Genomic DNA, 72,089 nt, shown 5'->3' with positions numbered 1-72,089 from the left:
TTCAGTTTGACACAAACTTTCTTTGTAGGGCTGTCAATAGATTTGGTCTACCTGACAGAATCAAACCCCAAGCCGATTAAATTGGTTCGGTTTGTTTTGAACCAATTAATTTAGATCCAAACCAATTATATAATTAATAATATATGAAGGATTCTTGGTTTTTTTGGTTATATTTTATGTCGAAAAGGTAAATTTTATAATATAGTATGTAAGATATGATACCAGAAGGGATTTGACCAATCAAAAGTCCCCATGAATTTTGATGAAAATTCACCTGATTGGTAACTATTTTTCTAATGCCAGTTGGTTGGTTATAAGTTTTTTTTTTTTTTTTTTTTCTGGTATCAAGCCTTTGAAGCATCATAATCGATTATATTATAAAAAATGAAGTTTCAAGTTGTTATCATCATAAATAATTATAGATGTCAAGTATAATTAGGTCTAATTGGATCAGTCCTGATTATCCTGATTAAAAACTGGTTAGGTTCTGTGTCTGTATAGAACCGATTAATAATTAGTTTGGGACTGGTCCACCCTATCCTATCCTGACCAGACCTAACCCCTTGACAGCTCTATTTCATTAGAGTTCCATTATCCAGGAAAATCATTTAAGTTTCTCTTATACTTTGTGAAATGACTGAAATTTTCCCTACATAGCATTCCCATTGCATATATTTGCTCACCATAGGGCCCATTTGGTTTATGGGAATAGGGGTTTGGAATCAGAATCAGAATTAGTCATTCTGATTCCAACTGTTTGGTTGGCAAAATTAGAATTCCATTCCTATTTCTGGTGGAATAGCATTCTCCCATTTGAGGGAGTGGTCATTGCTTTACCTCCCCCTCCTCTGGATTGAAATCCCATTCCACCTGATTTTAATTCTTATTTTATTCCTATATGAACCAAACAAATTATGAGAATAGATCATTCTAATTTCGATTCCGATAGATTTTGATTCCAATTTCGATTCTGACTACAAACGAAATGGATCAATAGATCTCCTTCCTTTATATATCCAAGACATAGTAACAGAATACCACAATAATTTTTTTTTTTATTCATCTTCATGAATCCAAAAATACCTTAATATTGCAATTTTATATTCTGTAAAGGCTAAAATCTCCTTTTCTTGGTTTCAGAAAGCTTTAACTTTTGATGATTATGTCAGGTAAACATTAAAGACTTCATACGACTAACAGGAAGGAGTGGAGATTGATTAAAAGATCATATAAAAAAAAAAGCTATCAAAGAGTGAGGGATGGCAATAGACATTAGAAAGAAAACATCGTTTTTATACAGAAAAAAAAAAAACCATCTTCAGATAAATACTTAGGGTTCATTTGGTTGGTGGTCAGAATGGGAATTGAAATCAAAATCCCCTGAAATTGGAATCAGGATTGCCTATTCTCTCCTCTTGTTTGGTTGAGATGGGACTTGGGAGTCAAAATAGGATTCCCTAATACATGTACGGCTCTTCACTTTTTTTAGGCCAGAATGTTCATTCCTAATAGCGGAACGCCATTCCACCAATAATTGGAATTGGAATTCTATTTTGCCCAACCAAAAGGCTGGAATCATTCTGATTCCAATTTAACACCCCTATTCTTATGAACCAAATAGATCCTTAAGCTCAGTTTAGAAGCAGTATAAATGCAAATATGTACAACGTAAATACATATAAAATAATACAAAATATAAGATTTTACACTCTACATAAAATCTTCCATGTGTTTTGGCCTCTCCAGAAACCTCTCTTCACTTTTCAAATAAATATTCAAACACATCCCACAATTGTTGGATTTTAGAAGCTTGGTCCCTTCCTTTTTGGTGTGTAACTTGTTATATACTAGAAAGCAACTCAAAAACGTTTTGCACCAATTCGCAGGTTTGCTTGTTCTATTCCAAACATCTATACTTGGGTCATTTGAACCATCTTTCTCTATGATCTTACTGTACTTGATTCTCTTTTGAATTAATAGATGCTCTTTTTCTCGTAAAAGAGTGTCAGTGTTCATAATGAACACCATTGTTCTCTCTTTAGATTATGTGAAGATGGCATTTCCGCTAGTAGGGAGATTTAAGTTCAACCATTTGAACCATCATTTGACCTTGATTAAGGGTCCGCTTCTGCTGAAACCTACTAATTTGTCAAAAACTGTCCACCCTTGATTATGGGTGGCAGGCTGTATATTCAATGTATGTGCAAACTTTTAGAGGCCATAACTTTGCATTCTAACGTTTGATTAGGGTGATCAACTTTTTATTTTGGATAATTTTTTGAGGCCATAACTTGCCCCACTATTTTTGCCAAAAAAAGCCCTTTTGGGCCTTAAATTGCAATTTTTTACAAATAAAAAAAATTAAAAACTGGATTAAAAATGTCAATTAAACATAAAATAATATTTACATATACATTGATGATGAGGCATGGTCTGACCTGTTCAACCCAAACAATCAAAACGGTGACCTATGATGCAGAGGCAAAAACTGTTTGGCCTCCAAGTTGGTTTTTAAAACATTGATAAAACCTATTAAAGTGAATCATATTTTTGGAGTAATAAGGAATCTTTACCCAATAAAGTTTTTCATAAAAAAAAAATGGGATTTTAAAAACAATTTGTTTAAGTATTTGACAGAAAATGTAGGAGAGGTTTAAATAATTTTCTCTTTTCACAAAGAGTCTAACTCAAGGATTTTTTCTAGGAAACGACATTGAAATCTGAACCCCTAACAACTTGCCACGTGTTAAATATTCAAAATATCTGGACCCACAAATACAAGCTTCCTCGTTTAAAATGGTACATAATCTCGTGATCTCCTTAGCTTTCCCCAAAAGTTTTAACAGTCATTTGGCAAGTCTTTTTGGAAAGATCTTTTGGTAGTTCTAACAGTTAAAAGATACATTTTTGCATTAAGATTTGAGCAGCGCAAAGCTGATTTGGCTACCATATAAACGGAGAAAGATGCAAAAACCTTCATTTGGAAATTCCCAAAATTTGTCCATTTGGAACTTCCCGAAATTCGTCTATTTTGAATTTCTCACATCTTTTCAGCACATTAGCTTTTGGCAGCTAAATCTGTTAGGAAACCACATACATGCCCAACTTAAAAGCATTCGAATGGCCACACGAAAAGACACGCCAAACGAGGTCTTCTTAATCCAACTGTCGCTGCAAATGTTTGGGCATTGAATCAAAATAGATTCTACAAATGGTGGTGGGCTCATGAATCCTTGTGTGTGAAATGCGCTTTTAAGTAGGGCTGTTCATGGGTCAAGTTGGATCGGTTTACTGATGTTTTTCCAACCGACCCAACTTGATCGGGTTACCTGAAATTGAAACCGAAACTGACCCTATGTTAAGCAAAACCGACTTGATCGGTTTGAGTCGGTTTGGGTCGATTTCGACTCTACTTAGTGGTGACTTAGTTGTTGTTCAAGTGTTCATTTTTGGCTCTACATTCCCAAAGGAAACCAGTATTTCCTTAATATTTTGTGACCCATCCTTGAATCCAGTTGTGGAGGGAGCAGAGTTTGAGAGACAACTTAGTTAAGTAGGTTGTAACTAGGATAGAAACAACTTAGTTAAGTAGAAACTAAGTAAGTTGTAACTAGTAATTAGGAACTAACTACTAAGTCGGTTCGATTCGGGTTGGTTTCGATTTTTATACATGAAAACCGAAAACCAAACCAAATCATCGGTTTATGATTTTTTATAATCCGAAACCAACCGATGCTAAAGAAAACCCAGCCGACTCAGGTTGAATCGATCCAGATTGATCGGTTTGATCAGATTGGGTATTCTTATGAACAACCCTACTTTTAAGTGTGGGCTTACAGACTATTCTAGCTTTTCTGTCTTAAGCCAGGTCTTTTCTTATGAAGTAATGAGACCTATCTACATCTACTAGGAGATTCCTTGAACCTGTAAGATTGAGCAAGCTTATATTGTTTTTGTTGTCGTATTCTTCTCTTCTTGACAACCAAAAAAACGTGCCACGTGGCAACCTTGCAGAATGCAACACCCTGAAAATATTGTTCCATAATCCACACCAAACAGAAAAGGGCACCTGGCTTTCGCCAGAAATAGATTGGAAGGTCTTCCATGGAGCCATTTCATTGAAATAGAGAAGTTCAATGAAATGGGGCCCACTCAACAGTACCTCCCTGATCTCTGATGATAACTTATATTGTGCCACTTGGCATAATTAGGGCAAGACACCTGCCCTATAGTCATCATGTGACTTACCGGTTCATCTCATCCAATCTGGTCCATTCAGCCCCTGAGGGCTGAGATTCAGGAATTAGAGTGGGCCCAAAGTGTCGATCTTAGGAATGTATGAGTTGTTTAGTTGTCTGATGTATCTGATTTTGTCCCATCTGAATCCAAATTCAATGGTTTGATATGATCATGAGCTGATGAGGGTGTATTTAAAACTTAGAAGCTACAAAATAGTGACACGTGTCGTGATCATGTGATTTTGGAGGCACATAAGTTCGTGTCTATTATGAAAGCTATATTGGTGGGTTTCATTTATTTATTTATTTATAAATTCAGTAACCTCAATTGACCGGCATACCTATTTCATTTGACTCAGATCTTTGTTTACATCAGAAACCCAGAGAAGGGGTGAGATGAAAAGGGCAAGCCGCTGCGCCTTAACCCTCCCAAACAGGTAGATTTAAAACCCGCATTTCCCGACGACCCATATAAATTTGAATTTGTTTTTACCTGGATAAGATAATATTGAAAAATATAAATATAGCACCAAAACATATATTTTCAGCGTATATGTTATACATGACTTATATTTTACAATTAATCAAAAGATATTTTAAGATTAATTTATACAAATAAAATAACATAAAATAATTAAATATAATAAAAATAATACTTGTACACGTATTAAAAATGATAAAAAATAATTTAAGTAAATCTAAAATAACGTGGAAAGGATCGAACATGTTTCAGAACCAAATAATCCACATAATATCAATACCGGAGAGCACCCCATAATTAGGTCGTATTGGGTTTGAATTGGAGTGACTTCGGGTTGGGTTTGGATTGACCCAAACGTGTAGGGTGGAGCAAACCCGAAGCTTGGGCAAAATGGACCCAACACGATTTATGAGACGAAAATGGCAGGCCCGTGGCCCATCCAAGAGATGCGGCAAATATTGAATATTCCTAGTCGGTGGGCTGACAAAGTAGGATGTGACCATCTATCTAGTCTAGCAAAAGCAACTATGGCAATAATGACTTTTGATGTTTATGTAATGATTTAATTTAATAAGAACACTACCCTTGTTTGGTTTTCACTTTTTGTTCGAATATCTCTCTCTCTAGCCATTTTAAACTAATTAGAAAGAATATTCTTTCAGGCTATGTTTGGCTTAATAAAAAAACAAAGAGAAAGAAAATAGAATAAAAAGAAAAGTTTTAAAAATTGGATCGAATATATAACCGTTTTGGGGACCGATTTTTGGGTCAAACAGTCTGACCATTCAGTTCAAATTGATGGTAATTTAAAAAATAAATAAAAAATGGTAAAATCATTTTTTTGGTGGACAAGTTGACGGTTCGATTGCCCAATTTAATGGGTCATTAACTAAATCAATGTTTTGGCCAAAAAGTAATTTTAAAGTGAAATAAAACCAATTACCTGACCGGTTCTTGAATCAACCAGTCTAACCATCCAGTCTAATCCGATTTTCAAAACTATGATAAAGTTCTAATAAATTTTGTGAAATTTTATAAAAGTTTTTTTAATTTCTCTCTTATTATCAGTCAAACCAAAATACTTAAAGGAAGCCAATAGACCCAATAATAAATAGTGGGGTTCCTGCAGCCAGAAGACTTGAAAGACATCTTTGTGCAAAAAGTGCAACACAAGAAAGAAATATTAAATGACGTGGAAAATGGGTTGTTTAATTAGCACGAGAAAAGTCAAGATAGGCTCTTGAACCATTACAATCCAACTGTTTCTTCTTATTATTTGTGTTTTATTATATTTCTCTACGTCATTTGCAGTGCAATTAATTATTCTGACTGGAAAGTGGAAAGTGATGAGCTGATGAGCTTTGTATGTATTTAATATATGATTATTGAACTATTAATTAATTAATACAATACTCATGGAGTGTGGTGTAGAGCAACCAAAGAAATAGCTAGTTTGCTTTACTTTGTTTAGATGGCCAAGTCAGAGGATTGCCTCTCTCTCTCTCTCTCTCATATCCATCCCTACTTGATCCATATCCATTCCTACTTGTAGCATCTCATATTTCTTAACCATGATTTCACATCACATTTAGTTGTATTATAATTGGGCCTCCTAAATTTTGTATTATAATCAATTTATCCTATAAATTAATAACAATTTAAATTCTATTGCCATCTTATTTGACAATATAATTGATTATTCTAAAATTTTTAATGTAATTTAGCCTTCCAAATAAATTTTGCACCGAATTATATTATTTTCAACACTTTTCCATTTCTAATCTCTTTGGATTTTTTATAATTCACTCAATTATTTCACTTTTTTTTTCTTCTTTTGGTGAAGGTCTAAGTAATGGCTTGGAAACTGTTTAAAAAAGAGGCAACCCAGGAATGACCCCACTTGTTCTCCTCTCCCTCCTCCATTCATGGTTGCAAATTTCAGTCTTTTTCTGTATAGTGTTATTTTATTGAACTAATTAGTCCATTTCCCCATGCCCAATTTGGTTATCAAAATTGAATCACTTCACTTGAGAAAATATCCAAAAAAGTGATGGAATATAGACTGGCATGAATAGGGAAATTTGATTAATATCCTTCAGCTACATATATATACATATGAAAAAATGCTTTAGGAAGTAAAGATATCAAAATTGCATCTTTGGTAGTTACTAACTACCTAATACATGTCTTTGTTGGTGATGCAATTATATCCCATATACCTTCTGACTTTAGCAAAATTTACCAAGTAAACCATCTGATGATCTGATCTAATATTATTCTGTAAGTAATATCTTTATATTGTACAAATTTTTTGAGGGGTTATTATCTGAAACACCACTCCTCCACTTTTCTGACATAAAAGAACAAAAGATGTTTGTAAGATTACTATGATGCCCATCTATCCAAATTCATTCTTTGAAAATAATTCATAGAATAGGTCCATTTGTTCATGCTCAAATTGAACTGTGGGTGGGTGGGTTATGAGATGAGTAAACATGAAACAAGCAATGAAATAGGGGAGAGAAATAAACCAAGGGTATTTTTTTATCATATAAAAATTAATTAATAGTGTAGAATCTGTAGACTAATTGGTCAAAATCATCTTTGCTATTAAAAAATAAAAATGGCACATGTGGACTATTTCTGTTATGGTCATTGACGTTGACTTGACGGAAGGGATGCCATATTATAAATAAAAGTATCTAACGGGGTAGGGGGTTCTCTGGAAGTTTCAAAAAGTCGGGGTTAGTTTAAGAGAATGTTAGAAAAGTGAATGAAAGTTTCGGATAATAACCCAGTTTTTGAGAATAATAATTGTTTACAACTGTCTCAGCATATTATTCCTCACTAGCATAAGGTTATTAAATATAAATCTATAGATATCTACTTTATTTTTTTTTAATTACTCAGTTAATTTATAAACTGATTTAATACTATTTCCTAACCATCAATTCTTTTGTTTCCTAATTATTATTTAATAAAGAATTGAGTATGATTACTGATGAGGAGTGATTTGGTCCGACCTAGTAAATAGAGGATACGTGGACATGACCTGTCAGTTAGATTGTAACTCAGTGCTTAATGTCATCTTAGCACCACTTGCCACTTTGACGGGCCAAGCCACCTTGGGTGTCTTGGGCCTCGACAATGACCGAATTTCAAGTAGTTCGAGATTGCCTAACTTACCGAGGTGATATGTATTAGACTTCTAAAAGCATGCTAGTTGTTTCTGAGCTCTTCAGGATCATGCCACACGATCGCAAGAGTTATCCTCATCTCGCCCAGATTGGACGGACACGATAGGCCTTATCGGCTAGCAAGTTATCCACTTTCTAGGGTGAGACAGACTCTTAGCAACGCGAGCCAAGGATCACGGAGGTATTTTGTGAGGCCCACGACAGCCCATCTATATAAGGGCATCAATCCCTGAGACCCAGGTACGTGCAATTTTTTTGCTTTCTAGCTCTCACACATTCAAGCATTTAGCTCACATACATAGTCAGAATACTAATTTAAGCATAAAAGCGACCACACCGGGTTAGCCACCCTGGATTCTCTGATCCTTTCTGTCTTACAGTTCAAACTAGCCAGTTAAGCAACTGACTTTCAAGCTGCCATCCAGCTAGGAGCGACCAGATCACACACCATCAATTAATGACATCTATGAGAACCACAACAAAAAAGCCAAATTCTCACTTCATTTCTTCTTACCTTTATTTAAATAAAGTCAATGAAGAAAAGCCTATTAATTTATAGAAACAAAATGAGGTAAATAACATTGGTTTTGATCTATTGATGAGATTAAAAAATGTTTGGATAAGCCTCTTCTTTTGAGCTTTGGGCTGTGAAAAATAAAAGTGATTAAAAAATGTTCTGAGCATTTGGTAATGGTTGTTTCTAAAAACATAACAATTTAAAGGTGAGAACCCTAAATTTGAGGTTTTTTGCTTTTGGTCTATAAAAGTACAAATCCTTTGTATGTTCCTAACTCTTATCTCAAAATGTTAAGAGAAAAATTACAATCCTGATTAACAATCCAAATCATCTAAACAACTTTCCTTGCGATGCAATTGCTGGTGGGCACCAAATAGAACTGCTGTTCATTGATCATCCTTTGGGGTTTTTGGAAGAATCACAACTCACAACCCACCAAAGCCAGATTGACTGAAAATAACTTCTGACAACCCATGCCTCATAGAAGAAACTCCTCACCTTACTGATCATCTGGACGGCCATGATTTAGTTATGGTGTTTCCATCACAATCATTCATTCTCAATTTCCCTTTAAGCTTTTAAATTTAATTCAGGTTTCAGTTATTCAGAGTTTCAGACACCCTGACAACCTTTACCCAAGCGCCTAGCTGTAAAGCAAACGGTCCCCCTCATTCCACCTTTCAAACCCTAGAAAAGGAAAATCTTGATTGGTAGCGTCACCTTGTCAGAGGATCATTTTGCTTACGTCCACAGAAATGGAAAAATCTTTAAATATTGGCAATTGGAGCAAGTAAACCACGGTTGCAGTCAGCATATCTGCACGTGCAACCCGACTGCACCGGGAAGATGTAGGAATAACCTTGTGTGAGGAAAAAGAATTTTTAGGCAATAGTTGTGATTAGTGGGGACCTGTGTAATGTATGGACTTTGTTATACGAAACTTAAACGACAAAAATATATCAGAGTACACAATTGTTTTATGGAGGTGATTTCAATACGATTCATTTATAATTGGATCAAATATAAATTTATCAGATTTTATGTAATTCGATTTATTTTGAAATATATATATATATATGCTCATATATATTTAAAATTTATATTCTCATAAGCTCAAGTTTTACACAAGTAATTTTCAATCCGTTTTATTCATAAAATGTAGTTTTAAATTTATTTTTACTTCTTTTTATTAATAATATATATATCATTTTTAGTCTAATTTATATATACTATTTAATATCTGATTATAATCCGAATTCGATTTGAATATGCTTGATATTGATGGATATGAATCTATAATTCAAATTCGATTTGAATATGTCCGATATTAATGGATATGAATCGATTCGAATTCAAATATAAACTATTTTGGATCTGCCTATTATCCAATTCAATCAGATCAGTTGGCAGCACTAATCCCAATTTCTTAAGAGACACCCTCACCAAAAGACCAAAAGTAATATGTTCCAAAAGATGGGGATACCTATGTACTTTAATAAGGGTATTTATGTCTTTTCACATAGGATGTCTCTGGTTTATCAAAATTGGGTAAAATGTGCCTAGCCCTCTTTGTTTAATCTTGATAAGAGCTGACATGGGGAGATGTTTTCAATACATGATGGTAGAATCTTGTGGGTAAGGATGTGAGAAGAATTTGTGGGTAGGAGATCCGGAGCGATTTGATAGAATCTATGGAGCCATAACATGCCATGTGTTGCACTGAGATTGAAGATCCACCATAGAAAGAAACCGGGGTTGGGACATAGAGAAAAAGAAAGAAAGAAAAGAAAAGAAAATCCTTGAGCTATGTGTGGTTTGATAGAAAATAAGAGATCATCTTTACCGAAAAAATAAAGAAAATAAGAGATATCATAACAAATCATGTGAAATTCCTTAGGAACTTTCCTTTGTCTTTCTCGAGAACTTATTTTCACATAAAATAGCTTTAAAAGATAACCAATTTGAAACCACTTCTCATTACCAATCACCAAAATGGTTCTCTTAGTGGTCCAAAGTCTGACAACAATATAACGAGAACTGAATTCTGCAATCTTATTATGCGTTTCAAAGCTGAAAAGTTCTATCATACACTCTTTCATGGAAGCTTAGAGAATAAGGCACAAATGGAATGGTTAAACGTCATCTTTATCATGCTTATTTTTGTTAGAGACTATTTTTAGGTGGGACCCATTCAATGATTGATTAGGATGCATGACACATGGCACATTATGGAGGCCTCGGACCACATCCATTACCGCGAAGTCTGGACAGTACGGTGTGGAAAGGAGTTTAGATCTGCCGACCATAAGACACTGGCCATTTCCTACAACAGAACATCACAATCGCACATTGGGAACATCATCCTATGAATGACGACATAAAGTACAAGAGATGTTTTTCGAGTATAGCTTTAGAGTCGTGTGGCTAGCGTGATGTGGTCAGCAGATCTGGACTCTCAACCCTCTCCCTCTCCTTTGAGGTAAAGACCCCATAAAAACAGTCTTTCTTACAAAGTATTTGAAAGCCAAACGGGTTGACCCTATCCAAAATCAAAGCAAGTAATCACGCATAGAACAAATAGTCACCCATGAATTTGGAATCAATCAACAGGAATACTCATCCATTATTCGCATAAATTCCCTCAAAGTTTTTCTTGTTTGCACGTAAAGTAGATGCTTTCTTTTCAAATAATTTCCCTCATCTCAAGCAATATAACAACCAATTTGTTTATAGCCAAGACCTCATGTTTGAAGTGGTGTTTTTCAGAAAAAGATTTTGTATTTTGGCAATGAATCCTGTAAAACTTTTCAATGAAGGGATTTGTTGTCAAGTTGAATTTTGGCTCTTGAAGAAGAGGAAGAAGCAGCAACAGCCATTATCAATTTTTGAACACTAAGGATCCATTTGGTATCAATTCTAAAAAAAAAAAAAATTCCCATTCTCGAATCATCCATAAAAGAATGGATTCTGGATTTTTCTGATCTAATTCTAAGAATCTGTATGGGCATTTGGCGCAAAATCTATTTATTACTGATTGTAATAAAGACTTAAGATCAAATTCCATAAAGAATGGGGGTTATGGGCATGGGGGATGGGCTACCTTGGGTCATATAGCCCCATAAAGAAAAAATAAAAGGATGAATTAACATTACGTTTGGTTTGAAGGAAAAAGTAAAAAAAGGTAGGGAAAGATAGGAAAACCTTTAACACAATCTAAATGTTGCATAATTCGTTCAATTTTGATAAATTCTATGCTTACACTCAACTGACTCAAGAAAACTAGATAGAGTTTCACCTTCAATGAACTATATGCTAACCTTCTTTGGCTCTAGCAAATCTTCCTCGAGATTAGTTTGATTTTATTATACATGGAAAAGCAATTATTTGAGTTTTGACCCATTCATGGATGAAGGATGTATGTATGGTTCTTCCTTTTTAATCACCATGTTGTAACAAGTTACTTATATTGTCTTGCATGTAACAAAATTCTCTTTCATACTTGATTCATGATAAGTTCTCAGAAACACGGAAGCTGTTTCGGCTTCCTGCTTTGGACCCATAAAAAATGAAATAGGATTTATGTAGCCAACACCAGATGATGATAAAAAATGGGTTAGGATGGAAGATAATCAATTCGAAATAATTTTTGTGAAGAAAGAACCCCACCAAACAAAACCCAGAAATATTGATGGGTTGATCAATTGGGTACACCTGAGAAGTAGGGATGCCAACGGGTCAGGTTTGGCTCAACCCTAACCCGACCCTCCAGCACCCCAACCCGACCCAGCTTAAAATACTTGATTCACGAACCCGATTCCAACCTGACTTGACCCTCATAATTTCAAATATATTTTTTAATACATTTTGAAGACCTAAAATACATTAATTTAAGTAAGGAAATTGCTTAATAGATTCTGAGGTGTTATTCTTTCCATTTAAAAAAAAAAAAGAAAAAAATCAAAATCAATATATAAATAAATTATAAACTTTAAGCCTATAAAGTTAAAAGTCAAAAAAATTGCAAAAATACTTAGTATATATACAGGGTATCATGACCCAGCGGGACGGATCAGCCAAAACCCGAACCCAATTCGAATCAAAAAATCAAAACCCTAACTCAATCTTAAACCAAATATACTTAACCCTAACCTGACCCTATAGCCAAGTTTACCATTTAACCCGACCCATTGACATTATCCACTAGAACATACAGATCCAATTCTTCTTTTCTTCTGGCTACTCAAAACATACAGATATATATAGCAAGTCAACATCCTTCACTATTTAAACAGAAAAACGGTTTCTAGCTACACCTAGCAAGACAAACCAGTTCACCAACTCCATTATTGCACTAGATAAACCTTTTAAGCTTTAATGCAATCCTTCCAAATAGCAATATTTTAAGACAATCTGATATGACATTATTTTAGACTTTGATCTTAATTTAACTGAAACTGCACCAAAAATGACTCAGAGCAGATCAGGTAGAGACGTAGAGTGGATATGGCATCCTATAGGGATGACAATAAGGTGGGGCGGGGATGCCTGTTTCCACTAAAATCCCTATCCCTCATCCCCACGAGAATCGCTATTCCGATCCCTGACATTGTTTTGAAGATGTCAAATTCTTTTTTTTTATTTCTATTTCATTTCAAAGTTTTTCTAAATAAATCTCTTAAAAATTTATAATACTATCAAAATAGAACTATATTGAAAATGGTCATTTACTAGAACACTCCTATAATTTACATATTTACTTAAACCTAATTTATAGTTTGCATTTTACTAAAACACCCCTTATAGTTTATAACCTATTTACTTAATCAATCTTTCATTTTGTTTTGCCATATGAAAATAGTAATGTGATCACCTAAACTAGGTGGACCCATGGTTGTTTATTCCAAAAGTACCCCTAAATTGAGTGAAAAATGTTCAAGGGTATAGATCCATAGTTGGTTATTCCAAAAGTACCCTTAACACTTTTTTGTATAGAAAACAAAATTGACCAAATTGAGAAAAATAGAGTGGTTGTCCATGTTTTATTAGGGGATGTTTTAGTAAAACACATCTCATGGAAGGTGGCCGTGACAGTGGTTGACCAAATTGAATAGATGTTAGTGTTAACATTGTCATTTTCAACTTTCATTTGATGGAAGGTCGATTAAGTAAATTGATTGAAAACTATTGGGGATGTTTTAGTAAAACACATCACATGGAAGGTGGCCATTACAGTGGTTGACCAAATTGAATGGATGTTAGTGTTAACATTGTCATTTTCAACTTTCATCTGATGGAAGGTCGATTAAGTAAATTGATTGAAAACTATAGGGAACGTTTTAGTAAAACACAAATTATAAGGTAAGTTTTAGTAAATTCATAAAACTATAATGGGTGCTTTAGTAAACAACCCTATATTTAAAAGACTTTTTGCAAAAAAAATGATCAAGTTTGGTCAATTGATAATTTTAGTTATGTTTTAGAAACAATAGCAAATTGAGTGAGCGGGAGAAAACATGAATTTTTAGGACAAAATTACCCTTTTGTTAAAAATAGAATCCATCGAATCCAAAAAGCATTCATGTTTTGTTCGTCTTCTCCAAGTTCGAATTCGACTCCATCCATTCAAACTACGGATGGCTAGAGTCGATGACTTTAGATTGGGAAGCATCGACTCCATCTGGCTGGGAAGCATTAACTCGATCAATTCAAACTACGGCTGGCTAGGAAGCATCGACTCCATCCATTCAAACAACTTCAGATTGGGAAGCGTCGACTCCATTTGGCTGGGAAGCATCAACTCCATCGATTCAAACTACGACTGGTTGGAAAGCATCAACTCCATCTTCAAAGCAAGTGTACTAGAGGAAGGTGGTGAATGATAATGCCACATCGGCTAAAACAACAGGGCAATTGAATAAAGCTTATAATGCTTTTCTCTGTGATTAATACCCAAATTAACTACATATCTACTTATATGATCAACAACAAGAATAGATTTTGTGCCTAAACTATCTAGTATGGAGCAACCTGGGTGGTGCTTAACAAATTTAGACACCATCCAGCATGGGGAAGACCGGATGGTTTATTACAAAGTTGGAACCATCCGGCATTACACATACCAAATGGTTTATTATAGAATTGGAAACCATCCTGCATCACACAGACCGGACAATGTTTTACAAAGTTGGAAACCATCTGGCATTACACAAACCAAATAGTGTTTTACATAATTGGAAACCATCTAACATTACAATGACCAAATGGTTTATTACATCTTTGAATCTTCAATTGCAATTGTAAATTTCAGCCCCTCAGGTGATAAAATAGTATTTACACTCTCAAAATCATCTAAAGCCCAACATTCCATAAGGTAGTATATGATTCTCACAAGTGTATAAACCATCCAACATGGAGAAGACCGGATAGTTTATTATAGAGTTGGATACCATCCGGCATTACACAAACCGGATTATTATTTACAATTTTGAAACATGATTTTTTTGAATGCTTTTTGAAACATAAATTATAGTTGCAAACATCGATCCCTCCACATCATAGTTACACCACCAAAATCATTTAGAACCCATTAAACCTCTTATTCTGTACGATTCTTATATGTTTATAAACATAGAAACCATCTGACACTAAATAGATTGGATAATTGTATGCAATTTTGATACATAAATTATAGTTTTGAACATCTATTACACCATCAAAACCATTTAGAACTCAATGAACCTCTTGGTTTTATATGATTCTCATATTTGTAGACTTAGAAACCCAAATTACACCATCCATCTTTTGGGCAAGTGGCCATCCCACAATGTTAAAGCACACAAGCCATGTTTGTGCACGACCATAAATTTTTGCCTCTAATGCTTCTACTAGGACTTCTTTAGCATTCAAATCATCATATGGTTGCCATTTATATAATTCAAAATCTAGAGTCCTATGTATATTAACTCATTTTATGAGCTATTATATACTGATATTTTGGTCAAGAAATTATAGCTTCTTCAGCATTCAAATCATTATATGGTTGCCATTTATATGATTCTGGCAACTATTCATTTCCAAATTTGTATTGACTTTTAAGTCTTACTTCTTTTACTTATATTTTGCAAATACTCAATAAATCATCATTTACTTACATTTTGAAAAGAAGGGATTTCTTTCATTCTTTAAACAAAAGAATACACAATCAGAATTTGACCAATAAAGCACATCAATTACTTAAACAATGAAATACAAATACAAAGAAACAACAAACAAAAAATAAAATATGTAAAATCTCCCTGGGCTAATTAAAAAGAGTTGGAGAAACAATAAACAAGAAAAAAATAAAGGGAATGGGACCCCAAATGGAGGTTAGAAGAAGAAACCCCTTCTTGCTAACTTTGAAGTTTGCAAGAAGACAAACAATCAAACAGTAATTTAGAACTCGAACTTGGAGAATGGAACCCCAAATCACTAAAACTCGAATTTGGACGGAGAATGGGACTCCAAATCGCTTGAACTCGAACTAGGAGGGATATTGCTTTGAAGATGGAGTCTTCCTAGCCAGTTGCAGTTTGAATCAATCGAGTTGATGCTTCCCAGCCAGATGGAATCGATGCTTCCCAATCTGAAATTGTTTGAATGGATGGAGTCGGTGCTTCCATCCAGCCGTAGTTTGAATGGATAGAGTCAAACTCAAACTTGGAGATGCTTCCAGCCAATTGCAATTTGAATTGATGGAGTTGAACGAACGAAACATGTATGCTCTTTGGATTCGGTGGATTCTCTTTTTAACAAAAGGGTAATTTTGTCCTAAAAACTTCACATTTCGTTCCACTTATTCAATTTGTTATTATTTTTAAAACATAACTGAAATTGTCAATTGACCAGAGTTGGTCTTTTTTTTGCAAAAAAGTACATGTTTAAACATATTCAATATATATATATATATATACTTTACACTGAACCTACTAAAGATAAACAATTGTATAAACATATAATTTTTGTATATATTTTAATAATGTAAAAATATACGAATTTAGTATAAAAAATTTAGATCCATATTAATCCGTACCCATCCATACATGGATCGGGTGAGATGCAAAGGGAAATAGTGGAATGGGCCTGACTTGCCAGGATTCAATAATGCCCAAAGAGGAGTAATGTTGTTCCAGTAGAAGATTCCATTTCATGTGGCAATGGGATCTCCCTACGCTCCTTCCTTTGATACATAAACAAGGCGAGAGAGAGAGAGGTCAAGTGTGTGAACTGGGTGTCCCAACTGGGGGTGTCCACTCCAACCGAAAAGAAGTTCATATGGAGCCAAACATCTCCTCCCATTCCAACTCTGCTTTATAGACAACTAGGCAGGATCCATCTATTCCACCCAACGTCTCGAGACCGGCAGCAGAGTTGACTCGCCCACAACTGTAAAACTGTACTCATTCACTCATCCCCCACTCCCCCACATGGACCAATCGCAACCCTCTCACCTAACTCTCAATGCCTTCCCCAACGGAATCCGCTTTTCTCCCTCAATCATTTTTGGTCCAAAATGAAACCGAACCGCTCAGAGGTGTCCCTGATGTCAACGGCCTGGTTCGGGTCCTACCCGAATCCACATCATCACAATACCCACCCACCCCTACTATATGAAGAGGGCCTATTGGCCAATGTCAACGGATTGGGTTTGGCAAAAGTCGTCCTGACTCAATCAGACCCCAAACCCTGATTAGTGTGGGTTTTACCACATAACCCAACCCATCAACGAGTTCAGATCTATTGATCATAACACATTGCTCGTCATGTTCATCTAACCGCATGTTGAAAATAATCATAGACTACAAAACAATCAATGTTCCATATGTGTGGTTGGGTGAATGTGACCAACAATGTATTGTGCCAGTAGATCCAAACCCATTAACATCTTTATGTTTAGAGCTGTCAATGGATCGGGTTTGATTCAGGGCAGGGTGTACCAATTCCAAATCAATTATCAGCTTTATATGATAAATCCAAAACCATCTTAATTATTAATCGAAACAATATTCCGACCTAATTAGATCCGATTTATACTTGACAACTATAATTACATGTGATAATAACATTTTAAACTTTATTTTTGCTAAAATAACTAAAATAGTAGATTGTTTATCTATCAATAAAACAAGTGTTCTTAACCAAAAGTGTCACATATATCTGTATTTTACCATTTTGAATATAAAATGTAACAAAAATTACAAGAAAACCAGGAGGTGTAAGTGGTTCAGAACTGCAACAGCCGGCCCCGACCTAATTATGAACCAGAACTTACCAAATCGATTCGGTCGTTCGTTCTATCGGGTAGGCCCGACCCATTGAGAGCCCTACTTAGTACTTACGTCCGAGTTGGTATTTCGCAACACAAACGTGCAAACGAGGCGGTTTTTGGTAAAATACAAAAGTTTTGAGTCAGGATCAGAGTCTCCGTTAGTTTTACCGCTTTGCACAGTTAGCGCAAACTATGGTAAAATTTCGGGGTTAAACTTTAACTGCAGTAGTAAAAGTAGGGCTAAAAAGTGGTGTGAGGATAAAGACGTTATTGGGGTGACCGAACAAATAGGGATTTTATTGCCGGCCCTCTCTCTCTCTCTCTATTTAATCTTAATTTAATCCAAATCCAGCTTCCTCTGTTTTCTCTCTCTAACGGTATAAATAACGGCATGTTTGGCAATTTCTCGTCTCTCCCAGCTCGACTCTTGTTCAGAGAGAAAGATAGAGAGAAGCTCTGAAATTCTATCAAACAGATTTGAATCTCTCGAGGGGGCTTCCTAAGAGTTTTTTTTTTTCTTTGTTTTCTTTGAAGACCCGGAACATTTTTCAAGCAGAGATCTTGCCATTCCGGCGGGAAAACGTTGTTCTTTATAGGAGAAGCGGGTTATCTGATGTAGATCTTGAGCTTTTTCATTTTTCTTCAGAGTTCAGAGAGTGTTTGGAGATTTTGGGATTCTTGTGGGGTTCGGCTTCTGTTAGAAAAATTGGGAATTTTTTGGAGGCAATCTAGTGCTTGAACCGGAGGGGCGAATGGTGGTGAAGATGATGAAATGGCGGCCATGGCCACCACTTTTGTCGAAGAAATTCGAGGTGAAGCTGGTGCTGAGGAAAATGGAGGGGTTTCACGTTGGAACGGGTGAGGAAGAGAAGACAGGGGAGGTTCCGAGATTAACGGTGGAGATCAGATGGAAGGGTCCTAAGATCGCTCTGAGTTCTTTGAGGCGGACGGTGAAGAGGAACTTTACTAAGGAGGAGGAAGCGAGGAGCGACGGGATTGTTGAGTGGAATGAGGAGTTCCAGAGCGTTTGCAGTCTTTCGGCTTACAAGGACAATGTGTTTCATCCCTGGGAGATCGCATTTACGGTCTTCAATGTAAGTTTGATTTGGTTGCTTTTGCTTCTTTTTGAGGCTCCATCTTCTTTTAATTTTCAGCTGATCGTTGGGATTTTCGGTTTTAAGATATTAGGAGGAAAACAACTTCCGTTATGTCAGTCTTTCGTTTTTTCTTTTCTTTTTCTCAGTCCTATTTTTCGTTGATGGTGTTTGTGGGGTTTATTGAAAGAAAGATGAATCTTTGTTGTTATATTTACTACTTTTCAAGTTTGATTTTTTCCTTCCGGCGTAAACTGGGGTGGTCTGTCGATCTTGTTTAAGTTTCATTGAGAAGATTAGGGTTCTGATGATGATCATATTGCACCTTTCCCACTGTTTTGGGTGAAATATGGCGGCTTTCTACTGCCCAAACTTATAAATTTTGGCAATATTTTGCTGAAATTTCCATGTGATGAAGTATTTATTTTCTTTCAATTCTTACTCTCTATTTGATGCCTTCAATGTTTTCTTTTTGGTGAAATGGGAGCCTTTATATTCTTATTAATATAAATTAATGTCTGACCCTTTACCTGGATTTTCATAATTGATGTTTTCTTTTCACGGAATTTATTCACCTTTATCCTTATTTCTTACTCTTTGGAAGGTCGTCACATTTTATTTCTATCTGTAAAATTATTTGGAATTTAAGATTGTATTAGTGATCTCTTTTTCTAGTTTTTAGATTGAGTTATGTCCTGTTCCAGGCTTTTTTTGTTTGATAGGTATTCGGGCTTTTGTTTGGTTTTTAGTGATCTCTTTTTCTAGTTTTTAGATTGAGTTATGTCCTGTTCCAGGCTTTTTTTGTTTGATAGGTATTCGGGCTTTTGTTTGGTTTATTTGCAATTTTTGTGGTTTAGGTTGAGGATCAGAATTTTGGTGCACTTTTGGGATATAAGGTTCTTCTTGCTTGCAGGGGATCGGATATGAGGTCACTTGTGTTGGGATTTGTGGTGAATATTTGTTGGGATCATTGGGAAATTGATTAATGAAATAAATTGATTTTAATTCCACGTTTGGAACTTGGAATAGTAGGAAAGTTGTCGATATTCTTCTATGTTTGTTGTTCTGGAATCTTATCAACTTGGAGATCGTGACTATCCTTGCAATAAAGAAAGTTGCTAGCTAATTATAACCCATACATTGTGCAAGCCCCCAAACCTGAATTGATATTTGTTTTTAAGCCAGTGATTAAAAATCATTTAGGCAAGATTTTCATTCTAGTGTAATTGATTTGGGGGGGGGGTGGATTCCATTTCCCAAATTTGAGCATAAAATATGCCCATCTTCATAATTAGATTATATTAGGTCTCAGCCATGCTTCAAGTAAGTTTTGCCCAAGTCAATTTTTAAAGGTCATGGATTGGGTGTGGTCCTAACCTCCAATACTTTTTGCATGAAGTGGTTGACATCAGATGGCAGTGTTTAATGTCCTCGAGGCTTTATACCTCATTAGTTTGTCTTTCCTACTTGATGACTACACTTTCTATCCTTCTTTCACTGTCTGGAGCCAAACTGCCATTTCAACACCAGATATATAGGTTTTTTGAGGTAGAAATTCTTCAATTTAAAGGTTTTCAAGTATTCTCTAGACTTGTATTTTTTCTGTTATTGGTTCATTTTTTGTTCTGTTTTTCACCCTTTTACTTTTCTGCATGTGCCACAGTGTCAGTTCTGTTTCTTTGTTTTAATTGCAGAGCTCAAGCAATGGTTTATAAGAGTCTTTGTAGTTTGAAGTAATGGTCATACGTTTTATTTTTGAATGCTACATCGGTCAAGAAAGAAAGTATTTTTGTAGACAAAATTGGGCTTCTTAATGTTTTTTCTAGCTTTCTCTTGCTTGATTTTGATAATGTAAATGGTTAGTTCTTTTCTAACTTAGAATAATTTAGATTGGTTTAGTTTTGATTTGTTTTCTTCTTTATCCAGGGCTTGAAACCAGGGCCAAAGAACAAGGTTCCTGTTGTTGGAACAGCATTATTAAACATTGCAGAATTTGCTTCTGCATCTGAAGAAAAGGAGCATGAAATAAACATCCCTCTCATTCTGGCTAGTGGCACTGCTGATTCTCAACCCTCTCTTTATGTATGTGCTTTCTATTGTATCTATTTTCATAAAATTTCCAGTTATAACATATTTTTTCTTGACTCTCCTTTTCTTGCCATTTTCCCTTCAATTATGATCATGAGCTTTGTCTTTGTCACAGTTATCTCTCAACTTATTAGAATTGAGAACCACCCAAGAACATGCAGAGACAGTGGCACGGTCAATAGTTCCTGTTCCACTGTCACCCCGATCTGGAGAATCTGTCTCAACGGAGAGAGATGAGCTTTCTGCTCTCAAAGCAGGTCTGAGGAAAGTAAAAATACTGACAGAGTATGTATCAACGCGAAAAGCTAAGAAGGCATGCCATGAGGAAGAGGACAGTGAGGGAAAATGCTCCGCAAGGAGTGAGGATGGTGAATATACATACCCATTTGACACAGACTCCCTTGATGATTTTGATGAAGGAGAGCTAGAGGAAGGGAAGGAAGATTCTAGTGTTAGGAAGTCATTCAGTTATGGAACATTAGCATATGCTAATTTTGCTGGGGGATCATTTTACTCTGACAAGAGGTTCAATGGGGATTACGAGGACTGGATTTACTACAGCAACCGCAAATCAGATGCGAGCTGCTTGCATGTTGAGGACCCAGTGGCGTCAGTCTCTGATCAATCTAGTTCAAAACGAAGCATCCTACCTTGGAGGAAGAGGAAGCTGAGCTTCAGATCTCCTAAGCCTAAAGGGGAGCCACTGTTGAAGAAAGCATATGCAGAAGAGGGTGGGGACGACATTGATTTTGACCGCAGGCAGCTTAGCTCATCTGATGAGTCCTTTCCTCTAGGGGTAAGCATCCACATTCCACCCTTACCTGGTTTGCTACATTTCCTGTACTAATTGCTAGTCCTAGTCCTTTTGGTAGAGTTCTGAAAGCAATAATTGTTCCATAATTTGCATCTTGAGAGATTGATATTGAGTGATCTTTTCATGATCAATTTAGTCAGAGTTAGTGGTTGCATCAGCTTCAAATTTGAAAGTAAGACCCCCAAGAGTGGAGTTTTTGCCCATATTAATTACAACAATCAAAAAGAAATTACTGAGCATTCAATAGTTGCTTGTGCTTTTGAGCATTCAAGAATCAGATTACAATAATTTTTTATTTCCTTTTTTTGTTATGAAATTATTCCAAGTTTTGAATCCTAAGAAGCTAGCAATCATTTGACAGTGGCACAAGGCTGATGAAGATTCAACTGCAAATCGCTCCTCAGTGTCTGAATTTGGGGATGACAATTTTGCTGTGGGAAGCTGGGAACTTAAGGAAGTAATAAGCCGTGATGGACACATGAAGCTCCAAACTCAAGTCTTCTTTGCTTCCATTGATCAACGGAGTGAGCGAGCTGCTGGTGAAAGCGCATGTACAGTTCTTGTTGCTGTAATTGCTGATTGGTTCCAAACCAACCAAGATGCAATGCCAATCAAATCTCAGTTTGACAGCCTCATCAGGGAAGGCTCCCTAGAGTGGAGAAACCTATGTGAGAATGAGACATATAGGGAGCGTTTCCCAGACAAGCACTTTGACCTTGAGACAGTCCTCCAGGCCAAGATCCGTTCTGTATCTGTTGTCCCACGGAAGTCTTTCATTGGATTCTTTCATCCAGATTGGATGAATGAAGGGGGTTTTGATTTTTTGCATGGTGCAATGTCCTTTGACAACATCTGGGATGAGATCAGCCGTGCTGGGTTGGAATGTCCCAATAATGGGGACCCCCAGATCTACATTGTCAGCTGGAATGACCATTTTTTCATTCTCAAGGTTGAACCAGAAGCTTACTACATAATTGACACGTTAGGAGAGAGGCTTTTTGAAGGATGTAATCAGGCTTATATCCTGAAATTTGACAGGAATACAACAATCCATAAAATTCCAAACGAGGCACACCAATCGGAGGAAAAACCTGCTGGTGATCAACAGGTAGTTCCGTCTGGGGAATCTGGAATGCGGCAGGTCCAGCAGAACAACTCCAAGGAAGTTCCGGCAGCAGGGTCTGTAGTACTAACAAAACCAGATGAATCTGGAAACAGTGAAGCTGAAGAGGAGATCGTGTGCAGAGGGAAGGAGTCATGTAAAGAGTATATAAAGAACTTCTTGGCTGCAATCCCCTTGAGGGAATTACAGACAGATATCAAGAAGGGGTTGATGGCTTCTACACCTCTGCATCACCGGCTGCAAATTGAATTCCACTACACAGAGTTCCGACAGCCAGCACCTGAACCTCCAGCGGCAGAAGTAACAGCGGCAGAAATGGGGGTGGCAGTAAAGGAGGCAGCCTGCTAGGAGAGTTGTGTAAATTTTAGGGGGAAGTGTGTGACTATTCTAATCTTTTTTTTTCTTATAATTGTTGGTAATGTGGGGTAGATTTTGAGTTGAATGGGTCAAGGAAAGATGAACCCATTTAAGTTTTGTTTTGAGTGCTTTTTTTTCTTTCTTGTAGAGTGCTCTTATTCTCTGTGCCTATAAGAGCATCTATATCAAATGTGTTTTATGTCTATGACAGACCTATGTCTTATTATTTTTTCCTGTTTATTCTGGGTAACAAAGGGTACTGGGATGGTGGCCGTGTACATGACTGTGGATTTGATGTTTATTAACTTTATTTCTCCAGATGTAACTTCTAATATCCTACTGTAATTTTTTTCTCTGAACTTCAAGATTATTCCTTTCAGGGATTTCATGAAAATTTAGCTCTTATTTCTTAATTCTTAGTACTTGTGGTTTCTAGTATACCTGTCAATGGGCAAATGGATCTGTTTGAAAACTCAGTTCTTTATTCTCATTGAAAACTTTCAGTTTTTTCTTCTGAGTTTTTTTAGGTGCTCAACAAAAACCGAAAAATCAAATCAAAAAATCTGCTGAACCTAACTGATTGATTCAATATTTTTCAAATACTGGTGGCACTGGTTCAGTTTTAGTTAACAAATATATATACCAATCAATCAAAAACTGAATCGATCATGGTTTTGGTTTAATTTCAGTTCACGTTTTTTTCAAAAACCTGTGGAACCGGTTTCAAGAAAAAGCTCACATCATGAGATGAGACCAATGTCGATGGGCAAACGGGTCTATTTGAAATGGCCCCAGACAAGAGATGGCTGGATTAAAACGTAGTACAAAACAAACCACTGATCCTTGAAGTGCTCTTCACTTTCCAGTGGTCGCGGTTTCATGTATCTGCTCTCAAGTGTCAACAACTACACCAAGTGCTGATATGAGCTTTTCAAGGTGAAATTGACCTTTTCTTTGAAAGCTGATTTTTTTATTGCTTCTGTCATTTCTAAGAAATCCATTTTCAGATGATAGAACTTGTACCTGGTTATTTTCCATTCAAGGATACGACTTAAACATGAATTTGGCTCTAACTCAAGTAATTTTCCAGATATATATGCTTTCTAATTTGACTCTGTAAATTGATAAAACCATGGTTTTTAAAAACGACCCCGAGACCGAACCGCCCGAATCAGTGGTTTACTGACCAAAATCAACAGTTTTGAGCAAATTTCTAGTTTTAGGGAAAACTGAAACCGGTCACCTTACCAGTTCCCGGTTTTGAAAACCACGGATAAAACTATCTTATTTTTCCTTCATGTTCTGTTTGTGGCGATGGAATTGGAGTTTTGGTTCCAATGAACTAGAAATTTTCTATCAAAATGAAAACTTTTGACTTTGTATTTCTCAAAATCTTCTTCCATTGTCATCTTTTTATGTATAAAAGAAATTGGAGATACTTAAAAATTTTTGTTTTTATGTATCATGTTTTGGGTTGTTTGATGATTTTGGTGGTTGTCATCTGGAAATGTTTGTTGAAAATTAATTTTATATATTTTTAAATAATAAGTTTTCTAATGTGTTTTTCGCATATAATTGTTTATAACTTCCAAACAATTTTTAAATCCCTTGTTATAAGAAATATCATAAATAACGATTCTTTGTAAGGCATAAAACTATAGAAATAAATACTCTTCCGAGGTTTCAAACTTTCAATATTTTGATCACCAAACAATTTCACTGCATTCAAAGATTCAGAACAACAGAGAACAAACTTCTAATAATTCAAAGCTCGAAGATGTTTCCGAAACTTTTTTAATCAGATTTCAGCCAAAGACCAACATCAAAAGAAATATATGAATTAAAATGTAGTCCTCTCAAGGGGTTGAGACTTAGTTCCAAACCAATAAATAAATATGCAGAACCTATCCCAAACCAGAATCTACTGGCTGTCTGACTCAATTATAAATTATGTTAACTGAGACTCTGAGAGTATCAGGTTTGACCTAATAGACCTTATTATAATTTATGGTATATATATATTATATTAATAAAATAATATATAATTATATTATATATGTTAAATATATATATAAGTATTAATTTTTATTTTTATTTTTATTTATAAAAATATTAAAAATTGGGATTTGAGGTCAAAAACCCTTTTTTGATAAGAATAGCGGGCAAGTCATATTGGGAAAAGCTGCACCAAATTGATATAAAGATTATCTCAATCAGAGAACTGAATGCAAAATCATAACCTTTGAATTTTTTTATTAAAGTCAGATTATGGCCAAGTGATAATTCAACCATCCGGATCAACAGCGGGTTGGGAACAATGATTTTAATCCTTCTTCAATTCATTTGGTTGTTGCCGGAGATATGATAATATTACAAATATTAGGGGCATCTTTGTAAATATATAATTGGTTGGGATCTTATCCAACCCCAGGTGCCAACCCTGAAACACGTGGCAAAGTAAGGGGACCCACATAGGGATACACTCATACACCTGATGTAAATATGGAAGTGGGGGTCCCATCAAATGTGCACGTGGGCCACATCGTAGTACTGCAATTCTGGGCCTGATTACTTCAGCGAGAAAAAAGGTGGCCAGTGGACAGTGGCCACCACACTAGTCCGATTCTTGGCCTGGGGGAGTGTGTGGGCGTCAGGCATGTGATGTGAGCAGAAACAGAAGCTAAGAAGAATAAATGTGCCTTTCCCTCCCTTCTTCACTAATTACTACCTTGCTTTGTTTTACAGGGAAGCTAGCTCAGAGCAGAAGAGCTATTCAATGGGACAAACCCTTGGATACTGTGGATTCGTTTTCCAATGTGGTTTGTAAAGGAAAGGTAGACCGTTTGAGCTTTGAAGTTTGAACTTGTAAGGAAGGAAAAAAAGATTCTTTGCTTTCTTATTCACCTTTCTGTTAAAACCCCTCTCTCTCTCTCTAGGTATAGTAAAGTTTTTTACAGCCTGTCTGTCACTTGTCTCTCTCCGTTGGAGTATCAAACAAACAAAGAAGTTTGTTGGGTTTTGGGCTTAAAAGCTTGGACCAAATTTGACCCAAATTGATTAACAAGGATTTCAAAAAGGAATCCAACTTTTGCTCCCATTTTCTGCAGAAATTCTTCCAAAAAGTTTCATGGGTAGCTGATTGTTGTTTGCGGGGCCCCTCACCAGATGGACGGTCTGGATCTTCCATGTCATCTATATTTCATTTAAGCAGAGGATGTGTACCTCTGAGTACCTCAAATGTGCATTATCCAGCACGACAGACAGTCATTGGCTTTGCAAATGTATTGGATTCAGGTGAGATATTTTAAGAGCAAACCCATTTTTACTCAATGGATCTATCATCTATGGGCCTCCGATGTTAATAGAGATTAAAGAAGCCTACGAGAGTTAAAAGTCAAACTGACAAGAAAGGATACTTTGGGCACTATTGTGGTCATGGACATTAACCACCAACCATCAAAGAAGCTTCCTTTAGGCCCGATCTACTTGAATAGCTGTCCTCGGTGGACCGTAGATCCAACACCATTTCATCAATGAACTCTTAGTACAGTTACAGTAGCCTCATCGGAAACTTCAGTCAATCAAACAATGGGTCGGGCAGACCCGATAGACCCGAACCTAAGTACCTAATCAACTTAATTATGTTTTTTTTTTTTCTTTTTAATTTCTTTTAAAGGGCTACACAGTGGGATAACCCATCACCCAACTCATAACCCTCCAAATCAGGTGCAGGTGAGATTCGATCCTAAGTTTCCGCTACGACCAACAGGAGACCTGATCAATCATCTGTTGGCACCTTGCAACCAACCCAATTATGTAGCGTTTGGATCTGCAATATATGTCCCAATTAGAATTACAACGGGATATAGGCATAAAACAGGCCAAGGCTGGGCAGCCGTGGGCTGACCTTGCAACCAACCCAATTATGTAGCGTTTGGATCTGCAATATATGTCCCAATTAGAATTACAACGGGATATAGGCATAAAACAGGCCAAGGCTGGGCAGCCGTGGGCTGGCACAGCCCACAACCCTTGGCCATGCTGGGCCAGGGGTTCAGGCCCATGGGTTGGAAGGCCCCTGGCCCATATAGGCCCATGCTAGAACAACAGCCTACGTGCCTGGCACAGTATAGCCCGCGGAATGGTGCAGAGAAAATGAAAATCATGCTCGCCTACGGACCAGGCCCCGGGCTCATATCAGGCTCCCCTCTCTGTGAATGGCCCAGCCCGACCCACTACAGGATGGCCCGGAAATGTAGGCCATTCCAGCCCACATTACTCTTAGTCACCTATAGAACAGTGGTTTTAGCTGTTTTTTAACCAATTAAGATCCAATAAGGCTGCAACTTGGGTCGGGTTAGCTCAGACCCAACCCGAAAAAGTCAGGTTGATGCTCAAGTTAGGGTTAGGGTTGAAATTTATGATTCCGATTTTACTTTGGATTGGGTTAGAGTTGACCCCTCATGCAACCCAACCCAGCCTAAACCCGACTCTATGGTACATATCATATATATAATTGGCTTGCTTAGATGCATGGTAGTTGTATAGCCACCACCACATACTATCATTTATTTCATTTAAGATAATCACTTCACCTATGCCTAATTGGAAATACTAAAACCTTGATAATATATTTTATGTTCTCTAAATATTTTATTCTTTATCTCCTCTCTGTTATTTGCCACCCAATCACCCATAGCTTGCTGCCTATAAAAATCTATTATAAGTCACCATAAAAACTATAGTTATTTTAAACACTTTTTTTCTCGAATTTTGTACTTAAAGAACCAATCAAAACATGGGATAAGTAGGCTACACTCCACCTTAGAATTCTAAATTCCATTATAGACCTACAACAATTCAAAATTTCAAACACCTCCACCTATAACACCAATACCAACCCATGTATTGGCATCAATTCCGATGTGGCACCTACCCCAACTGTACGATGGAGCTAAGATTTGTGGGGGTGGACTAAATAGTAAAAACCCCTAAAAACATTAACAAACAAATACTAATAAAACATATGATTAATATCTATTATCTATATATTAAAATATCATTTTGGCTGTGTTTTTTTATTCTAATGGTCGGACCGTCAATAAAAACACAACAGTGAAGAAATTCTCTTTTTTTTTTGAATTTTCTATTTTTTATTCCATGTCATTTTTTAAACAATCAATGATATGCTCTCCTTCCCCATAAAAATTACCTAAAATCTCTCTCTCTCTCTCTCTCCACACGTTCCTAATAACCTAAATAATATATTCTCCTAAAATACCCCCCTAATATCCCTCGCTTTCTCCTAAATTATATTCAATTTAATAGATATTTCTCTCCTAAAATATCTATAATCCTATTTATCTTCTCCCCCACTTTTTATCTATATTTATCTAAAGAAAGTTTGAATTAAAAAATTATTAAATATTCTCATTAAATTATGTAATAATTTCAAATATTTATTGAAAACACAAAAAATAGTTATTCTCTCTCTCTCTCTCTCTCTCTCTCTCTCTCTCTCTCTCTCTCTCTCTCTCTCTCTCTCTCTCTCTCTCTCTCTATATATATATATATATATATATATATATATATCTTGTTCCCACACTTTCCCAATAACTTAAAAAATATCCTCTCCTAAACCACATCCCTCACTTTCTCCTAAATTATCTCTAATTTTATAGAGATTTCTCTCCTAAAATATATCTAGTCCTATTTATCCTCTCCCCCACATTTTATCTATATCTATCTAAAGAGAGTTTTAATTAAAAATTTTAAAATTTATTTAATACACATGGAATTATATAATAACTTTAAAATATTTATTAAAAACATAAAATATAGTTATAATAGATTTGATATTATTCATATTATTAATAATTTTATATTTTTACAAAATTATTATTTTTTGGATTATTCTATTTAAATGTTAGTCAAATAAATTATGTACTAACAATATAAATTATTGTTTATCAGATTACTCAGTTTAAATTTCATTCAAATAAATAAATAGTTAAAATTAAAAATAAAATATTGTTTAAATATTTCAAGAAATAAATATATAAAATAACAAAATATTTAAAATAGCTAAATAATTATATAACAAAATATTTAAGATTATGTAATAACTTTAAAATAAATAAAAGTCCAAGAAAGAATATTTTAAATATTTTATATATTATTTAAATAAGTAGATATTTTAACTAACGAGATATTTAACATAACTAGATTTTAAAATGTTAAAATAATGAAATTATGTAATAAATTTAATAAAATCTTAAAACTAGAAAAAATAATTATTAATATAATATTCAAATTAATAATAATTTAATATTTTACAAAATTAATAGAGAAATTATGTAATAATAGTATAAATTATAATTTTGTGGATTATTAAATTCAATAAATAGTAAATATTTTAAAATTTAAATAATGATATTATTTAAATAAATAAATAATATTGAAAATAACAAATTTCACTTATAACAATTATTAATTTTAGAAAATAACTTTCAAAAAATTAAAGTTAGTAATAATAATTTTAAAATCTTAATCTATATTTATTATATATTTATATATACTAAAATCAATATTGGTTGTATTTCAAGTATTTATTTATTGTTTTTTGTGATAAATATATTTTCAATAATTATGTATAAATCTATTTTTGTTTTGTTATTTAACATAAAATTTTCAATAGTTATTAGAGATTAAACTATTGTTATTTAACTTTTAAAGTTTAATTTATTTTCTTTACTGTATTTATTATATTTTTGTTATAATTATTGAATAATATTTATTAGAAATTAAACTATTATTTGATACTACACTATTTATTGACTAATTTAATATATTTTTTAGTATTTATTGTATTTTTGTAATGATTATATTTATTGTAATTTTATTACCAATATATTTTCAATAATTGTGTATTTTCACTATAAATTTTCAATAATTATTGGAGATTAAACTATTTTTATTTATTAGAGATTAGACTATGAATTTAGCTAAAATTAGGAGTGTTCACGGGTTGGTTCGGTTCTGTTATAGGTTGTTTGGCCAAACAAATAGACCTGGTTAGGTTGAGGAGTTGGTCACTCGAAACTAGGGATGCAAACAAATCGGATCATATTCGAACCAAGTTATATCCTAATTCGATCTAATATTGTTAGTTGCTAATCCCGGATATGATACACATGGATCTAAATTCAAATATGATGAGGAAGTCAGATTTTCGGATCTGATCCAATCTGATTTGATTTAAAAAGAATTAATAAATTATTTAAATGAAAATAAAATATAACAATTTAAATAAAGAAAAACAAAAACTACAAATATCTTTTCAACTATTTTCATCATATATATACATGTTTTTTATAAATAAATAATATAAAATTTACAAAAATGCAATATAAAAAATATATTTCTAAAAGAATAAATAAGTAACATATCTATGTGTGTTATATATATTTATATAAATAAATAAATAACATATATATCAAATCGAATCTTATCGAATCAAATAGGGAGTTGGTAAGTCTAAATTTGATCCGATTTCTTATCTAATCCGATCCGAATATTCAAAAATGGGCTATCTGAATCCAAGAATATAGGATCGGACTTCGGGTCGGACTTTCGGTTTGGTTAATCAGTTCAAAAGATTTAAACTTAAAAAATGAATTTGAAAATTAAATTCATGATATAAAATATTTTAGACTTAGAAATATGGGAATTTTCCCACTTTTCTGTATTAAAAATATAAAATATATATCTATGGTTGGGTCGTTCAATTTTGGTCAATTTACAAATGGCCAAAGTGAAACTAATCGTCCAACTCGAGTCGAGTTGGTTGGTTTCATCAATATGATGAACGACACTAGTTGAAATTAATTATTATTATTTTTGTGTTATAAAAAAATTATTAATAGTAGTATATAAGGGAAAATCTATGATGTGGAAAAGAATAAGGGAAAACCTATTGGCTACCACGTTTATGATACCAGTTGAATGGTAAAAAAAATTTCAGATATCATATATTTTCTATATAATTGTTGAACTCAAAATATGAATAATTATTAATTATATAGAAATTAAAAAATATAAAACAATTGTATAATCTTATGTGTTTCTATTATTTAGCTTTCGCTTGACAAATCGCGTGCATCGTACAGGTCCCCGCTAGTGTGTGTGTGTGTGTGTGTGTGTTAAAACAAGAAAGTCTAGAAATCTTCTACTTTTTTATTTTTAAAATTTTTTAATCCATGTCATTTTTTAAACTACCAATTAGAAATGGGATTCTAGCAGATAAAGGCAACTTTTTGCCCTAAATATCAATAAAAATTAATATTTTTATAAAATAACTAAAATAGGGTAACTTTTTTAGAAATATATCAAAAAAGGGCAGTAATACTATTCATCTTCTTTCTTTGTTGCTCTCTCAAGAGGAAGTCGATGGATCCATTTATTTACCGTTAACATTCTTTTTGTTGTCTTCTCTTTTGTTGGATTTCCCGGAAGCTTGCCATGTGGGAGCATGATGAGATTGATCTATTTTACATTCACCACTAGCGAGACCAATCCACTCTTTCTACACTTCGAACTGTCACAACTCAGAAGTTCAAACGAAGTACTAGAAAAATTGCAGTGTTTCAATATTATTACAAAGCCCTCAAATGAATACAAGATCAACAGCCCACTACCCTCAAACAAATTGGGATTGTTGTAAAATATTTTCCTGGGTGTGAGGGACTAGTTATTAAACATACCACCTCATTTCGTAATTTTAGATACATTTAGTTTCATATTCTTTTTGAATATCTCTAACGATCAAATTTTCGTATTAAAATGCTCTCTCTACCTTTTGCCTTCTTCATTGAGGAACAAAGAGGCTAAAAATGGGAAATAAAACAATAACAAAGTGAAAAAAAAGCTTCAGTCGATCTCTTCAATGGCGATGACAGCTATAGGAGTGTCGAGAGTTCCATCTTCGTATCTCAATCAGAGAACCAACACTACCTCACTCACACCTTCCATCAAATTCACCAATCCAAACCTCTCCTCTTCATCTCACATTACTGCCAATAAGATTCAGAAAAGAGAAGGAAGACGATGAACACAGAGTCACTACCCTTATTCAGGGCAAAAATATAATTCCATCGTCTTCCTCTTGAGAGAGCAAAGGAAGATGATGAACAATATTACTACCCTTTTTTGATATTTTTCTAAAAAAGTTACCTTATTTTAATTATTTTATAAAAATGTTACTTTTTATTGATATTCAGGGCAAAAAGTTGCCCTTATCTGATATAACCCCATTAGCAATTTCCCCATAAAAATCTTCCTAAAATCTCTCTCTCTTTCATAAGTTATCTCGAATTTAGTAGAGAGTTTTTATCTTAAACTATCTCTAAGTTTTATTTATCTTCTCCCCCACTTTTTACCTACATCTATCTAAAGAAAGTTTGAATTAAAAAATTTAAGAAGTATTTAAATAGTATAACAAAATTATATAATAGATTTAAAATATTTATTAAAAAGACAAAAAATAAATATAATCGATTTAATAATACTCATATTATTAATAATTATATATTTGTACAAAATTCATCACGAAATTATGTACAAACAATGTAAATTATGATTTTCTGGATTATTCAATCTAAATGTTATTCAAATAATAAAAATATAACATTAAAAATGAAATATTATTTAAATATTTAAATAAGTAAATATCTTAAATAACAAAATATTTAAATCAAAATTTTAAATCAGTTAATAATATATTTTAAATAGTTATTGAATAACTTTCAATTATAATAAATAGATTAAGATATTAAATATTTAGTTAAATAACGAAACATTTAACATAACTAGATTTTAAATAGTTAAAATAACAAAATTATGTATTAATAATACTATAATTTTATGGATTATTAAATTCAACAAGTAATTAATATTTTAAAATTTAAATAATGATATTATTTCAATAAATAAATAATATTGTAAATAACTAATTTCATTTATCCAATTAATAATTCTAGAAAATAACTTTCAAAAATTTATTGTTTATTAATAATAATTAAAAATTTTAATCTTTATTTATTATATATTTATCTATATTAAAATTAATATTTATTGTATTTCAGTAATTATTTGTTGTTTTTGTAATAATTATATTTTCAATAAATATGTATAATCTATTTTTGTTTTGCTATTTAATATATAATTTTTAATAATTATTGGAGTTTAAACTACTGTAATTTAAAATTTAATTTATTGTGTATTTTTGCTATAAATTTTTAATAATTATTGGAAATTAAACTATTGTTCACAGGTTGGTTTGGTTCAGTTGCAGGTTGTTTGGCCAACCAAATTGACCTGGTCACTCATGTTATATTGGTTTGGGTGATCAATTTTTTGGTTTGGTCGGTTGGTTCAAAAGATTCAAACTTAAGAAATAAAATTTAAAAATTAAGTTCAAATTAAAAAAAAAATTACAATGGCATTATTAAAAATTGAATTTATGATATAAACTATTTTAGCTTAAGAAATATTGGAATTTTCTCGCTTTCACGTATTAAAAAATATATTTAAAATATAAGTATATATCTATGGTCGGGTCGTTCGATTTTAGTGTGTTTACAAATGGGCAAAGCGAAACTAATCCAACCCAGTCGGGTTGGGAAATTGTTGAACTAAAGCCGAATGGAAATATTAGAAATCGGGTTAGTCAGTCTCATTAGTTTGATTTGAAATTGCAATGGGGTAGAGCGGGGACGAGGAGCCTCTCACCACCCCGGTCCCCACGAAAATCCTCATCCGCATCCGCATCCCCATCCCAGCTAACAAGGACAAAGTTATCCCCATCCCCGTCTCCATGGGGATCCCCACTCCTCATGGTTCTTTATAATGTCAACCATTAATGTTTTTGTTTTTTATTTTATTTAAAAAATGAAAATAAAATAATCAAAATTTATAATCACATTAGAAAAGATTCAAGCATATTCAACCATATTTTTAAAAATATTAACATATAGACATATGTGTACATATATGCATATACAAACGTATGTGTATATATGCATATATATATTAGTGGGGATCCCATGTGGCGGGGGTTAGGGTCCACGTGGGGCCCACACTGTCCTTGTCAACGGGGATGAAAATTTCTCCATCTTTGTCCCCGCAAGGGGGAAAGTCAATGCCATCCCACCCCATTGTGAGCAGATCCCCACGGGGATCGTGAAAATGGGGAAATTGTCATCCCTAAATTCGATAAACAACCTTATCTAAAATTAATTATTGTTATTTTGTATTATAAAAAATTATTAAAAGTAGTATATAAAATATAAATGATTATTAATTATTATATAAAACAATTGTATACTCTTGCGTATTTCTATTGTTTATCCTTAACAAATCTCGTGCATCGCTTGAGTCCCCACTAGTAGACTACTAAAACATGAGGAAATGAGTCTACTGAAAACCTGCAAACACCGCTTGATACATCAGATCCACGACATTATTTCTCCTACATACGAGTAGGGATGCAACTTGGGCGGGCCCAACCCAAGGCCAGACTGACCTTGCCGTCATGCTTGACCTCGGGCCTGAGCTGGGTTCTGACCTTAGGCCCAATATTTTGGATTGTTACCTTAAACCCAGCCTAGCCTACCTGACTTGCAGCCCTAGATATGACTATATTCTTGAAAAGTTTAATGGGGAAGGGGGTCCATACTCCATAGAACCACTTACCAAGATCATTTCATAAGATGGATTGATGGATCATGCTTCATGGGCCAGATGGGAAAGATAGGATGGATAGTCCCTAGCTTTTTAATCTAGCAGCTTCCTTGGAAATTGGTCTTCGGAACAACTCTATCTTTTAAAACCTGCGTATTTGTTTTGAGCCTTTGAATCACCAAGGTACATGGTTTTATTTATTTATTTATTTAAGGACTATACAACGGGGAGTAACCCACACCCAAAACCCATAATCCCAACCCTAGTGACGACGGGATTTGATGCCAACTCTCCACTGCAATTAGACCTTTTCTTAGGCTGGGCTCGGATTTGGCTTTTGCCAATATTTCAATGGGCACTGTCCCAAGCCCAAACCTAACACAATGTAAAATCAGGCCCAAACGCAGCTGATGAACAAGTCTAACTAAAACTAATCAGAGAATTTATCAACCAAGCTACCATCAGTTGGCCTAGGGAGTTAATTTTCTTAGGGGGTGTTATTGTCATGGTTTTATATGTCTTTCATTCGACTCACAAACACAACCAACATTTTCATTTTGTTGCTGAAACCAGCAAAAATCTCCTTTCTTGACCAATGAAAGACAACTTTTCAAACGCAACCACATGGCTCAAAAAGAAAGTTGACTTAGCCAAGTGACTGTATATCTTGGGTCAATATTCCTATATTGTCTACAATGCAAAATATATTTATACATGATGAAATATGTAATAATATATACTTTTTAATGTTTTCATATATTATATATTTTTATATAATATGTTAACATAGTATATTATATTTTAATGTATTATGTAACATAATAGATAAATGGTCGTATGGTCAAAGTTGAAATGCTTCTAAACATGTGAGCCACACAAAAACTATGTGTTGAGTTCAAAAAAATGAATCAGGAAAAATGGTGGTTGTGATTCTGTCACCCTTTAACCATTATCCGAATATTACCTCGATTATCAATTAAAAACTTGTCTGGAACAAAAAAAAAACATCCTTTGATGGGGTAGATTAATTGCAAATGGACTCGATGGGTCCAATTAATGAGATCAAGGATTTGCATACATTGGCCTTAGCTAGGACAGATCTAGACCAAACTGATGATCCAATTATAGAGGTTTCGGGCCTGTACCATGTGTCCCAGTTATATAGGGTCAATAACAATCTATTTGCAGACTGGCAAACCATTACCTATATTTGTGGAAACCCACATAACTTTCAAATAAATAAATCACAATTCACAACAATTTATATTTATGACTATATTTATATTTATACTAGTATTAAAAGCGTGGGATGATAGTTTGGAAATTTTGTTTGAATAAAATACCCTGATTTTTTAAATTGGTCCCTCTTTTAGTTGTAATGATAGAAAATGTAATTTGAGCAACTACTTTTCTTCTCAATCAAATTCATCTCATTAAGTTTTATATTTAAAGTATTAACTCCGATTGTGATCCATTGAATCCAATTATTGACTATAAATACCCTTGTTTTTGAATTTGTTCAATTTGTAATTATGAGGATATGAAATGTAATTTGAACTACTACATTTCTCCTTATTTAATTCCCCTTTGGTTAAGTCTTATACCAAGGCATAAAATGAAATTTGAACTATTGCATTTCTCCTTATTCAATTTCCTTTTGTTAAGTCTTATATTTTAATAGCAGTATAGATAAAATGCATGCTTTTTTAATTCATCCCCAAAATGGAAACTATTATTTTGTCTTGGTTGTGAGTAAACAATTCAACCATTTGGGTCAAATAGGTCAATCCATGATGTAATGATTACATAAAAACTTTTAAAATATAAATAAATACAAATCATTATAAAAATAAAAATATATAAAAAAAGGCACATCTCTAATATTTTATGTTAATTGCATTAAAGTGAAATATGTGCGATAAATGATAATTTTTCTTATTGATGTTGGAATGAAATGTAAATATAAAAGTAGCCAAAAATAAAATTATTTTCATGGTGGTGGGCCACCAATTCAACATTCCAAGTCAAAATGAGTCAACTCTTGATATCATAATCAAATAAAAATTTTAAAAAACAAAAAAAAGCACAAAATATAAATTTTATAAAAAAACAGTTAAGAACGTATCTAATATTTTGGGATAACCATATTAAAGAAAAATAAGTGTGATACATAATAGTCATTTTTATTGATATTGGAAATGAAATATAAAATTTAAAACCAGCCCATAAATGAAATTATTTTTCTGGTGGTAGGTCAATGATTCAAATTTCCAAGTCATGTCGACCCTTGATCTCATGGTTAAATAACAAAAATAAATAAAAAAGATATAAATACAAAAAAAAGAAAAAATATAGAAGTTTTGTATAAAATATTTTGGTACATATTTAATATTTTATATTAAACATTATAAATAATAATTGTTTTTATTGATGATATAAAATAAAAAAAATTAATCTAAAATGTGAAATTATTTTCCTATTTGGTGGCAAATTAACAATTCAATCTTTTAGGTCAAATGTGTCAACCCATGATGTTATAATTAATAATAACAACCATAAAGATAAAAACACAAAAATATACAAATTATGTAAAAAACATTCAAGCATATCTCTAGTATTTTATGTAAACCATGTTAAAGAAAGATAAGTGTGACAAAGAATAATTGTTTTTATTGATGACAGAGATAAAATACAAATAGTGAGCCAATAATTCAACATTGTGGGTCAAATGTATCAACCCTTGATATAATTAAACTATAAATATTGAAAATTGAAAATACACAAAAATATAAGAATACAATATTTTTTATAGAAAACATTTGGACAAGGTCTAATCCGATCCAATGAATACTTTGGGCTATTAAATCTAGATTGATCCAATTCAAGGTCTTATTGGAATGTCCAATCCATTAAAATTTATTTGATTCGAACAAGTCCAACCCAAATTTGCTCCATTGACACCCCTACATCATGTGGCTCATCAAAAGGGTATGGGGGTGTTGTAATGGCTCTTACTGAAGGAAATCCAGATTTTATCCTTACAAAACTGGTCCTCACAACATTTATAGTCGTGCATTGGGAACATCTCCCCATTAATGAAAACATACAATTATGGAAAAGTTTCTAATGCATGGTTGCAAGTGTTGTGAGCGATAATATTATTGAGCCTGTGTTTTTATGATAACAAATTCTCTTAGAATACTAATATGTGTGAAAGAAAAGTGTACAAACATTTCATTTGATTTCTTAAATGGGTTGAGTATGAACCAAGAAAATGAAGAAATCCCTCCCATAAGGAAAGAGAAAAAGTACCTTATATGAAAAGAAAGAATAAATCAAGGTCAAGAGCAGCCATTGTCATTAATCTAATTAAAACTTGATATAATCAGGATGTGCACTAAGGGCATATCTTAGACCTACTTTGGTTTACAACTCAACCATAGAGATTAATGGTTAGATTGAAAAAAGGCCTAAGGTTATTCCTAGATCTTAATTAAGTGAAAAAGTGTGAGACATTGAAAACACGTTTATGGATTTAAAAGTGAGGTGCTAGCCAAGAATACATAGGGATGTCAATATTAAGGGAATGAATTTGATACTTTGATGGTGTTTGGTATGGCTTCTGTTTCTTTGATAAATGGTGCCAGCTCATTGTCATGTAGGCATTCGTACCAGAGTGTTATTTGGTAAGCATGTTTATCCAATAAACATTTATATCGGTTTACATGCAAGCCAATTATTTACTATTCCGCTTATATGGCACCTAGTGGCACCTAGCTGTCAACAAATAGTAGAAAAACATTTGTCAACCACATTTTCTCAGTTTTGAAGTACATACGTGTTTTTTTTTAATAAAAGGAAGCCATACCAAACATCCCTTATATCATCATCATAAAAAAAATGTTTTACTTTGATACTTGTTCTTCCATCACGGACACCATGAAGGGTCCCATTTTCTAGGTGTAAAGTTAGCACATGAGATAAAATTTCTGTATATAAAATATATATAGGTAAGGGAATAAAGGGAAACCTTGTCTTGTCGCAAGGGTTGGAGAAAATACTATTAGAGTCAAACCACTCACCAAAATTGACATACTCTCTATACTAAAGCTGCATTTGGCATTCCTTGTTTTTAAGGACTTATCTCCTTTTTACATTTAAAAATTCAGTATTCATTGAAGCATTTTAACTCCAAAAAATGAGATAAGTCCTTCAAATAAGGAATGTCAAATGCAGGCTAATACAACGATATAGTAAATAGCAAAAGGCAAAAGAAAAACCAGAGAGTCCAATACCTTCATAGCCATTCAACTCAGCCATAGTATGTAAAAGCTCATAAACAATAATAATGTAGGTGTTTGATTATGTTTATTGGGGGGGGGGGGGTGTTTATCAAATAAACGTTTATCTAAAAAATTGTTTCTTTAAACGTTTTTACTTTTGTTGTTTGGTTGGATGTTTTATGGGCGTTTTAAGAAGCACCCCATTAAGTTACTTTCCACGTTAGCAATAATGAATGTTTCTTGAAGTTTGGTTGTTTGGTGGGGCTTTTCAAGAAACAATCACATGAATAATTCAGTGTGGTATATTTCCTTGATATTTGAGCGCCATTAAGCTGATCTAACAGTCTAAATTACTCATGCTTGCCTTTAATGGCTGAATTTGAGATCCAATTAGGGGTGTTTATGGGTCGGGTTGGGTCAGTTTCAATATATTTTTAGGTAAATTATAAAGACCCCCCTGTACTATGACCATGAGATAAAAACCCCCTTTACTTTCCGTTGAAATCCGACGTTGCAATATTTTTGAATCCCTATACTACCCTTGCAATAACTATTCAGACAACAACCGGAAGAAAAACATTGTTCATCTCCCTCGACCTCATGATACATGAACAAGAGCGGCGATAATCCCTTTTACTTCAGATTCCTTCACATTTCTCTCTGTCTCCCTCTGTCTCTCCCCTGATCTCTCTTTTTCCCCTTCCCCTTCCCCTTTCTCTCCTTCCTTTTCTTCTTCCTGCTTTTCTCGGTTCTGTCCAAACTGTTCAAATATCAGGATTTCGAGGAGGTACGGGGAGAATATGAGGTTCCCTGGAGATTAGAGTTTGGGATTGGGAAAGGCGGCAGCTGCAGTGATGACATAAAAATTGGGTTCATCTCAATCTAACGTGCAAAATGTGTTCTTTGCCAGCAATGGTCCATCTAAGGTGTCTCACATCGTCGCGCTTTCCATTCCACGACCCGATGGAAAGCTCACATCGACTCCTGCAAAAATTCCACTAAGCTAGTAATTAAATTACCTAAACAAAAAAAAGTAAAACACGGTTCTCTCCCAACTATTTATTTATGTATATGAATTAAAACTGACAATTAGGGATAATCCCATATTTTCTTTTTCCTCCCAACTGAAGATGGTGATCTATTTCACGGCATCGTGGTGCGGGCCTTGTTGATCCATGGAGACAGCACTCGACAAGTTCGTTGCCAAATACACAGACGACATGGAGTTTGTCAAGATCGATGTCGATGAATTAATGGTATTCTCTCACTCTTTCCCCTCTCCATTTATGCTTTATTGAATGTTTCGATGGTGCATCTGAGCGTTGAATGAATGGATGATCCGATTATGGGTTGATTGTTTTGAATTTTGATCATCAAGAGGTGTTGGATGAATTCTGATCATCATTGTTTTGAATTTTGATCATCAGGATATGTTGGGTGAACAATGTTTCGAGCTGTTTTTGGACCATTAGGGTTTCTTCTCATTTCCTTTTATGTTTTATTTTATCTTTGTTTTTCTGAGATTCGATGGATGACAAAGGAGGGAGAGGAGAGGCTATCAAGAAGCAACAACGTCCATCTTCACCAACAATTGAGGACTCCATTTATTTCTGCTCCTCCTTCTGTTCAATTGGAACAACAACAACAGTGTGAAGCATTCACTATGAATCCGAAGAGACCCAGATACGCTACCGGTCAATGGAAGCTCCTGCCTTCGTCATCCCAACAGCAACAGCAAAATCCGTAGATTACCGAGATTAATAGTAAATCGAGCTCGTCTCCGACAGATAACCCATAAGCCCAAAGTCACACCACTGCAGAATCCTCTTCTCCAATAGCCTCGACTCCCTTGCACTCTCCTCTCCCTTCTTTATTAGTTGCGTTAGGCCATGACACCAATAAGTCGGACATCTAGCAGTTTCACCAACAACTTCGAAAGGGGGAATAATTTGGTGGATTTCAAAGGAAAGCTAATGGAATTGGGTCTTTGTCGCAAAACAAAGTACAAGGGGGGTCTTTGTCATAGACCCCTTAGTACAGGGGGTCTTTGTAATTTACCTTTTTTTTTCAACCGACCTGACCTTGTTGGGTTGCTTATTCACCAAATCGAAACCTTACTCACACTGAAGTAAAACCGATTCAAACATGAAGGGTCGGTTTGGGTCAATTTAGCCAGTTGGTTTGGGCATGGGCAATGGACAAAAGCAAGAAGCTGTGTAGTGTTTAGTGTGTACAACAAAAATTTAAAATTTCTCCTCAAGTTTGGCAAGTTTAAAGCCTTACAGATCTTTCTTGCATGGCTTGCTCATCCCAAAAAGGTAATAAATAAACATACTTTGAAATTGACTCAAACTTCCCCGCTATATCTCATTTCCATGTTTCATTTTCGGTGTAAACTTTTCAACTCAAAAAAAAATGTAAAAAGGAGACGATAAGAAATCTTAAAAAAAGGAAATAATATTCCCAAGACAAAAGCAATTCCCCATTTAACTGATGTTAATTAACTTAAAGCTAACTAGGATAGGAAATGACTAGGACTAAGAAAGTAAGAAGCAAGAGGCCAATAGCCAATGATGGAAACACTCTACTTTAGTGAATTACATGTCCAGTTTGGTTCAGTTCAATTTAGTTCCTTGCAATAACTGAAACCGATCGGTGATTTTAAAAAACCAGCCAAATTGGGTTGAGTTGGTTCGGTTTGATTGATTTGGTTGGTTTTGCTCACATTCTGAACACTCCAATAGTAGAAATTGTATGCAAATCAAATCTAACGATAAAAATCACTTGCATAGATCCTCAAAGTGTGAAATTGATATCCAACGGTGTATTCTGTATGCAAATCTAACGGCTTGTGTGACTTGATTAGCTTATTATCAATAGCTTGTATGCAAATCAACATTATCACATCCACTGGACTACCAAATGAGCGACAAATTAAAACGAATTTGAAAAGTGGTCAGTCCACATGTTGAAGTGGATCGGTCCAATTGAGGTGAAACTGATCTCAGTTGCGCTTACTTACAACCAAACATTGATCTCGGCTGGGCTTATTTATGATGGAATTAAAGTTTAAAGTAGCTATATTTCATTTTTCATGAAAAGTTGTCTTCTACCACTAAAAAACTAAAAAAAAACGTTATAGTGTTTTATTTAAAATCCCTTTGTCACTCTCATCGTAGTGATAGAAAGAAGGCTTATCTTCCCTTTCAAAAAAATACAAGGTTCACCTTCCTGGACAAATGGAAATCAGAAAGAATGATTTTGCTTTGGTAACCAATCAAGGGTTAAACCTACGAAACCCTGGAATTTTTGCCACCCTTTTCCCCAAAAAATTAAGAAAAAATGCACGAATGGACGGGCTTACCGGCGTCGAACGACAAGACGGTCAATGACGACAACTTTTTTCTATCAGGATGGCTCCTCTAGAGAAGATGACAGCTATTTTCTCCTCTGCAGTGTGCGAATGGCGGATCAGGCCTACTTGTAGCCAATTCAACTGCCACGTCGACATCAGATAAGATTGGCATTTCTTGAAATTAGGGGTGCAAGTTGGGTTGGCCCGAGTTAATAATTTATACTGTTTCGGGCTCGGATTTCGGGTTGAACCTATTGAAATTTTGACAAAATTCCAATCCTAACATAGAAAGGTTGCACCCCTACTTGAAATGCAAGACCGTTTGGGGAAGCGAGAATTTGAAGCTTCCCCAAATGGCTAGATGCATTTTCACCAATTTTTTATAGACACCCGAACCAACTAGACAGTGGTTCAATTGTAAATAAATGATCACACCCAGCCGGTGCATATGTGACATCGTTTTTCTCAAAAAATGGTCACGGAAGCAAACATGCCAAATATTGATGGTATTTTGATATAAGGAAAAACTTTGGCTGTTGGGAGCCAACAACCTTTCTTGTTGAAGGAGCTTCTAGGTTGGGCACGTTATCATGAGAGTGGGCAAATTAGTAATTGTCCATTGATTTATTTTGAATAAAAACCAAAGCATACTCATGAATTGGTCAATTGCCTTGAACGTGCCCAACCCAGAAACTCTATCAATAGCCAAAGCTAACCCTTTGATATAATTTCTATTTATTTGATAAACGACACCATGCCAATGCCAAATTAACATTTATCTTATCATGCCGATTCATACACATCGATATTGAATTGCACTTATTTGTCATAAGCCGATTCATACCAATGGGGAAGTTTTATTTTAAGGCTCCCCCAACAATCACAATCAAGCATTTATTCATTATTTTGCTAATCTGACATTTAATGGCACTTATTTATCATAAAACGATTTATCAAGTAATTTTTTTTTTCAGTTTTAAAGACAAATCAAATACAAATATTTATTTAATAAACAAAGGTATATCAAGTACATTGTCATGTAATGAGCAAGATTCTAAATATCGATATATTGGATATCAATATTTTCTTTTAACTTTATTTTATTTTTTTTCAAAACCAATCAGGGGGACAGATTTAAGACTCCTCCACCCTTGAACGAGTCAGAATCCCAATACACCGGGATGCCGGCTGATACGGATCAATACTTTGAACCTTAAACTTCCCATGATTCAAAAACATTTAGAGAAAGTTTTAATCAGATACTTTTCGTTTGTTTTAGTAGATTCTCGAGCCACGGGAAGCTGAACTCACCAAAAAGCCCGGCCGCGGAGTTTCCTTGTATCCTTCGTTCCAAATCTGTTTTACCAGTCACGTGTCTTATTTATTACATCATTCACGGTATTTAACGTCTAAGTTCCAACCGTTAACTGTTAACGGTTGAAGTCCAAACCGTTAGTCCATGTGCACAATTCAAACCGTTCTCATCGAGGAGGGAATGCTCTCACAACAAGTCTCACTTTACTTCACAATAATACACCACGCCCTTGATTGCCACGTGGCTGTGTATCGTGGATCACACTAGGAAATCACGGCATTCGAGGCAATCGTACTGAATACGACACAATTCATCCGTATGGATAGCGTCGCGCTTCGTTTGAATCGAAGAATCGCAGGACATAAACCGTCAATTTCAAGCCAGCTATTACCGGACGCCATCCATACATCTAAATCCAACTTTGGATTCTCAATTAATGAATGACACGCACGCTCGATTTAAGGAGAGAGAAAATAGATAGAGTGAGGAGAGAGAAAGTAAAGAGAGAGGGAGAGAGAGTTGAGTGGAATAAATTATGCATATTTGTAATTTTGGTCAAATATTGGGATTTTGGTTTTTCGTGAGCGCGGAGAGCGGGAACTTTTGGAGCGAGAGCGAACTCGAAAACGAGCATGGCGAGCTCTGAAGATAAGCAGGAAATTGCTGCGGCGGAGAAGGAGAATCAGGTCGGTGATCAAGAAAACAAGGAGGAAGTCGTCTCGGTTGAGCTCCCGGCACCGGAAGGATGGAAGAAGAAGGTTTCGTTTCTCCAATTTTCTCTTCCTTTCGCTTTGATTTCGTTTTGTATGCTGCTGCTCTAATTCTTCCGTCTTGTGGATGCATTTAGCTTGGAAAATTTGGATCTTTTCGTTTTTTCTGGTTTGGTTTTTGGTGTCGCTGTCATCGTTTTGTTTGTGGTTGTTGTTAGGGTTTTCTTTAAGAGCTCGTTGGAAGCTTCGAAGTATGGAGTGGTAGAACAGTAATTTGTAGTTACGCTCGAAGTTGCTTGATTTCTGTATTCGGCTTTGAAATGAGCTTATATCTTTACTTTATGCTTTCCTTTCGTTCGTGTCTTCCCTCCTTATCTCTCTCTGTGCTTTGGAGCATGGTGGAGCTTGATTTGTTCTGGTGAATTTGTTGTAAATCTTGCTTTTTATGCAAGTAGCAAGTTGTGGAAACTGTGGAAGTATTTTTTTTTTGTTCAAATTGGTGAATTGAGTCGAATTTATTTGAAACCTGTTACTGAAGCGATGATATGGTGGTAGTAAGAATCATATGTGAAGTTCAGTTAAATCCTTTTATCGTTGGAGTAATTTTCCACGAATTTACTGTTTTGTGCTTTCTCTAGGATGCTTTGCTTTTATGGCATTCGAATGTTTGAGGTTTTGATTTTAGTACAGCTTTTTGACCTTAAGGAATTGGCCATTTCCTCTTGGTTTCGTGATATCTGTCTATTTATGTTTGATTTTATTATTTATCTCTTTTTAACCCATGGAGTTCTGCCTTTTGTTTGATGTTTTTCAATTACAATTGTTATCTTACATGATCATTTACTTAATGTGAATTCATTGGTGCTGCTGAATCTGTCTTCTTGTAATACTGTAATAGTTGATGTCCTTATCTATTTATGTTTATAAAAAATCCATGTTATCAATGCCATCCAATGATATGTTTTGAAGGTTTTATGCTTCATCTTAGTTTGCGGTAAATATGCATGGCATTTTTTCTAGGTAGAAGTTTGTAAAGCTGATTTGCCTTAGTCTATTTCTATGGATCTGTTTGTTCTACCTGAGTTGCAAGATCTATTTTAATTAAGCCACAAGTCATATGAACATATTAAATATGGATGAAAATTTGCAGTCAGATTTTCCAGAGTTATGCTATCCTGCTGAGGGGATTTATTTAGTGCTCACTGCTCACCCTTTTTTGTTGTTCTCCGTATTTCAAAAATATGAATTTTGATTATCTTGTTTATCACATTTAAAAGTAATAAATAAACAAATAGATTATTAAAGGGAGGTCAATGATGCCTATAGATTAATTGCAGTGAGTGTTAATGGTTTGAAAAAGTGCAGCAGCTTCATGTTTGGATAACTAGATAGAATAAGAATGGCAAGTGCAATTTCTTCATGTTGTTGTTTGAAGGAGTCTATTTTTTTCTTTTTAATTTTTTTTATCAATATTGAAGAAGTCAAATTTTGGAATACTATAGCACAATCAGGGGTGGATGCCCCAATGTTTTTGAATTTGTGGTTAGTTTTCTTATTTATCTAGTGAAAGGTCTAGGAATAAGTTAAAATGCTTTTAGAATTGGTGCAGATAAAGCAAAAAAGTTCAGAAGTTCTTAATCCATTCCCCATAGTTAAAGAAAGAAACTTCCTAGGGATTAATTAGTTTTAAATAGCATCGACTTAATTTAATATTGTTCAATTCTGTTAGTTTTAAATTCAGTCAGTTCAAGTTTTAGATACTGCCATGACACATGCAATTCTTGGTTAATGATCTCCTCCAAGTTTTATATTACCAGTTGCAAGATTTGTAAGTAACTACTATAATTAATTACTACTTAATAGTTACCAAAAAGCTTTCCTTTTATTGCAGACCTTCTTGTAGATCCACGCTATCTCATTATTGCCACTTAGTTACTAAAGAAAGAATAAACCAGCTTACCATTCACACAAATTCCATTTAGTTATACAAGAGGTATTAACTACATGCAATCTATCCAACATATATCCTTTTATTAGAACTTCAAAAGAAGAAACAACTAAATTCTAGTTAAGAGGCCCAACATTACCTACTATTGGTCCCAAGGGTCTTAGGTAGACTGGATACAGACCTAACCTTGGGCATTTTTTTTTGCACAAAGTGGCTGTTCTCACACTTGTCAACCTGGGATTTTAACATTATGCCAAGTAATGGCCCCAGCATGTCTAGTTGATTTAAATGAGGGGAAAGATATATACAGAAATGCCAACTTGGTTAAAAATTCTTAATAATATCTCTCTTTTTAAAGATGCTTCTTCAATAAAAAATGTAGTGGCTTCTTTCATGCACTCAATATTGGGGATATAAGTAGACTGCCACCATCTGTTGGCATTTTTCTCAAATTTAGCATTTGAAGCTAACCCTAATCAAAGAGGTATCAGCTATTGTTGATTATTATACAACATAATGTATCTTTTATGTGATTTCTTTAAATATAGGATTTTAAATATCTTCAACAAAATTTTACATGTTCATCAAGGATGTTCTTAATTTGATTTGTCTAACTTGTTTATTTCTTTGCAGTTTTTAAAGAATTTATTTATTATTGTTTGAAATTTTTTTATGAAATGTTCTATTTATTTCTTTTTATTCACCTTCTCTTACCCATATATAAGATAGATGCCTGGTTGATTGTGAGGTCTGCTAGGTCTAGGGCTTCCTGGTGGAACCTGGCCACCTGGCTTTAGTACAACAGGTCGCAACTATAATCATTTTTTCTTTTCAATTGCAATAGATAAGTGGAAATAAAATGTTAAACCAGGAGAAGAGTTGCCCCATGGATTTGGATGATAATCAAATAAGATGATATTATGATAATGTTGGTTGTAGAATGGATTCAGATAACAATTAAATAATATGAGATTATAATCAGTGTAAGTTTTAGGATGGATGCAGATGGTAATCCATCTATATGATTGTATGATTAATGTTGGTTGTGGATGAGTTGCCTCAAAATTCCAACAATTAGGGTTTTGCTCGGAATTTGGCATTCAAACTTTGTAAGGTGTATTGTAATGGAGAATAATGAGGATGAACAACAATTGGTAGGGATTTGAACTTTTGAAGTGATATGATAGAAACAAAGATGAAAATTCTCCAAGAAAGAACTGAGAAAAGTTAAACTAAGGAAATAAAAAACAGAAGGAAGAAGCTTAGGTTGTGTGGAGGTTCTCAAGGAGTGAGATTAAGCTTTGTTGAGAGCTAGAAGAGATGCTAATCAAAAGATCTTGATTAAATCAGTAATAGAGAATTAGAAGAGAAGAAAGAGGGTACAGAAGAAAGAGAGAAAAAAAGAGATGACAAATATTTACATAAAGAAGTGCACAAGGAAGACTTGCACCACTTTGAAAGAAAAAAACCTCTTCCTATCTTACAAGATACATTTGTAGAGAAATGATAGGTCTGGGGTTACTGTTTACTGAAATTACAGAATTGCCACTGCCAAGCTTCAGCTCACAGAGAACAGCAGAATCTGTTTTCCACATATCACACGAATCTGAGACTTCAAATACAACTTAAAAATAAGATCCAGACTCCAAAGTACATAACTATCAGACTAAACCCCAATGATATTATGTAAACTTACCAAAGTATCCCTAAAGTAGGAAATTGTTCAAAAAAATTTTGAATACTCCTAGGCTGTTTCTGGGATTATCTAGATAAGTGTCTATGCCACTTATCTGGTAGAGATGGGATCTAGGATCCCAGTGCAAGCATACATGTGCCACCAAATGGGCCATCGCTATGGTCTTTAAATGGGTTCATAGTCCTGTTATCCAAGCCCTACTTCAATCCCATGCCCTGGCCAATTTCAAATCTTAAACCCATAAAATCCAAACTAAAATCCAAACTCTAACCAAGCTCATATCTATACCTATAACAAGATCAAGGACCTGTCACCCATATCATATGTATATTCAATGTGCAGACCTAGTTCCATGGCTCACACAAAAGTTGGTGTTGAGTTAGTTCCTAGCTGGATGGAATGTATTTCTGTTGTGTCGCTTTTTTTTTTGATAACTTTCTCTTATGTCAATTTTCATTTTGATAAAATTTCTTTTACTTTATTATAGAAAAACCTATAAACCATGATCAAAGAAGTGAAATTCACCTTGGAGGGTAAATTTCTTGAAGTTCAAGTAAGACATGGAAAATTACAGCATTAAAGTACATAACCACTAAGAAATCTATGGAAAGTTATATATTTTTGTCTTCCAGGTAGATTGGCTATGAAGTAGTTCAGTAGTTGTTGAGTTTTAATGCTAGTTTCCTTCTCTCGTTGGAAAATTAGCCAATACGTGGCAGTTCATTTTCAATAAAGAATCAATTCAGTGAATAAAAATTGTTTTTTTCATTGATAAAAAAAGTTTCTTTAGCACAGTGTATCTGGGTGGTGTGTCTTCATCAACTATGCTAGAGGGGTGATGCCTTTAAATGATTGGTGTGATCCATATCTTGAATTGGAGTTTTAAGTTGAGGTGCCACAGACTTTAGTTGGTTTTGGTTCTTTCCATTATCCTTTTATTCCCTAAGCCCTTCTCTATATCCCACTATTTATGACCACTTTCTTGATATTTTAATTGTGTTGCTTAGGGATGGCAATTTCTACCCTACTTGGTGGATACCTATCCCTACCTGCCCCGACAGGCCAACAAGGTGGGCTTTTCTTTTTTCTTTTTTTTTTGCTTGAAAAACAGATTTTGAGGTGAGGGCGGTTTCTGGGATTTTAGAACCTGTACAGGTACGGGTAAGGTAAGGTACTAGGTTAAACCTGACCCTCCCTGACCCAAATATTTATGGAAGGCATATGAACTTATGTATTAGATGTCAAATTTAATAATATTTTTAATTTTATGCCAAGGATAATTGTTAGTTTATGTGTTTCCTACATGTATAAATCAAATAATTGGAAATTTTGATGTTTTTTCATGTTATTTTACTTGTTTATTGCTTATATATAATAGGAAATTAGATTTGGGTTTTGAAGCCAACCCTCGAATGCGGGGAGGGTAGGGTTAGGAAGGGTTTTGCAATTTCATGTGCAAGGAGGGTTTGGATTCTGAAAATCCAACTCACTACAGGTTTTGGGGAGGGTATGGGTTGGGAGGTCTAGAGAGGTGGGTAGGGTCTAGAATTTACAAAATCCTCCTTTAATGTGCAAGGAGGATTTGGATTCTGAAAATCCAACTCAGTATTGGTTTTGGGGAGGATGTGGGTTGGGGGGTCTAGGGAGGCGGGTAGGGTCTAGAATTTACAAAGCCCTCCCTGAACGTGCCCTGTTGCCATCCTCACCTTTTTCCTCATTCTTACTAATTTTCTATCTTTTTCCTTTTGTATGTTTGTGTTGGAAGGGTTAAAAGTAGATAAACAATGCTCTTCTCTTTGTTTTGTCTTGATATGAAATTGAGAGTAGGTATGCAATATCTTTTGTTTATAGTCTTTATTAGCATATGTATGTGATTCACTCATTTTTTTTGAACCTATTCTGTTCCTCCTTTACAATTGGATTTTTCTTGGGGACTACCACCTACTTACTGCTTTGCTTATCTTGATGTTTCTATACTTTGGTTGAACTTTGTGAACTATGCATTGTTTATAAATTGATGGTTTGCATTTACTACTAATCTTAGACTACGTGCTTCCAACAATACCATAAAATATATCACTTATGGATGTTAAAAACTGAAAATGTAAGTTCAAATTAGGAGTATTGAGTTCTTAAGCTGGAATGGGTCTAGAGATGGTTTGTTTACCTTTTATTGTTATGTTCAAACTTCAAACTGTAATGCACGGTGAAAGAGGGTATTGTGGTTTGAAAAGTTATAATCTGGGATATTTATGTAATATCTGTTCCAATAGGGGTTTATTTTGTAATTGGATATTTATAGTATTAATATAAAGCATCTTTTTCATTTGAGAGAGATAGATTTGCTTTGGTTGAAGCCCTGATTTTCTTTTCTCTTCAATATTTTCTCTTTTCTCTCCTTTCTTTTCATACCACTCATGAAAACATTGTATCATAGTAGGTAGACTTCATGAAAACGGTGAAGATGATTGTAGTTATGATTCTGGACCTGTTAGTGAATTCTTTTGTATTCTAAGTCTCTGTTTTTTTGTGCTTTTGTTTTCTTGCTTTTTTTTGCTATATTTCTTGTTACCTTTTTGTCTTGTTTGGTGCTAGTTGTTTTTTGTCTTGTTTTTTTTAGACTTTTCTTTTATAGTTCAAGTTTGTATGTTCTCGTTGTTGCGGTTCCCCCAACTTCCACCATCAGTTTGTGTTTGGATGAACTGATCTGTCAATCTGATTGCTACTCTATTTCAAACTATTCCTTTGTTTTTGTTCCTATTTTCGGATCTGATTCAATATGCCATTGGCTTTATTCTTCCCTTTTCTTTGATCAGCTTGTCTTGTGTTCAAAAGTTGAGTGGTCAACAATGGTTTTCTACTTCCAAGTAGACCACCTGTTCATGGGACGGACTTTTGGCCCAACTTTACACTGTCTTGGGCTTCAGGCCAGGCCAATTAGAATTTTGACAAAAGCCAAGCCCGAGCCCAGCCCATGAACAGGTCTACTTCCAAGTGGAGAGAACGAATTTTTGTTCTTTGGTTGGATTTTAAGTGGCTGATTGAAGGAGCGAGTTTATTTGGGAAAATGATTGTTACTAAGAGGACAAATCTTCAGATTTGAATGTCAATGACAAGGGGAGTAATTTTTTGGGTGTGAGCAACAAATGTTTGCCGGTTTGTCCAAGAAATGTTGATTCCAGTGGGTATATGTTAGCTGCACAGTGGCTATTTGAAGAAACACTTGTGAGATCTTGTGACCTTTAAGCCCTACAACACTTCTATCCTTGAATTGTTAGCAGCGCATGTTGCAATAAGGTGTTTGTTGGAATGCTTAAGTGTCTTCAATGACAAAGTCCCTCGCGCCATATACATGTTTGATAAAATGCCTAAAGGAACTACAGATTTTTGTTAAGGGGGAGTCTTAGTCTTTCTCTAAGGGTGGGCTTTGGCACAATGGTTGGGTTGCTCCACTGCAACCTGGGTGGCCAGGGTTCAAATCTTGAAAACAGCCTCTCTGTATGTGCAGGGGCAAGACTGCGTACATCTGTCCCTCCCCAGTTGGTGGGAGCCTTGTGCATTGGGAGTCTTAGTTGTTGTGTAAAGGTCAATTGCTTTTTCAAGTTATCTTTGTTTATTGTTGGGGTATTTGGAATGCTATGTTATCTAATTGTGTAGTGTTCTCTTCCTTAAACTGTAGGGGTTGTGGTTTGAGCTATGTGATGTTGGTAGTGTTTTGTTGTTGCTGGGGAATGTGTTGAGACATGATCTTGATGGTTCATTCTGTCTTGGGTAAGAGTAATGGGTTAACATGAGTGCCATGTTAGTCATGTATTGTGTAAGAACTATGAGACATCATGAATACAATCTAATCAGTTGAAAACTTGTCTTGCATGGGTGAAAGCTGTGCATGAATTGGATCCTTGTTTGTATGGTGCAAGAGTTGGTTGCTGTGATACTTAAAATCTTCAAGTTGCATTGTTCAAGAGTTGCCTTGAAAGTTGAAAGTCTAATTCGTGTTGCCACTAAGGTTGCTCAATTAGTAAGTTTCTTTACTATCTATGTCAATGCTTGCGTTGGCATCAGGGAATCAGGTCCAAATTACAATCAGTAAGTTACTTTTTTTTTCCACTCATTTTCTTCTTGCCACTCTCTCTTCTCTCTTTGCTCGTGTGCATTTGCACATGTTACTCAATTCGTCACATTAAAATCAGTTTGGCTTAGGTCTAACTTGGCTGGTTAAATGGTGGCTAAGGCCAATGCTTTTGAACTTATATGCAATAAGACTTGAATGAGCTAAGTCAAGTGCATGGCTCATGCTAATACCTTTTATCATGACTGATTGACTGGTGTGAGAGAAGAGAGTGAACCAAAAAGAAAGATGGATGTGAGAATAGACGACTTAGGGAAATAAACAAAACCAATTCTATCTAAAATGGGAGGGCTGTTTTATATTAACACTAGAAATATCCAAACTACAAAGCCATCCCAATGAGGTGGATATTACATAAAAACCCTTGATTATAATTTTTCTTCCCAAATTATCCCCATCTTCATACATAATACCATTTGAACATTGGGCACTCCAGCACAGCCCCTCAAGTGCCAGCTTGCTTGGAAGAAACATTATAACCTTGGTAGACACATGAACAACTAGTCTTTTGGGGCAACTCTTGAACAAAGAAAATTGAAGATTCCAAGTATTGGTGGCAATTAGCTCTTACACCAAACCAACAAGGAACTAGTTAGCTTGAACATACTTGTGGCTCATACATAGCTCTCGTTTCATTGCAAGACAACTCACCAAAGGATTAGATGGTACCCATGGTTGATTATGGCTTTTTTTTGATAAATAAATGAATTTTATCAATAAACTTTATGTAGTATCTTTACAAGCATCCCTTAGAGAGGCACAAGCTGCTACCTCTCATGCATAAAAAGAAGGCACATTATGAGTGTGCCCTGAACAAAGTAGACCTCTCCACCCCTTGCTTAGCCAAAGCATCCACCATCTCATTTGCTAATCTCCTCACCCATTGTATCCTCAAATAGATATTCTTGGTTAGCCATGTAAATTTTTTCATTTCAGTACGGTAGCACCGAATTATAGACTCTGGATTTTTTAGCCATTCTACCACCACTTTTGAATCCCCTTCAATCACCACGTTTGTCAAGTTTATCTCGCTAGCTATTTGACCCCTTGGATTGTGGCTAGCAGTTCTGCTTTAAGGGAGTCACCCAAACCCACAAGGCCAGAAAAAAGTCCTATAAATTTACCTTCTCCATCTCTCAAAACCCCTCCTATTCCAGAAGGGCCTGGATTATCTCAACTACTCCTATCAAAGTTCAGTTTAAAAAAACCTTCAATTGGTGGAGCCCAACCAAGCTCCATTCTGTCCTTTCTCTTGGAGCTTTTAGCAATTGCTTCCCAATTCCTCCAAATATCATCAAAAGAAAACTGGGAAAACAACTCCAGAGTTTTGATCCAGTGGATCACCCTAACTATCACACAAATCTTGATTTCTTCCTTGCTTCTCTCCTTTTCTAAGTATATTCTTGCATTCCTCTCCTCCTAGATGGTCCAAATCAAGGCTTCTCTTACACATCTCCACATTGTCCTCCCTCTTTTCTTTGGCCAAGTAAATAGGGAGGGATCAAATAACATATTAATCTCCATTGGTAAAGTCCATTTGCACCCAAACAAAGAAAAAACAAACCAAAGCCAAATATCTGCAGCAAAAGGACAGGAAATCAGTAAATGAAAGGAAGAAGATGAGGAATCACAAAAGGTCTTGAATAAAGAAGTACAAGAAAACAAACCCTTGGGGTTGGGGGCCCAAATACACTTATCAAGTATATCGGGCAAGCAAACCTCTTGAAGGAGTTTTAGACGATCAACACAAGCCAAAAGTTCGTTATCCGTAAGACCTCTACGGAAACCGAAGTCCCAACTAAGGCCCACTGGATGTATTGGTGGAACAACAAATCTTGACACACTCATTTTTGTACAAAGAAACCGAGTATAAGGAGAGGAAGAGCTCCTTTAACGGACAAGAACCAACCCAAATATCCACCCAAAATTTAATAGATACCCCAGAGCAAACATCATACCTGATGAAACGAAGAAAGTGAGGGAGAATGCTATCAACCACTTTCCAAGGTGAGGCCAAAGTAGCTTTTGTAGATACACATGCATCCCAACCATTTCCCAACCTTCCATGTATGCTAGCTGTTACTTCATGCCACAGTTTGTCCCTTTCCATCAGCCACCTCCAAAGCCATTTCCTTAGCAGAACGGTACTCATGACGGTTCACAACTCCTACCCAAGGCCAAAACACGTCCATCCATCAAGTTAACCTTTAGGCATACCCCCAACACAACAAAGTTTGAACCCCAACTACTACTATTCAAGGATGAGGACACCACACAATTAGAGATTTAACATTCCGAATACCCCAATGACAGCATAAAGGTAAATTGAAACCAACAACCCTTAGACAAATACTAAGACTCCTCTTTAACCAAAACTTGTAGTCCCTTGGGCATTTTATCGAACACATGTATAACACAAGGAAAAGAACTGTTGAAAACACTTGAACATTTCAGTACCTTAGGCATTTTATCGAACACATGTATAACGCAAGGAACACAACTGTTGAAAACACTTGAACATTTCCTAAACACCTCTAATGTGATAGGTTCCGCCAAGAAACCATTAACAGAGAAGTACAGTAGGAGTTAAGTGGTCACAAAATCTCACAAACATTTCTTCAAATAGTTGCTAAGCACATGACACATACATGGTGGAATCAACAATTCTTGGACAAACACTGTAAATAGCCAAAGAATTACTCCCCTATCCATTAACCTTCAAATTCTGAAATTCCACCCTCTTGGTTTGGCTAAAATCCTTCTAAAAACAAATCAACACCCCAAGAAAGCACTCTCTCCTTCAAACATGGACATGGACATGGGAAGTGTAATCTGATGTGTGTCCAAGAGTCTAAGTCAAAAAGGGGAGAAAACAAAGAGTTATAAACATGTCTATGGAAAAGTATATACTATTAAAGTAATTCATATTTTTAAGTTCTAACATTATATACCTACAAAAAATGTTTCCTTTGTTACTAAGTGACATTTGATACAAAAAATGGATTCATCTTGTAGATTAGCTGTTCATTTATGTTAAATAAGCTAGGAGATAAAAAGGAAATGTTATGTAGAAGTACTGTCAAGAATCTGTAGACTGTTGGGCTTTGATGCATGTTTGCCACAGCATGTTGTCCATTTAGGGGAAACTATGCAACACTTTTGGACAGCAACCCATTCCTCTACTTGGAGGCAATATAAGCAGCTGTCTGCAATTCATCTCTCAAATGTAAGATGAACAGATTATTAAAGGAAACAATGGCTGATGTTATCTAGAGGGTTATAATTGTTTAAAGTAGCTTTTGGAGAGTTTCTTAGAAATTAGAAAAGTAGAAGTTGAAATCACGTCACTTTTCTTTCAGCCTATTTTGATGGGCTAAAACTTAACCTTTTTACATGATTTGGTGTCATAAGATAGTTTATTTAGTTATCTATCCAATCTGACCTATTTCATTTAAATTTAATGTGTTCTGAGAAAGCTATGGCTGTTTTACTAATAGGGTGCCAGTCCCTGATAGGATTTCAGTCATTCTATCATCTTAGTCTCTCTTAGAAGCTATGGCTGTTTTTTTGGCTTGTTTAGTTTTAGTAAATTTAGTAACGAGTTATTGGAATTGTTTCTGAAGGTGAAGTTCTTATTTAAGTGTCCTATGGTTTACCTATTGGTTGGTCTTTATTTCCCTCTCTCCTTCCCCCTCTCTTCCTTTATTTCATCTTCTAAGCGATCCATCTCTTTGTTGTCTATTCAAACATCAAGAACTCTTTTTCTTCCTAATCTTGTGGTTATTCTTTGGAGGACAACAAGCTGTCTACTTGTTCTCTACTTTTCGTTTTTAATAATTGGAATCACCTTCCTTTACGAGGCTCATCATAAGATTCAGAAGTTGTGGGATACCCTACATGTCCTGCATCACCTATCTCTATCTGGTTGGACAACCCAAAAATCTACTCCTGCTTTGTGCTTCACATTGGGTGCCAACCTCCACACTCGAGGCCAGTGGGTTCTTAGCCTGGCCCATGTTTGGGTCATGTCTTGGAACCAGAATGAATGGAAGATTTTGGAAGAGAATATTCCAAGAATGTTTTAACTTGTTTATTTTTTAGTAGCTAAATGCAGATTTAGAAGAAAAAAGTGTGTATACTATAAGATAAAGAGGAAAGTAGAACAATTTGGAAGAGACCAGAAAAGTATGAGGTGAGATGTGCGACATTCCACTATCCTAAGGTGAGAGGATTAAACTAGCCATATGTTACTGACTGCTGGTTTTCCATTTACTCTCATTGTAACTCTTTATTTTGAGGGAATCTTTCCTTTAATACAAACCTGATTTCTTCTTTCATAAAAGTAATTAAAACAAAGAGATAGATAAATAAATGAGTATAACGAAGAGTTACAATGAAAGAAGAAATCAGGTTTGTATTAAACGAAGGAGAGATTCCCTCAAAACAAAGAGTTACAATGAAAGTAAAACATTCACATATAAATATAAAATTGAAGTATTACCACATAAAGTATCATTATCATAGTTATATAAGTATCATCAGCTATCAACACATCACTTGCAAATCAAAATTTCAGAACTAATAATTCATATAATTTGCATAACATTGACATGAACAAATATGTCATCTCATGTTCACACGAATGCAAATCATTGAAAGCAATCAAAGAAACTGTGTGCACATGAGCTTATGAAGTATACCTCGATCAACTAGAAATACATTGAGAGTACCCTCAAAGTACTTCTGTCCATTATATGTGCAAAATATTTGTACCTGTTTGTCGAATTGGGTAGTCATCATTTTCTATGTTGGATGATGTTGTGAACCTCATCTCTTGTCTTCATATGATAAAACTGTGCATACCTTGAGTAGTCATCAGCAAACATAATTAAATAGTGCATACTGCCCAAAGCAAGAATTGAGCAAATAGCCACACACATTAGAATGAAGAAGATAAGAAAGAGTCACTTCTTTTATTGCCTACCAAAAAGATAATATACAATGTTTACATAATTCTCACACCTCACACTTATGATTAGAAGTGTAGATCAAACATCTTAGGAAGCAAAAATTTCAAATACCATAAATTTGAGTGATCCAACTAAGCATGCCACAAGAAAATCTCAGCTTTATTTTAATCATAGAGCTTCTAGTTGGTTCTACATTAGGATATAGGGGCTAAAATTGGACATAAAATACCCTTTCCTCTTGCTATTTATTGTATATTAAATGAGGTAAAGTGATATTTCAGGATGTATTTATTAGTCTATTAAAAGATAGGAAAATCTTCTCAGCCTATTTTCTCCCTTAAAAAACTGTTTTCTTTGCCATTTACATCACAACAAAGTTAGGTGGACTGAAAAAAAAAGTGAAAATAACATCTAGAGTTTTTCTTTCTAAAAGTTTTATACCCATTTTACAAAAGAAACTTTGAGTCAATTTAAGTTAGAGAGCCTTTGGATTGGCCTGGATGTAACCGAAGCCAATATAGGGTCCATTTGGGAGTACTCAAACTTTGATTGAGTAGCTTTAGTTGAGCTGTTTTGAAGAAGCAACTAAGGGCTCACTTGAGAGGGATGAAGCTTTGATTGTGCTGCTTTCGTTGAACCGCTTTGAAGAACATCCATTTTTTTTTTTACTTTCTATTTTTGAAAATGCATATTATTCATGTTTTATGAAAAAATTACGTATTTTCTGTATTTTGAGAAATGTGCCATTTAATATGGTTTTATCAAATAATATGCAAATATACATATAAATATTCTAAACAAGTTTTTATGAGAGAAAGTAGACTAAGATGGCTTGGTCACATGCATAGAAGACCACCGACAACACCTGTAAGAAGTGATCTGTTGCAAGTTGAAGGAGCTAGATGGACTAGGGGTAGAACAAAAGGGACATGGTTTGAAGTAGCTAGAAATGATTTAAGTGCGCATAATTTAACAATATATGGCATTGAATAGAACACAATGGCAATACATGATTCATGTTGCCAACCCCGTATAGTTTGTATAAGGCTTGGATGATGATGATGTTATGATTTTGTCATGAATTGGAATTAGATTTAAAAGATGACATCTTCTTGCATGTTGGAACTTGGCCATACTACAGTGGAGTTAGTCCTGAAAAGTTGGCTAAGACCATACTTTTTCCCAAAATATTGTTTCTAGGCTCTAGAGTTTCTTCTTTCCAATATGGCATGTGTATGCCTCTAGATCAGATGTATAGCCCAATTATATAATTGACAGAAGTGGCTGGACAACCATTTATTTGCCAAGAAAAACTAGTCCACAGTTCAGTCATCTAAGCCATTTCTAAAGTTTGGCTGAGGAAGGACTTGAAAAGGTTTCTGTACATTTAGATTATAGTACTTGTATGCTTTCAAAGTTCTCTATGTTGGTTTTGTTTGTATCTCAGAGCTAAAATTCTGTGAATGATACTGGTCTTAGCAACTCAAAAAGTTTCTAGAGTTCAGTATGGCAATAATTTCACTTGGTGTAAGCCAAGAGACTGCTCTGAGGTGATGCAAGTCTTAGGCTCAGTTTGGAAAGAGTGCAAATACACATATGTACAGTATAAATACATACAAAATAATACAAAATACAAGGTTTTGCACTCTACAAATTTGTATTTTTACTCCTTCCAAACTGAGCCTTAGGGACAAACTGTGGCATGAATGGCTGTCTTAGCCTTAGGTCAAATTATTTTGGTGGCTTTTAGAAGATTGTAACATTGGAATATTTTGTGCGTATTCTATTGGGTGCAGATCTGAGTGGCTTCATTTAAACAAGGACTTTGGTCTCTGCATAAGATATTGTTATATTAATCTATTATTATAACAATGAAGTCATTTGTAGGAACTTAGGAGTAGCTCCAATAGGTGATAAGATGTGAGAAAGTAGACTAAGATGGTTTGGTCATGTACAAACAGCACCTGTAAGAAGTGACTTGTTGCAAGTTGAAGGGACTAGAAGGGCATGGGGTAGACGAAAAAGGACATGAATAGAATTAGTAATAAATGATTTATCCGCCATTAATTTAATAATGGATATGGCATTAAACAGAACAGACTGGTGAAACAGGATTCATGTAGCCGGTCTTATATAGTTGACAGCTTGATGATAATGATGATTGCTGTGTTTGGGCCTGGGCCAAGCTAGGCTAGGCTTGGCTAGGTTTTGGGCCTATTGCACAAAAATAAAGGCAATGGGCCTCATTTAATTCCTAAACTTGGTTTAGCTTCACGTATTTATCCTTTTATAGATGAAGACAAGGCCTTTATTCCCATTCTTGATCAATGTGGGATATGAAACAGCACTCAATAGTGAGTGTTACGATTGAGTTTTCTCCCAAGTCTCACATTGCTCAAGAATGGGGATGAAGGCCTTGCCTTCATCTATAAAAGGTCTTGCCTAGGAGGAAAATTCTCATACTTGAGTTGACTCTTGTGTTGGCATGTGCTGACTTGTGTTGACTCATGAACATTTTATGTGTTAAAAAATTTATATTTTATATAGAATAGTAAATGTTTAATGTAAAATTAAATATATTTGCATACATATAACATAAAATAACCAATCGAGGGCTGGCTTGTTGGTGTGTTAGCTGGTTTGTTCCAGTGCTGATGCGGAATCAAATCCCACAACCAGCACTTTGGGGAAAAAGGGGTCAGGGGAGTTATTAATGGCGCATAGCACCAAATTCCAATATATATAATATTAAGTATATATAATGAATAACATTTTATAATATAATAATATTTTATATTTAAGAATACATATTATATTATATTGTGGGCTGGGCTGGTCCTGGGCTGGGGCTTGAAGTGTTGGGTAGTTTTTTTGATCAGTAACAATTAAGGAACTTCATTAATGCTTTTAAGCAGGATTTACAAATTTACATGATGAGAATTATTAATGTGAACGATTTACCCCAATAATTTTTGTTTTAGACCCCCATGTATGTTGGCCATGTGAATTTGCTTTATTGGCTTGTTTCTTGTGATTTCTTTTCTGGTTACAGTTTCTGGTTTCTGCTTTATGAATTTTGTAACCTGGCTGTTGACTCCAGCCAAAGTTGAGATGGTATCAGAACTTCCTTGTTGTCTCTCCGTTCTGCATATTTGACAGGACCAACCAAAATCTAAGAAACTAATATTTTCCATAAACACATGTTAGGATTGTTATGCATATGCTTCAATTGTCTAGTTCTGGTATTCTATGTTCTTAACTCTTTAAAAAATGAAATTGGAAGTTTCTCAAGCGTGTCAGTTTGTTGTTTTTACACTTTTTGTAGCAAGTATGCTGATCATGCAGAGGGAGCTTTGTTTGGAATCCAATTCTGAAAATTTTGATTTTAGGTCTGTTCTGCAGATTATAAGTATGCCTTAATAGATTTTAATGTGAATCTGATATCTGCATATGGGAAATGGGTTCAAATGAATGTCTTATGGTTAAGACAGAAGTTTCTCAAAGCTGAAAAAATTATCTGGAATATAATAATTATTAGTTTTCAAAGTCGTCTTGAAACGATTTTTGGTACCTTAAGTCATGGAACATAACATCATTTCTGGATGATAAAATCTTTGACAGACAGCATAGCTTCTTAAAAGGCTTTTTATGGGGTGTACAAGTTATAATTTGTGATTAAAATAGTTGGTCTTGCCATGGACAATGGTTGGTTTATGCTTGAGATCACTACTTTCATTGAAATCAAGTATTCACTTTTGAGTTCCTTATGACACTTTGTTTTATCCCCCCAGTTCTATATGTTTCTTCTGATAAATTGCTCTCGTTCTTGGGTTCCTGGTGAGTGTAGTAAATATGATGACTGAAACAATTGATTTGTAAGGATGGCACATATTATTTCTTTTTTCTATTTTCCTTCTAAAGTGAATCTTTCTTCAATTTTGTAATATTTATTGCTGTTTGCAGTTCACTCCAAAGAAAGGTGGGACTCCCAGGAGGAATGAAATAGTCTTTATATCACCTACTGGAGTGGAGATCAAGAACAAAAGACAGCTGGAGCAGTTTCTAAAGGCTCATCCTGGAGGACCTTCTGCCTCTGAATTTGATTGGGGCACTGGTACATCCCACCTTTTATATTTCTCAAATGTGCATAGACGTATTTGAGTGAGAAACTCAAAACTTTCTCTGTTATGTAGGCGATACCCCAAGGCGTTCTGCAAGAATCAGTGAAAAGGCAAAGGCAACAGAAACCCCAGAAAGTGAGCCCCCAAAGAAACGGGAGAGGAAATCAAGCTTGAAGAAAGGGACAAAAGAAAAGAAAGACGGTGTAGATGGTGAAAGTGAAGCTCATGAAGATGAAGCAGCTTCTGCAACTGCAGAAGGCACCAAGGCAAGTGCAGATGTTGAAATGAAAGAAGCAGAGGATACAGGGGACAAAAAGGAAGAATCCCCTGTGGAGAAGGCAGAGGTTGAGGATGTTGTGAAGCAGGATTCAGAGCAGAAAAAAGAGGAAGACATTGAGGAGAAGAAACCTGCTGATCAAGTAGAGGCTGAAAATAAAGAGAATGCAGTGGAGCAACAGGCAGAGTCGAAGACAGAAAAGGCAGCATCTCCTGCAAAACAAAAAGAAGTTAAGGAAGTGGATGCGGTTTCTGAAAAGGAGGATAAGGTGGAAGAGTCACCCTCGAAGGAGGCCAACGTGCAAGAAAAGGTCTGTGCAGTGAAAGAAGCTGAAACAGAAGCAAAAGCAGGAGAAAGTTTACCTGACAATGGCAACCACAAGGAAAACCTAGATGAATCAAAACCCATTGAGACTCAATAAATTGTGAGGATGCACACCATCAACCCAAGGCATTTCCAGTCAGTTGTTGAGAACTCTTAGGACTTAGGCTCTTCCGTGTATTTCATCCTTTTATTTTTTTCCTTTTCTTTTCTTTTTTAATTTATCAATTTAGGTAGGATCTCTAGATGGTGATGATACTGTGTTGCAATTGCTGTTCAGGTTCCTTACATAATTTGCCTGATGACGGCCTTGTTCATTTGCAACGCCTTGTGCCATTGTAGTTGTAGCTATTATGGTCTGCATAGTTCAGCAACCTTTTTGACACCATTTGATGTGAACTTGTAAACGCATGATTCTTGACAGTGTTAACTTAATTATGATCCCATCTCCATGTATTTTATTGGCTTAGTGATTCACTGATAAGGTCTCTCTCTTTTTTACATTTATTACCTATCTCCTTTTGTTACAGCTCGTCTATGCATTAGAAGGGTTATATTCTATTAGTTTCTGTATTTGTTATCTTAGGTGCCAACTTCTGCTAAGAAAAGGCAAATTACCCCACCTTGTACCAAAGGCCAAGGGTGGTAATATGAATTGACGGTGAAAGTAAAATTAGTAAATTGCGAATTGCCCATTTGAGATTCAATGGACCGACAACAACGTCAAAATGATGAAAATAACTTTTCTAAAGCACAAAATGTTCACAAGGCGTCTGAAGGCTGGAGAGAGACGTGGAATGATATTTCACGAGGTTAACAGACAAAATGCTAATAGCGTAGCATGGTTCTGGAATTCAGAATTTCAGGAGGGGTCTTTGTTGCAAAAGGAAGTTTGGGGGCCTCCCATCCCCCAAGTATAGTGTGGCTGTAATTCACGTATTTACTGAAGCCTACACTATAACCCCAAATAGACCTTTCACCAAGAAGTGTTACATTACTTCTGAAAATAGTAATATCATCACCTAAACTAAATGGAAAATGTTCATGGACAATGGTTACACTTTTATATTTTATATGTAAATATTATATTATAGCACCTATAAATCTATAATACATATTATATATAATATAATGTGTAAAATAATTTTATACACATATTACATGGGATATACATAAAAGTCCTAGGCCCGGAATCAAGTCCAACCAGGCCCGTCCCGGGTTTATGTTTCAGGCAAACCTGGGCTGAGATGGCCCTAGGCCCATGCTATAGCCTATCACAGGCCCTAAGCCTGGCCCGGTTCGGACCACAATCAACCCACTTAGGGCCAACGATATGTAATGTAGCCATGTAGGATACAAAATTTTTCACGGGAAATATTAGGTCCAGGCGTCCACGTGCCCTTCCACTCTTCTCTCCTCTCCCACTTGCAGGAGGAATTCAAGAATTCGAGTTTATGCACCTCTTGGGTTCTTCTTCATCCTTGCAGTCTGCTGTCTGCACATGGTGGGATCATTAACAGAGACACTGAGATAAAGTGGTACATAATTCTTTTACATGGGTCCCCCACCTTGTCGACTTTTCTTTTCACTCTTTTTTTTGGGGTAATAACTTAATTTAAATTGTAAAGGTTCTGGTTGCAAGTATATTCTAAGAGTAGTCTCCACGTCCACCGTGGAATAACAGAATTAATTCTTTCTACGCAGGGGGAAGAAGCAAACTAACAATCCATTCTTTCAATAGGGGAAATGATCTGATTCCATTAACAAGAAAGAAAGAATGCTCTTTCTTCGTCAACTTCCTGAAAAAGGGAGAGAGAGAGAGAGATTTTATTCTGCTGAAAGTTGAAATTTCATCATCAAATGGTGATCCCATTGTACTCAAACTGATTCACAGAACACCAGTGGTTTCAGTTAATTAATTCCTCAACTCAAAGCACCATGAAATCAAAATAATAAGAAAACCAGTACATGTTATTATGTAAACAGCTGATCAAGAGCCAGGAACGAGTGAATTCCTAGCAGCACATGGGGCAGATGATCAATCCATTCTCGTTGCATTCTGGGCAGCGGTTGGGCCATCCATCATCAGTCCTTTCATCGGGAGTGTCATTGACTTTGCAACTGCCATTGCAGTTAAAGCACAGCACGAAGCGTATCCCTGCGCAGCCGTCGCATGGGGCACCGGAGCGATCGGCCGGGACTCCTTGCAAGAGGGGCAGGAGCTTCCCTTGCTCGTGCAAGCTCACCACCTCGTCGGCTCCTCCGATGTATCTTCCCCTTATGAACAGCCTTGGAGGAACCACTCTGCCGCCCATGATCCTCCACAGTTCCTCCCTGAACCCCATGTGCATTGACACATCTCTCTCGTAGAACAGAATTCGAAAGCTGCCCAACAGAAACCTTATGCTTCTGCAGTCCTCGAACGTTTTCCTTATCCCCCGAAGGCTTGTTGTATAGAGAATCACAGAGTCTCTTCCCCCTGGTGGGCACCTCTCCTGGAATTCTGACAGAGTATCGTGTTCTATCCGGGGAAGTTTACAAGGTGGTTCCTCTTCTTTCTCTGTGCCCATTTGTTCAATTCTGGCTTTTCTCTCTGTCTCTCTTGGTCTCATGTGGCCTATCATCACTGCCTGCTGGAAGGTTGCCAGCAGATTTGGATCAAATAGGCTCCCGGAATTCAAGTCCGGTCGCCGGATATTACACGTGTCGGACCCTGACGAGTGGGGATTCCCTGAGTTATCCTTCGCTGGTGTTGGGTCAGGCAGCCGGAAGGACGACACATCGAGCTCTGACAATGGACCACTCCGAAGATTATAGCTTCCAGACTCTGTAAAGATGGAAACCTCTGAGTTTTCCTTGGCGGGTAATGGGTCTTTGGCCTTTATGGGGGGCCCGATGTTCTCCTTGTTCCCAGAGTCGTCACTGCCGAGCTCCGTTTCTTCAATGTCCTCGTCTTCCACGTCTCTCGTCAGTTCTTCACCGTCCATGATTTCAGTCTGCAACATGGGGAGATTGCCATGACTACTGATCTTCTGATCTTTCTCTTGCGAAACTGGTGGACTCTGAAATACCCAGTTGGTGGAATCGTGCGGCAAGGGATCTAAGAACCCATCTGATGCATTCGCCTGCAGAACGAGGCCTGGTTTAGTGAAACTGATGGGTCGCATGGATTTCAGTTTCTTCAGAAATCTTCCCTTCATACCCTTCATCCCTCCCTCCTCTCCTTCTGAACTGCCAGAGTCAAATCATGCTACAATTGATAAAAGAAAGGAGAAATCTGAGAAGGGTAGATTGGATGAAGACATGGAAGCGTGTTTCAGTGATCAGAAAGAGATTCCAAGAGTTCAGAGACTTCCTTTCTTCCCTTGGTCTCGCAGAGAGAAAGAGGGTGTGTTGTGGACTCAACGGCTAAAAAGCTGCATTGCATTTTGAAAATTTTAAATGAAAACAGCATCCAAAAGCAGGAAAAAGAGAGACAGAGTGTGGGCAATGGTCATTATTCACTTCTACGGATCCCTGACTGAATTGAGTGGGTTGGAACAAAGTAGCTTTCTTCTCTTCTCTTTACAGATAGGTCGTCCTCATCAGTCATCCCTACCCCAAACATTTTTAGAGGCAACAGCCCTAGTTACTAGTTGAACGGGCTGGTCCCTTGACTCCCTGTAACTTACCACTGTCACACATTTGGTGATCAGACCCACCATCAAATTCAAAGGGTCCCAATGTGGAGATTATTTTGGACTGAAAAAACAGCTTATGATATGATCTGAATGTGAGCTTTTGATGCAAATTAATATTATTTGGGCAGTGGAAATAGCTCCAGGAATGATTCATCAATCAGAGGGTTGGGAAGCTCTCTTATGTGGGACCCATCAAATTGTGGGTCCTCTCAACATTGAACACTTTGTTTTTGATAAATTTCTCAACACTGAGAACATGTAGTAATTAGCTATGAGTGCCATCTCCTGCTGTGATATGGAAGACTCTAAAGCTGCTTGCCACCTCCCCTCCTGTTGTATTTTGTTTGGTCCAAATTGCAAGCACTAATCTCTTTATTCTCTTTATTCTCTTGTTTTTCCTTTTCAAATATTTGGGTTGAGGAAGGGTACAAAACAGTTGATATGGGGCCCTCTTTCTTTTCTATGTTGTATTTAGTGCCTACGCCCATTGAAATCCAAATGTTGAACTCTAACCTTTTAGCTTTACTTGGGGATATTCCATTTCTTTTTTTTTTGTCTATTTTACTTTGCAATTAAAATTTCATTAATAGGTAGAAATGGGATAAAACTTGCTTATGTTCAATTACTTACCTAGTTTAGTGTCTAATGAAATGGTCCGGTCTGGTCTGGTTTGAAAAAAAGATATTAGATCAAATAAAAAATTCAGTCTAAGAAATTATTAGATTAGACCAAACCGTTTTAGTATAAAAACCAGATCAGAAAACAGCCTGACCCAGTTTCAAATATGTTTTGGGCCATTCTATTTAGGGATGCAGATGGATTGGATTGGATTAAAATCAGGGTATATCCGAATCCGGTCTGATCCGAATGGATAGATATGGATTGGAATTCAAATCCAATAGGGAAGTCAGATATTTGGATTTGATCTGATTCGATTTATTTAAAAAATAATAATAAATTATTAAAATAAAAATAAAATATACCAATTTAAATAAAGAAAAACAAAAAATACAAGTATTTTTTAATTCTTTTCATCACATATATACATATTTTTTCTATAAAATATTAAATAATATAAAAAATTACAAAAATACAATATAAATAATATATTTATAAATAAATAAATAACATATATATATATGTATTATATATATTTATATAAATAAATATATAGCATATATTGGATCGGATAGGGAAGGGGGAGGGGATCCGAATCTGATCCAAAGATCCGAACTAGGGTGATCTGAATTCGACCAAACAGGTTTCACCCTTAATTCTATTGGGTATAACTTAATAAAAAAGCCCAAATAACAAATGTACTTGCATAAATAACAAATATAATTCAAATATCAAATTGAAATGTTAACACTTATTATTTTCATATAATTATATCCACAATTTACACCTGGATGTGTTTTCCCTTCTCTTTTTGGTTGGAGAATATGCTTTTTAATTGTTTTGTTTGGTTAGGTGTTTAATGATTAATTGGGTTTAAAATCTTATTAATTTAATTGATCTTATATAGTAAAGAGTTATGTAATATGTTTAAATGTTAAATGAATACTTGTATATTTGGTTTACAGTTTGGTCTGGTTTTCAAATTCAGGAAATCTGACTGAAACCATAAACTTAAATTTTAAAATTTTCCAGACCAGACCAGACCAGACCAGACCAGACAACCAATTTTAGTTTGGTTCAGTTCAATTTGACAATTGGATCATATAATGAACACCCTGACTAATGTTATACAACGCATGACCATCCCTGCTTGAAAAACTGAAGGCAAATCTGGAGAGAAAGAGATCACTTATTATTCTTTCAGTTAAGCCTTAATAGAGCAAAATATTGATTAGGGCTTTAGAGTTTCAATATAAAATGAAAATTCAGTCCTATTAGACCAACAAAGTTAAATGGGCATTATTCATTCTTTTTTTTTTTCTTCTAAGAAATTGCCCATGTTCACTCAACAACCCTCTGAATATGAGAGAGAAAGAGAGAGAGAGTCTATGAATGAGGCTTACATAAGGAGCAAGAGATGGGCTTTTCCTGTTTTATGATGTAATGTAGCACATGCGCAAGACAAGACAGCGAGCTAGGCGTTTGGATCCTCGTTGTGGGCCATATTGTGAATGATGATGTGTTTTTGTTGGCCCCACCCCAGTTCGTATTGTAATTTTGGGTCGTTTAGATATCTTGTCTGGTAGCAGGATAACAGCTAATCCGTTGCCATAATAACAAGGAAAAGACCCCCAAACAATTTCACCTGTTTCTGTTTCTGCCATTAGGGCTGATCCTAACAGTTGATTGGATGGGGCGCACCTCTTTGATTGGCTATTATGTGTTCAATTCTATACATTTAACATCACACCTACAGTCCATCTTGTTTGAAATTTTGGAACTTTTACCTCTAAAAGTGGAGTTGGGATCTGTTCAAAACAAAAAATTGTTCCAATACATTTCAACATGATCTGTGTTCACACATCACAGACATGATGATGAGTTCCAGTCTCATGGTGAAATATGCTCATGTTGGAAGTGTGTTGGGATAGTTTTTGTTGTGAGCAGATCCCATTGTAAATTTAACAAGGTCATCGCCATGAACATCATCTATTCTGAGCCTCCTCTCAACTACATGAGATCGGTTACATGTGTCTAATATTTACATTTTGCTATCTTTCATAACATGTCTATTGTTAAATTTTGAGCCCTTAAATCATTTCTTACTATTTTAATTCATATTCTATGTAGGGTCTTGTAAGTATTTTTTTTTTACTTTATTTGCTGTGTAAATAAATAGAGGGCAGGAAGAGCAAAGTGAGGACTCCTTTTTCAGGCCCAAAATAAATTGTCATGTACAAGGTAGGTCATTTAGGGTATCCTAACATAATGACCCAATTAAAAGTTTAGAACCCCATTTGATAATAATAGTGAAAATGGTTTTATAACTGGATCAAGTAGGAAGGTTTCCTAAGACTGTGTTTGATTTAAAGGAAAAAAATAGGAAAAGGAAGGGAAAGATAGGGAAACCTATACAAGGTTTGTAAAGATTTTCTTACTTTTCCCTTCCTTTCCCTACCTTTTCTTTCAAACCAAACAGCCTAAATGAACCGTTTTTTGTGGTATGATTAGGATGCACATAAATACAATATGATAGCTCATGTAGATGCCACATTTGCATCAAATGAACCTCTTTTGGTAGAACATCGAATGAATCTTGGATCACTTAAAAAACTTGTTTCTCCAGTGGTTGAGCGGTTGTTTAGTTGACCTCCAAAACCTCTCTTTGCTTTTTGATAATTGCTCCAAAATTTCCGTTGGGAGCATTTGATGGTCTCATATACTTTTTCATATGCTCAGTTTGGAAAGAGTACAAATACAAATATGTCCAGTGCAAAATATTGTATTTTGTGTGTATTTATACTGTATGTATTTGTATTTGCTGTACTTTTTTCAAATACAAATATGTAGAAATGAAAAATCTTGTATTTGCCATACATATTTGTATTTGTACAAATGATTTGAGTGTAAATTCTAACTTATTGTTGTTTCAAAATTTAGCCTATCTTGTCTGATTGCAATACAAATGAAATAAATTAAGACATAAAACAGAATAAAGTAAAACCCCAAAAAAAAATTAAATGAGAGTTTGGATTTTTTTCATTTACACTCCCATACAATTTGTACTAGTGCAAATAAAGTTGCACTGCAACTAAACACAGCCTTAATTGCAAATGCAATTAAATAGTAAAAAGATAAAATACAAAATAAATGCAAGAAACACAAGATTTATGAGGTTTAAAAAGCCATTTATGTGTATGGATAGAGAGGAAATAAAATCAATGCATTACAAATGCAAGAGACTATGAAGATGATACAAATTAAATTAAGAAGCAAAAGAGCAACCCTCTTGAGAAACACCCTTCTGACCTCTGATATGTCTCCTATGAGAGATCAAGATCAAACTAAGAGAGAAGACCGTAAGAATCGAAATGCATTGGTTCTGATTCACCAGAAACAAAATCTAAAGACGGGAGATGTTCCCAATACAAGATTGAGATGTACTGTAGGGCATCGGGGGGCACAGATGTGAACTCTTTTGGTACATGTAGGCGGGATTTTATCCCAAGCCTTTGCTACAACCTCAGGTCTATGCAGAGAAAATTAAGAGCCTATCAAGTATCAACCATATATGAAACTCAAATCCTTCCCAAATTCCAACCACAACCAAACCCCCAAATCTTCTCTACCTCTTTACCTCTTCCCAAATTCCCGATTTTGTTATTGGTGATGCCTCTTTCATTTGTAAGAGGTTGGACTTGACTTGTATACCACTACGAACCTTGGTTCATAGGCTGATTGCATGTGGTTACTCATCACGGAACGTGAACAAGGACCTAGCTACTGACCGCAACATGCTTTTGTGGACCGTGGTGCATTGAGTTCACATCTGTGCCCCACAGAGCGCATCCCAAAAATGCTCTACATGCACATCTCAGTGTGCATTGGGGACATCTCCTTTACTTGGTCATTGAGAGATGTTTCCAATACATGATTGGGATTTGCTGTAGGGTGTTTTCGGGGCACGATCTGTGGGGAGCAGATGTGAAATCTGGTGCATCCCCTATACACTTTTTACATAAGTTCATATTGCACAAGACGTTCAATTCCCATACATTAGGGCCTTCTACAAGTGACACATGGTGGGATTGTGAGAAGGTGATAATGATAGCCTTGCTTTCATAGGCCGGAGGTAGTTGATCCCAATGTTTTTGCACTGCCATTAATCCGGACAGTCAGACCATTCAACCCGAGAACCGTTTAAGTAACCAGTTTCGTTTTACCTCAAATTCGGTTCCTAGCAAAAAACTGTTGAATTAGTTAATGGCCCATTGACCTGGGTAGTTAAACCGCCAACCCATTCAATGGTTTTTGAATGTTTTTTATTTTAATTATTTTTTTATCAAAATGGGCCATTCAAACCAGATGATCAAACCATTAACCCGAAAACCAGTGGATAAAACAGTTCCAATTTCAGATCGGTTTTTAAAACATTGATCAATCTTTATTCTACGGCCTAACTCGTGTCCTTGTCGAATCAATTTAGGGGTCTGAGCCCTAGCCTAAGTACCTAACCGGCTTGGAAGTTAATTGTTTTGGTATCTTTACTCCTTCCATACATACATGCATCATGCATAGTCTCCTAGCTTGTCTATAATTAAATTGGGGAACTCTTCCCTTTAGAAGGGGACTTCAAATCTTTTTGACTCCATTCCTTAGTATCTTCCCCAGCTAAGACTTTCTCTAAAACCCAAATTCCCCCAACTTCAAAGCTCAGCCCGCTCACACCATCGCCTTATACCATTCAAACACATTGATAAAACTTAAAGCATGCATCTAAAATTCGAAGAAAAATGTGAATTATTGCCAGAATATTGATAATACAGGGTGCGCCATATGAAATTCTCAAAGGTCCAACACATGGCATGGGCTGGAATATTGTATTTTGATTCTTGGCCCATGCCATGTGCTGACCCTTTGCAAATCTATATATTGTTAGCCTTGTGTTTTAAACTAGTATACTTCAAAATTAACCTTCATTTAGTTTTAATATATAAATTATCTAATTTTCCACATGGAGAAAATTGTTTTGGCCCAAAATTTCTTTTCATGAATGGATGGAGGAATTCAATGACTCTTTCGAGCTCCAAACTAATTTTTTTCATGTTTATATTCCTTTTTTATCTCAAATGGTGCTGTTAATTGGTTAGATCTGATCTAGGTAAATAGCAAACCTGGTCCTGACCCAATAAGTAAATGTGTAGCACTAGTTTCAAATGCTTTTGACATGTAATTAGAAAATAAACTTAGTTATTTGTTAAATTGGTATATTTAGAATGGCGGAAGACCTTCATTTTAGCTGTGTTAATCACCTCCCCATGGTTGCAAGTGACCACGCTCCACTTTTGTTGAAGTTAGTACAATAGTATCGAGGTAGGAAAATTCTAAAATTTGAAGAATGGTAGACAAAGGAGACCGGGTTTATGGAAGTATTTCAATCTTGTTGGCAATAAACCCATGGTCTAGTTGTGCAGAGACGAAACATAGTGAAAAGAACTTTGTCAACTTGGGGTTGAGAGAAGGGTAGAAATATTGCAGCTACTATAAGCAACTTGGAAAGGGAGCTCCATCAACTTCAGCATGCTGATGTGCACAGTCAGAATATTGATCATGAAGAATCCTTGCAACACCAGATAGAGGATTGGCTTGAGCATGGAGAAGTAGTCTAGTGGCAGTAGAGATGAAAAATGTGGAGAAACAGTCTAGTA

The 72,089-nt window shown here is 35.3% G+C and overlaps 2 protein-coding genes and 1 pseudogene across 3 annotated transcripts; 2 read left to right on the top strand and 1 right to left on the bottom strand.

The window, feature by feature from the left end:
- Positions 1-18,148: 18,148 nt before the first annotated feature.
- Positions 18,149-23,626, top strand: LOC104590777 (structural maintenance of chromosomes flexible hinge domain protein). Its single transcript, XM_010249525.3, has 4 exons — positions 18,149-18,834; positions 20,761-20,916; positions 21,038-21,718; positions 22,098-23,626. The coding sequence occupies exons 1-4, from the start codon at positions 18,493-18,495 to the stop codon at positions 23,205-23,207; spliced, it is 2,289 nt and encodes a 762-aa protein (XP_010247827.1). The 5' UTR covers positions 18,149-18,492; the 3' UTR covers positions 23,208-23,626.
- Positions 23,627-44,409: 20,783 nt separating this feature from the next.
- LOC104590768 (uncharacterized) lies at positions 44,410-62,471 on the top strand (annotated as a pseudogene). Its single transcript, XR_016077564.1, has 3 exons — positions 44,410-44,666; positions 61,328-61,478; positions 61,558-62,471. The product of XR_016077564.1 is annotated as an uncharacterized LOC104590768 (transcript).
- Positions 62,472-63,879: 1,408 nt separating this feature from the next.
- On the bottom strand, positions 63,880-65,985 carry LOC104590759 (uncharacterized). The gene has a single exon (XM_010249506.3). It carries the CDS (start codon positions 65,290-65,292, stop codon positions 64,099-64,101), a length of 1,194 nt encoding a protein of 397 aa, XP_010247808.1. The 5' UTR covers positions 65,293-65,985; the 3' UTR covers positions 63,880-64,098.
- Positions 65,986-72,089: the final 6,104 nt, after the last annotated feature.

The sequence above is a fragment of the Nelumbo nucifera genome, chromosome 6, assembly GCF_055504915.1.
Source record: "Nelumbo nucifera cultivar China Antique chromosome 6, China Antique-T2T, whole genome shotgun sequence".
NCBI classification, from domain to species: Eukaryota; Viridiplantae; Streptophyta; class Magnoliopsida; order Proteales; family Nelumbonaceae; genus Nelumbo; species Nelumbo nucifera.
This window is presented reverse-complemented; position numbering and strand designations above follow the sequence as displayed.

What these genes read in the sequence shown, in the direction of transcription:
- LOC104590777 (XM_010249525.3), top strand. Translation starts at nt 18,493, where the DNA reads ATGGTGGTGAAGATGATGAAATGGCGGCCATGGCCACCACTTTTGTCG. An exon ending in TCGCATTTACGGTCTTCAAT is followed by an intron (nt 18,835 to 20,760) that starts GTAAGTTTGATT and finishes TTCTTTATCCAG; the next exon opens with GGCTTGAAACCAGGGCCAAA. An exon ending in ATGAGTCCTTTCCTCTAGGG is followed by an intron (nt 21,719 to 22,097) that starts GTAAGCATCCAC and finishes ATCATTTGACAG; the next exon opens with TGGCACAAGGCTGATGAAGA.
- LOC104590759 (XM_010249506.3), bottom strand. Translation starts at nt 65,292, where the DNA reads ATGAAGGGTATGAAGGGAAGATTTCTGAAGAAACTGAAATCCATGCGA.